Source organism: Nicrophorus vespilloides, unplaced genomic scaffold, assembly GCF_001412225.1.
Source record: "Nicrophorus vespilloides isolate i.1.1-1 unplaced genomic scaffold, Nicve_v1.0, whole genome shotgun sequence".
Classification (NCBI taxonomy): Eukaryota; Metazoa; Arthropoda; class Insecta; order Coleoptera; family Silphidae; genus Nicrophorus; species Nicrophorus vespilloides.
In genome coordinates, this window is record NW_017097198.1 from 1 (window position 1) to 58216 (window position 58216).

A 58216-nucleotide genomic window follows, 5' to 3' on the forward strand; every position below is an offset into this window, starting at 1 on the left:
TATGTAAAAACATCTCAAATTATGTCATTTTACATAAAAATAGTAAAAAAATACGAATTTTGTGAACAAAGTTGAAAATTTTCAAACAATTCTAATAGTGTTATTTGTTGTTCCCTCTCTCGTTGTTTTTTGCGCGTTTTCCTCGAAACATCTCAAAGAAACGTATCGATTATGTAAAAAATCTCAAATTATGTCATTTTACATAAAAATAGTAAAAAAAATACGAATTTTACTCATAAAGTTGAAAATTTTCAAACAATTCTAATAGTGTTATTTGTTGTTCCCTCTCTCGTTGTTTTTTGCGCGTTTTCCTCGAAACATCTCCAAGAAACGTATCGATTATGTAAAAACATCTCAAATATGTCATTTTACATAAAAATAGTAAAAAAATACAATTTTGTGAACAAAGTTGAAAATTTTCAAACAATTCTAATAGTGTTATTTGTTGTTCCCTCTCTCGTTGTTTTTGCGTGTTTTCCTCGAAACATCTCAAAGAAACGTATGGATTATGTAAAAACATCTCAAATTAAGTCATTTTACATAAAAATAGGAAAAAAATACGAATTTACTTAACAAAGTTGAAAATTTTCTAAAAATTCTAATAGTGTTATTTGTTGTTCCCTCTCTCGTTGTTTTTTGCGTATTTTCCTCGAAATATCTCAAAGAAATGTATCGATTATGTAAAAACATCTGAAATCATGTCATTTTACATAAAAATAGTAAAAAAATTACGAATTTTGTGAACAAAGTTGAAAATTTTCAAACAATTCTAATAGTGTTATTTGTTGTTTCCTCTCTCGTTTTTTTTGCGAGTTTTTCTCAAAACATCTCAAAGAAACGTATCGATTATGTAAAAACATCTCAAATTATGTCATTTTACATAAAAAATTGCGAATTTTGTCAACAAACTTGAAAATTATTGTTAATTATTATTGTTGTTATTTCCTTTTTAAATTTCATTATTTTTCAATGTAAATATCTAAATTTCACTTTTTTCAAAAAAAAAAATAAGACTGTTTACGATTGGGTTATTATCTGTAGCATAAGATGCGTGATTCATAAGGAGCGATGATTTAAGTTTCTTTATTGCAATTTTGTGATTTTCCGTAAACTTTCCACGCTTGTTAATACTTCTCGGTTATCCCAATACTTGATTTCCATGGAAAGGAGAAGCTTTTCCCTTGCGGGCGAAATTGTTTGCATTGTTTTTAGGGGTTGAGAGAGTGGCGTAACCCATCCAATTCTCTCTCTCTCTCTCTCATTCTCATACAATCTGCAGAGCTTCTGTTTGGCTTGAATAATTAAATACGTGCAGCGCGTATTAAGCAAATAGTTCATTAGAGGGAATCCGGAGCAAAATCATCATCATCGTCATCATCTATCTCACATTGTAAACCGAGTCTCGATAATTCGTGGGCATTTCGCAACGCGATTTCCGCTCCTCTTTCGATTTTATCCACTTTTCTTTCCTTCTTTTTGTTAAATTTATTTCTTTCCTTTATCCTTTTTTTATTTCTCGTTCCAATCTCGAGGCAGCGAGGTCGTAGGTTACACATGGAACACTCCGTCTATTAATTAGACAGATAGTTTTATCATCGGTCCGGTTTTATTGCCCCGAAATTATCTACATTTTGCATACAATGTAACTTTTCTAACGTCAGGACCGGACTCATTAACAGAAACACTACTTCATTATATTTATCTTCAAGATTTCTTTTCAAAATTGCAAAAAATTGACTAAAGGTCACAATAATATTAAAAAATTATATCAAAATATTAAAATTTACAAATATTTTAGCAAAATTTCAACGAATTTTCTTTAATTAAAAAGTTGCATTTAATTTCAGTAATATTTCTAATTGATTTTGATTTTTTTTCGAAAATCAACTTTGGAAAAAAAATCAAGTTACATTAATTTTTAAAATAATTGAAATATTTCTAATTCATTTCAAATAAGTCATCTTTCGTTTGTTTATTTCTCATTAATATTTAAGTTGCTTAGCAATAAAGTAATTCGTTTTTTGATAAGAAATCAAATGGTTTCGATTTCATTTTTCATGTTTCAAATAGATTTTATTTATTTATTTTCTTACTGTGCAAATTCCTTTAAAAACTACAGATTTTATCTGCTTATTTAAATTAGATTTTATTATAAAATTTCAATTTCCAAATTTTAAATTTAAAAATTTTAATCCATAAAAATTTAAAAACCATAATAGTAAATGTATTAGAGACTCATTTTATTTACGTATGTAGTCAGTTAGTTAGTTTCTTTATTTATACTATTACCGTCATTATTTCACGAGTTTCTAAGTTTAAACACAAAGTGTATTAAAATGATGCAAATCTGACAAAATATTAGAAATTTAAAGTTAATTTTATTATCGAATTTCTTTGGTATAATTTTATGGAATATTATGGAACAAGAAAGAAAACTATCTAATTTGAAAACAGGGTTTTTCCAACTAAAAAATATAAACATATAAAAATTTGTTCAAACCTTATGAAACCTTACCACAAAATACTGAACAATTCGAAGACTTTTCTGTGAACGCGAATTGTTGAGATTTAAAAACTTTTTTTCTTGTACAAACACTAATTCAAACCTAACTAAGTAGTTAGTATTGAAGTGTATAAACTATTATAAATGTTTACTATATTTATATTATTATAATATATGGAAAATTCATATAAAGATGAAAATTAAACAGTTTCAAAGAAAATTTGGTAAAATATTAAATACAAATTAATTTCTGTATTTTCCTTTTACAAACTAAATTTTCTATTTTTATTGCAATTGAAGTAGTCTTATGTGCAATCAAGTAAATTTATTTGATTTTCTTAAGATTTTTCTACAAAATTACAAAAAATTTGATTTATAATTCTTTTTTTTTAAACAAACGAACTCCTTGTCAAAACTATCAAAGCAATCCGATTCTCTATGAAAAACGAAATGCTAAAACCCCTAATTTTTGTCATTTGTTATTTCCGCATTTGACATTGAGCTGTTCGCAATTTGGTAAATTGCGAGATAAATCAAGTTATTTATAGTTAATTAATATGTTGTATCACTTCGTGGCTAATTAAAGAAAACTTGCAACAAAAACAGAGATCAAAGTTTTTCCACGATTATCATACATTTATTTGTTTATTTATTTTCCTCGCATAATCATTTCGAGTTTATTTCGTGGTGCTCCGTTTCATTCATGACCGTCGCTCTTTTCCCGGAATCGGTACGAATATCTCAGTTGGCCTGTTGCTAAGCTCATCACATTCTCTCAATCCATTTCTTTCTTTCTTATATTTCTTGGAGGAATACAGGACGGTTCAACGATTTTTCGATGCTTACATGAACAGTAAATTATCGAGAATTCACTCGTTCTTGTCACACAAAATGTTGGAAAACGAAAGTTTATATAAATATTGATGTTTGCATTGAAATTGATTTATTGAAATATTTCTGTAATCAGTAGAAAATTAACAGAATTTTATTCAATAATTATCATTAAACAAAACAATCAATTTTCATTACTTGAAAATTTTCTTCTAATCTAATTTCATTATTAATTATAATGAAATTAGATTATTGAATTATAGGATGATGAAACACTAATAAATTAATGGTTTGTATAAAAATCAAGTTTTTAATATTTGACCCAAAAAAAAACTTAAAATTTTTAAATCTAAAATTTGGAAATTTTCTTTTTGAAATTTTATAATATTACAATAAAAAGAGAAAATTTAGTTTGTAAAAAGAAAATACAGAAAGTAACGACTAATTTTCATAAAATTTATTTGTTTTTAATATTTTACCAAATTTTCTATGAAAGTTTTAACTGTTCAATTTTAAACTATATATGAACTTCCCGTATATTATAATAATATAAATATAGTAAAAAAATATTATAATTTATACTACTTAGTTAGGTTTGAATTAGTGTTTGTACAAAAAACTTGATTTATCTCGGATCGCGCGCAATTTACCACAATTCATTAGTTTGCTCAACAAGCTCAATGTCAAATGCGGAAATAACAAATGACAAACATTTGGATCTTAGGATTTTGTTTTTCATAGAGAATCCGATTAATTTTATAGTTTTGACAAGGAGTTCGTTTGTTTAAAAAAAAAGAATTATAAATCAAATTTTATGTAATTTTGTTTTATAAATTTTGTAGAAATATCTTAAGAAAATCAAATAAATTTACTTAATTGCACATAAGACTACTTAAATTGCAATAAAAATAGAAAATTTAGTTTGTAAAACGAAAATACAGAAATTCATTTGTATTCAATATTTTACCAAATTTTCATTAAAACTGTTTAATTTTCAACTTTATATGAATTTACCATATATTATAATAATATAAATATAGTAAATATTATTATAGTTTATACACTTCATTACTAACTACTTAGTTAAGTTTGAATTAGTGTTTTCTACAAGAAAAAAATGTTTTTAAATCTCAACAATTCGCTTTCACAGAAAAGTCTTCGAATTGTTCAGTATTTTGTGGTAAGGTTTGAACAAATCTTTATATGTTTATATTTTTTTAGTTGGAAAAACCCTGTTTTCAAATTAGATAGTTTTCTTCCTAGTTCCATAATATACCATAAAATTATACCAAAGCAATTCGTTAATGAAATTAACTTTAAATTTCAGATTTGCATCATTTTAATACACTTTGTGTTTAAACTTAGAAACTGATGAAATAATGACGGTAATAGAATAAATAAAGAAACTAACTAACTGACTACATACGTAAATAAAATGAGTCTCTAATACATTTACTATTATGGTAAATACCGACGGGGTGATGGGTTCGTGATGCAATTCTAATTTGATTGTTTTGCGTGAGGGGAATTCAACTTTTTTTTTTCGTCGTCGTCGTCGTCTCCTTTTCACGTTCAGTTTATTATATTCGCGAGGAGGAAGGGCGCAATATAAATTGAAAAACGAGACCGAAACGGAGGGAGTTAGACTATGTGCGTGTGGTTGTGTGAAAGGAAAGAAAGAGACGGAGTAAATGTGTGTGTTTGTGTGAAAGAGAGAAAGAGTCTGGGAATTGAAACAGGGTTGTCCTCGATGCAACAGGTTAATATAGTATGCATGCACGGAGTGAAGTGGCTGCGCCGGGGAAAATGATTATGATGTCGCGACGAGCGTGTCATTCGTCCGCATCCTTGATCCTTGCATCCTACAAATCCCTATTCTCATCCCCCTCCCCTCGAACGTACAGAAACCTCATAAATAATCGTTGTCATTTTGCGGAGATTAGCTAATAAGTCAACACGGAGTGAGGTAGAGCGAGTGAGTGAGGGTGGAGGAGTTCGGTCATTCTCTAATATATGGACATTGTTCGACTTTGAATGCCTCTAAGGGTAGGGGGGGATGCACGCGATGCCTCGAAGGGAACAAAAAAAAAAAGGGATATGCGATGGAGAAGCTCCAGAAACTTTTAATTCCCTCCATAAATTCGCCACAATTTATATTCACTTAACTTCTCTCCCTCTACGAATGATGCTTTTCTATTTTGCCCTCTCTCTCTTTCACACACACACTTATATGAGTGTACATTATTTATAGCTTTTTGTTTTCGCTATGAATTACGACATCTAGATTCGATTTTAATTGATTCTCATCCCCCCCGCGCGTTTAGCTTTTCCACCCTAACTCGTAAATACGTATTTTTCATCCAATAAAATTAATGGTCCCCGGTCGAGGAATCAGTTTTTGGTTTCTCTCCTCGCAAAACCCAATAAAAGTCCGCACGGATCGAACATTGCACATCCGCAATACCCGAAGATTGATGAAAATGCATTACAAATCTCAAATATATTTCGTAAACTTAGTAAAATTTAGCAATTGAGATTAAACATTCTTGTAGTTGAAATATTCGTGCTTTTCTAAATTCGGTAGGAAGAAGCAACTTGCTTTATTGTTATGCAATTAGTGAAGAACAAAGGATTTCGAGGGTGAAATCGATTTCGATCTCAACATGACTTATCTCCATCTACGCTCTTTGCATTGTGTTCACGTCACGACATGGGTTTCAGGTTTCACGTCAATTTGCATGCAGCGATGAAAAAAAATAAATAAAAATTCGCTCACTCGATTTTTCGATTCTTAAAAAACGTTTTTTTTTAGGTTAGATTAAATTAGGTTAGGTAATGAAAATCATCATATTTCTCGATAACTATACACGACACAATTACAACTGAGCACTCAAATTAAAGATGAATATTTAAGTTTTCCAACTTCTCCAAATTTACGTTCAAAGTCTTCGTAAATCATCTTGAATCTCGATAACTATACACGACATAATTATTTCTTTGGTATAATTTTATGGTATATTATGGAACAAGGAAGAAAACTATGTAATTTGAAAACAGGGGTTTTCCAACTAAAAAAATATAAACATATAAAAATTTGTTCAAACCTCATGAAACCTTACCACAAAATACTGAACAATTCGAAGACTTTTCTGTGAAAGCGAATAGTTGAGTACTAAATGGTAATTGTGTCGTGTATAGTTATCCAGATTCAAGATGATTTACGAAGACTTTGAACGTAAATTTGGAGAAGTTGGAAAACTTAAATATTTATCTTCAACATTGAACATTGATAATCCTTATTTAACCATGAATTTAATGTTAAACTTGAATTAAGAGTCTTCAGAATCGGGCGTTTAAAAGTTGATTTCCATCATTATTTCGTGAGTTTCTAAGTTTAAACACAAAGTGTATTCAAATGATACAAATCTGACAAAATATTAGAAATTTAAAGTTAATTTCATAACCGAATTTCTTTGGTATAATTTTATGGTATATTATGGAACAAGGAAGAAAACTATCTAATTTGAAAACAGGGGTTTTCCAACTAAAAATATATAAACATATAAAGATTTGTTCAAACCTCATGAAACCTTACCACAAAATACTGAACAATTCGAAGACTTTTCTGTGAACGCGAATAGTTGAGTACTAAATGGTAATTGTGTCGTGTATAGTTATCCAGATTCAAGATGATTTACGAAGACTTTGAACGTAAATTTGGAGAAGTTGGAAAACTTAAATATTTAACTTCAAAATTGAACATTGATAATCCTTATTTACCCATGAATTTAATGTTAAACTTGAATTAAGAGTCTTCAGAATCGGGCGTTTAAAAGTTGGTGGATTAATGTGATGTAACTGTGCGGTAAATGGAAATGTTCGTTTCGCTCCCTCGATGTGTGGTGGGAAGGAGGCGGTAAATATTGAAGAGGCGATCGGAAAGGGTTGAGTCGGGGGATAATTAGAACAAATCCCGTTGTCGGCGCACGGTCGGCTGGTTAACAAATGAACGTCGGCGGGCCGAAGGGTTAAGGTTGCGGAGGGCGGATCAACATGCTTAAAATTTTAATTGTGAACAAATAACGGATTGTATGTAAACGATTATTTGGATAATGGTCGATCATTATGATGATGATGATGATAATGGTGATGATGTTGATGATGATGATAGAAATTGACGGACGGACCGCCGCCGCGGTAAATGAACTGCGGATTGCGAGCGAACGAACGTCGTTTTCCCTGACTTTGCAATAAAGTTATAAAACCGGGCAGGAAACACCGCCGTCGGCAAATAAAGTGTGCTGCGATCTGAGTTGGCGTTTTTATGCAACTAGTGTTTGTTTCTTCTTCCGACGATGTGTATAGGAACAAACCCCTCTTAGAAACAAAGAATTAAACTAACGAAGACCACGTTCATAAACCACCACAAATTTCCTTTTTTTTTTCTTGCAAACTTTTTAATACAAAGATCACAATTCTTTTCTAACAACTTTATTTTGTTCAAAAACTAATAAATTTGGGATTCGTTCGTCTTACTTTCAGTCACGCGCTGTGCATTGGTTGTTGCGTAAAATTCACGCGATACATTTACGATTTCCATAGGAGGTGAATGCACGTTAAGTAATTCAATATTTGTTATTATCAAACAATAAATGGCTTCTAGATGGTTTACGAATAACAAGAACAAAGAGAAACATTTATATATATCGAATGCTCATCACACATTGCAAACACTTCTCAGAGTTTATATTGAGTAAATTAAAATTTGTTAATATCTTCCAGACTTCGAAAAGAACATTTTTTTTTTAATTTGTCCATAAAAGTAAATCTGAAAAAGTTACGAATATCGCAGATGGCTCTTTGGAAAGCATACATATTTATCTTTAATTAGAGTACTAAATGGTAATTGTGTCGAGTATGATTATTGAGATTCAAGATGATTTACGAAGACTTTGAACGTAAATTTGGAGAAGTTGGAAAACTTAAATATTTATCTTTAATTTGAGTGCTCAGTTGTACTTGTGTCGTGTATAGTTATCGAGAAACGTGATGATTTTCATTACCTAACATAATCTAATGTAACTTAAAAAAAAAACGTTTTTTAAGAATCGAAAAATGGAGTGAGCGAACTCTTTTTTTTATCTATTAGAGTCTCATTTTATTTACGTTTGTAGTCAGTTAGTTAGTTTCTTTATTTATACTATTACAGTCATTATTTCATGAGTTTCCAAGTTCAAACACAAAGTGCATTCAAATGACATAATATTTTGTCAATTTGTATCATTTGAATACACTGAAATAATGATGGAAATCAACTTTTAAACGCCCGATTCTGAAGACTCTTAATTCAAGTTTAACATTAAATTCATGGGTAAACAAGGATTATCAATGTTCAATTTTGAAGATAAATATTTAAGTTTTCCAACTTCTCCAAATTCACGTTCAAAGTCTTCGTAAATCATCTTGAATCTCGATAACTATACACGACACAATTACCATTTAGTACTCAACTATTCGCTTTCACAGAAAAGTCTTCGAATTGTTCAGTATTTTGTGGTAAGGTTTCATGAGGTTTGAACAAATCTTTATATGTTTATATATTTTTTAATTGGAAAAACCCTGTTTTCAAATTAGATAATTTTCTTCCTTGTTCCATAATATTCCATAAAATTATGCCAAAGAAATTCGTTAATGAAATTAACTTTAAATTTCTAATATTTTGTCAGATTTGTCAGACACTTTGTGTTTAAACTTAGAAACTCATGAAATAATGATGGAAATCAACTTTTAACATTAAATTCATGGGTAAATAAGGATTATCAATGTTCAATTTTGATTTTATATTTATAAAAGTCTCTTTATTCACTAATATAATGTTCTAATATAAAAAAATATAAACTAGGTTCATATAAAACAAACTGACGGATAGACAGAGAAAACGCTTAAAAATTAAGTTAATTACATATCACAAAACAAAAAAATTAAAATTAACATTGAGACCTTCAATGCTTGTACAATTTGTCCAGGATGGATTTGAGTGCGTGCAGAGAATTGGTAAAGATTCTGGGTTTATCTTTGCACTCGTAACCCCAGTCGGGTTTCAGGGAAGGTAGTGGAAGTTTCGTGTAAGCGGAGAAAGTGGATGCCTGCTTGCTGTTGTAAGATTTCACGACCATCTTCGCCTTCCTCTCCGAAAGCGTCTTCATCTTGGCGAAGGACTGCTCCAAGTTGGGGAGTTTCTTGATGCACTCCAGCCATTCCGGGTCGTGCGTGTACAGCCAGAACAGCGTACAGAAGTGCGGGAACAGATCTCCTTCCTTGTCGCACCAGTGCAACATCACCTTGACGAACTCCTCCAGGTATTGAGGGTACCAGCAGTTGTTCCTAGACTTCTCGTACTTGCAGAAATTGATCAGGATACTCGTGGCCAATTGGCATGCCTGCATGTCCGGCAACGAGCGTGCCGTCGATATCACCATGGCGAAGAGGTTCTCTGGGCCTTCCTTGCTCAACTGCAAGCAAGACTCCTGCGATCTTCTGGTGATGTAATCGAGATCTTGCAGTGCGCGGATCATCTGCAGCAAGCTCGAGTAGCTGTCGATGAGTATCTTCAACGCTCTGATCCGCCTCTGACCTAACGTCTTCTCGGGGACGGCGTCCACGGCCTTCACCCTGGTCCTGATCTGCTGCAGGTCCAAACTCATCGCCTTCCGCACTTTGTAACCACGCCACGCCGCTTGAATCTTCGTCGCCGAGTTCTTCTCCTTTCTGATCTTCTGCAATTCCGGATCCATAATACTTCTTCGCTCTTGCCTCGCCCTGAAAGCACGTTGGATCTTTATCGCCGACTCTCTCAAAGTAACGTACTTTCCCCTTTCTTCTCTCATCATCATCAACGATCTGTACCTACATTGAACGACAACAACGGCACGTCTCAACTGCGAATATTTCTTGCACTCGACAAATGTCCTATAAGCGCGCTGGATTTTCACAATCGATTCTCTGCATTTCAAATACTTTTGCGATTCAAATCTCATCATTCTCAAAGCTCTGTACCTCCTCTGAATCACAACAGCCGCTCTCCTCAATTCCAAATACTTCTTGCGTTCGCATTGCGCCCTGAAACCACGTTGAATCTTCACAGTTGATTCTCTCAGTCTTTCGTAGATTTCTTTTACAACTTTCATCAACATCAATGCTCTAAATCGACGCTGCACAACAGTTGCGGCACCTCTCAACTCCAAATATTTCTTACGTTCGCAGTGCGCCCTGAACGCACGTTGAATCTTCATAGTCGATTCCCTCAGAATTTCATACTTTTCTTTTTCAAGTTTCATCAATATCGACGCTCTAAATCTACGCTGCGCAACAACTGCGGCCTCTCTCAATTCCAAATAGTTTTTCCGCTGAACGCGAGTCCTGAAACACCTTTGAATTTTGATGCAACAGTCTTTAAGTTGCAAATACTTCCGACGCTCTAGTCGCATCAATTTCACAGCTCTGTACCTCCTCTGAATCACAACAGCCGCTCTTCTCAATTCCAAATACTTCTTACGATCGCAGTACGTCCTGAAAGCACGTTGAATCTTCACAGTTGACTCTCTCAGTCTTTCATACTTTTCTTTTTCAAGTTTCATCAATATCGACGCTCTAAATCTACGTTGAACAACAACTGCGGCACCTCTCAACTTCAAATAGTTTTTCCGCTGAACGCGAGTCCTGAAACAACTTTGAATTTTGATGCAAGAGTCTTTAAGTTGCAAATACTTCCGACGCTCGAGTCGCATCAATTTCACAGCTCTGTATCTTAACTGAACGTTAACAACCGATCGGTGAAGTCTCAAATAACTGTTGCAAGCGCTGTATGCCCTGTAATAACTCTGGACTTTAATCGCAGACTTTCTCAAAGTCTGATAATTGCGACGTTCCAATTCCATAACTTTTTGAGCCCTGAATCTGCACTGAATCACCGCTACACATCGCTTAAGTTCCAAATAGCTTGTACGCTCTTTATAAGCTCTGAACTTATTTTGGATTTTAACAGAGCTATCTTTCAGTTTTAAATAATTAGCCCTCTCCAGACGCATCAGCTTTAAGGCTCTGTATCTCTGTTGAATCGTTACTACAGAGCGTCTCAATTCCAAATAGTTTTTCCTCTCACCAAAAGCCTTGTACGCGCGCTGTATTTTTATAGATGATTCTCTGATCCTCTGGTAATGATCTCTTTCTGCCTGCATTAGTTTCAAAGATCTGTATCTTAACTGAACGTTAATTGTAGCCTTCCGCAATTCCAAATAGCTTTTCCTAACCACGTAAGCTTTAAATCTCCGTTGAATCTTTATAGTTGAGTCTCTCAGTTTTGAATACCTGTCTCTTTGGATTTGCATGAGTTTCGAGGCTTTATATCTTCGTTGCAGGTTGATCACTACACGCTTCAACTCTAAATAGTTTCTGCGATCTTGGTACGCTCTGAACGCACGTTGAATTTTAACTGTTGAAGTTTTAAGTTTCACGTAATTCTCTCGCTCGAACTGCATCAATTTGAGAGCCTTGTATCTTTCCTGAACGATTACTACCGATCGTCTCAGTTCCACAAAGTGTTTCCTTTCCTTTCGAGCCCTAAAGGCTCGCTGAATTGCAACAATGGCATCTCTCTTCTTCACGTATTGTTCCCTTTCCGATTTCATTAGCTGCGCAGCTCTGAATCTCCTTTGCACCAAGACGACTGCATTTCTCAAACTCACATAATTCTTGCGCTCGTTCCGGGCTCTAATCCATCTTTGCATAACAACAATTGCATTCTTCTTCTCCAGATATTTCACCTTTTCCATTTCCATGAGTTTCAAACACCTGAATCGTTGCTGGACGTAGATTGTGGCCAGACGTAATTGTTGGTATTCATGTTTATCTTTGTACGCTTTGAAGGCGCGCTGTATGGTGATCACAGAACCTCTGATTTCCAAATACCGTTGCTTTTCGGTTTCCATCAATTTTGTAGCTCTGAATTTGCGTTGAATCACAATAGCGGATTGCTTAAGTTTCAGGAAGGAATCCCTCTGAACTTGCATCGACTTTTTAGCGAAGTACATGTGCTCTACGTAATGAACCGTTGCTTTCAACGTCATAAATCTCTTCCTTGCCAGATATGTACGAGCCGTAGATTGGATTCGAAGTACAGCTGCCAGTTTCACGTGCATTTGTAACTTGACCAACCACTTTCTGCTGAAGCTTTGAATCGCTACGACGCTCTTTCTTAGGGACACGAAACGTTTTCTTAAGACATACATCCTGAAGCGTGCTTGGATTTTAATCGCAGCTCTGGTCTCCTTCATCAACTTCAAGTATTGTCTCAGCAGCGGTATGAAGAATTCTAACCTGGACCTGTACGTCTGCCTCTTATACCACACTTGGATTAATCGTGCCGCATTATTGCGCATCTCGAATCGCTTCTTCAATATTCTCCGCTTGATCACCATACTCAAACAGTTCCACCAGTGCTGCACGGTGATGACGGCCTTCTTCATTCTAGGACCTTCGAATTTATGGATAATCTGCCACAAGAAGGATAACGTTTTTTCCCGGTACCCATCAACGATCTCTTTGGGTTCGATTTCATGAAGAATCTCGTACTCCGCATCGACTAACGCTTTGAAAGCGATCTTCATGTTATGAACTTTCTGGATGCGCGATATCGCCGGCACCCGGAGGCTCTTCGTCAAGTCATCCCTCAGCAAGATGATCTCCATAATCCTCACCAGTCGAACGCCGTCTCTCAAATCCACGCCTAAATTTTCTATGGCGTATTCAAATTCGTGAATATACGTCTGCTTGTAACTGACCACGTACCCGATGAGTCTCAGAGACTTGGTGATATCGCCTATGGCGTGCAAAAGCAACGAAGAGAACTTGATCAGTAACTCTCTACTCTCCTTGATGACGGCATTCTTGCAGAACAGGCACGGATCGTGCGGTATTAATTTATTATTTTTACTTCGGTCCAGGAAGTACACCAACATGAGAAACTTTTTCAGCATGTGCTTGTTGATTTCCGCAGTGTAATTACTGGCATGCACACTCTTGTATTTCTTGAGCAAATACGGTTCGCTGAAGTAGTATTGCAACAAGAACTTGCTCAGCCCGAGGACGTCGGAATTCGATGTCAATTTAAGCTTGAATCCAAAGACGACCTCCAAGCCGATACGCAACCACAGCGGATTGTAGGAAAGGAACAGCGACATGACTTCCGATTGCAGCGATAAGTTTAGATGAACATCTCTGTCAGCTCTGATCTCAAATTTCTTGTTCTCAACCATCTTTACGCTCTTGGATAGAACCTCTGACATCTCCCTCGATCGGAATATAGCTAACGCGTTCCTCCTTAACACCTCCAAATGCCCTTTAACATGGACCTTATTGGATATCTCTTCTTTGCTCAACGGTTTCTCGACTTCCTTACGATTGCATTCCTGCCACAATCTGGAAATGTCTTTAGGGCCGTCGCTGTTCGCGCTGAGCTCCTCGGGCGGCGTTAAAAGTGCGTTCAGCCATTTCTTGAACCTCTCCTCCTGCTCGTCCATCCACTTAGGTTCGTAATACAGAGTGGCGCTCATGAACGGGTCGAAACCTTTGCCAGTTTCCGCGTAAAAGTACGGATTGCTGGACAAGAAAGCATCCGGATTATGCAACACGACCAGATCGCTCTCCACCAAATTCGTTTTGCTCTTGTTTATAAATTGCTTCAAGTTCAACGTCATATTCATCTTAGTCTTCTTCGTCGTTATGGACTTCCTGCCCCAGTCTTTGTTCTCCTCGCGCTGCAGCCTCTTCGGCGGAGATGCCATGTTCACGAAATGCGACTTGCGTTTTCTGATGTTGAACGATTTACTCGGCGTGAGGTTTTCGCAGGAGAACGATGACGATTCTTCTGCGATCATATCCAATTGCTTGGGTTTCTTTTGCGGTTCCGTCGCCCACATGTCGGCTTCAATTATGCTCTTCGCCGACGGCACCTCGGGTTTCTTCATCACCACAGGACTGCCGAGTGCACCCAAATCCCCGATGGAATCGTCTTTAATATACGTGCAGGTGCTCGTGTTCTTTACATAAGTCTCTCCGCTGAGGTTACCTTTAACGTAAGTCTCGAAACTGTTGTTGCCCTTCACATAAGTTTCCGTGCTCAAATTGACTGGTGAGACTTCCTTGTCTGCTGTTTCTAAATTGAAACTGCTTTGTGATTTTTCGTTTTCAAAGTTGAAGATATTCTGCGATTTCTCTCCGGTTGAGCAGATGCTCGGATTGAAGAGTGGATTATTGTCCGGCGTGAAGTTGATATCTTTCAATCTGCTGGTCAAACTGTGATTCACCAGAGGCGTGAAAGCCAGACTTTGCAAACGCTTGATTGGCGAGGGTTCTTCCAATTTCATCGGCGACTTAATCTCCAAACTGTCCTCAAACGTACAGCTCTCGTTCAGTTTCTTCTTGTTCGCCTTGTTCATCGTGTACGTATTATTACTAGGTTCTAAATTGAACAACGAACTCGCCGGTGAAGCGTACACGTTATCCTTTAACGTACTCGACAATGCCAAATTGAAATTCTCCTTATCGTCGACGTCGTAAGTCTGCCTTCTTAATGGTGAATCAATGGTAATAATTGGATTCAATTGTTTCGCTTTCATCGTTTTCTATACAACAAAAGTACATAAGTTACATCTTAATCACACTACAAATTAACACTTACTTTAGGACTTTTCCTTAATGGCACCGAAGCCTTATGTATCTTAAGTGCTGGCTTTATATTAACAATAGCTCTCTTCAGTGGTTTCTTTGTCACCTTTGGAGGTAGACTTTTAAATGTAATCGGGACATCCCTCTTGATCTTATAGCCATCCTCAAAAGTGATGTTATCTCTCCACGGACCCCCTTTCATTGAAATCCAATTAATTTCAAAAATTTCTTCAGAAGCAGCCTCTATCAACTTCTCACCCCAATTGAAACTAACCTGCCTCTCAGGAGGTGGAGCTTTTGTTATAATCAACTGCAGCAAATAAATGTAATTAATAACATATCAATATTTTTTTTATAATATATAAGTAAACATACTTCTATAGGATTTTTTGTTGGATTCTTTATGCACAGCAACCTCTTGGCCTCCTTTCCCACTGGAATATCTTCAAAGAAAATCTTCGGGTTGGCTGTGAAAGGTGCCAGAGACAAAACACTGATTTCCTCCGATTCATTTGGTGGTTTCACCATCGACTTTTTCCTAGGCTTAGCCTCTGGAGTCACATTAACCTAGGCAAAGAAACATTATTATAACATACTCTAACAATACAATAAGAGCAAACTGAAAACTTACTTGGAAAAACATGACTTCTCCCACAGCTTAATCACAACATGTAAGAAAACAACATTAACGTTTTCCGTTAAACTTCAAATTTTTTAAACATATGAAACTCGTAAACAGCGGTTTCACAGGACAACAAACCTGAAAAACACAAACATTACACAATAAACGGTTTCCAATTTGATTCACAGCAGTTGTAAAATATTTAAAAATGTTTCAAAATTAAATATTTTAATTATTTATAAATCGATCATTGTATTTCAATAATTGAGAATACTCACAATAATTAACTTATATTAAACAAAATTCACAAATAAATATTAATGAGAAAAAAATAAAACTAATGAAAAGCAACATTCCCAAATCCGTTAAATATCTAATATAGAAAAAAAACGATTCTAATTGAAAAAAGTAACTGGTAAATCTTCGAACAGAATTACCACAGTATCGCCAATCTTAAAAAAAATAAAAACTGTTGCTTACTACTGGATGAAATCTCTGCAAATGTTGTATAATCAATGAATAATGTTCATGTAATATTTTAAATAATAAATTGTTTAGTTGAAACGAGTAAAAATATGTTATGTTTACTCGTTTTAGAAGAAGAAATTTTTTGGAGGTAAATGTATTAAGTTGGTATGAACATTTCCTTGACGTTGTTTATACCGAAAGCGTGTTTGGTGCGTTTGTTTCAACTGCCAAAGATATTTTGAAGTGAAACCTTAGGTAAAAGTACCATCATTACCATGGCGACGTCTATGCCCATCAACCCGAAACCATTCCTGAACAGTCTGACTGGAAAACCTGTGATGGTGAAGCTCAAGTGGGGCCATGAATATAAAGGTTATCTTGTATCCGTTGATGGGTACATGAACCTGCAATTGGCCAACACCGAAGAGTTTATTGATGGAGCTGTCACCGGTAAGCAATACAAGTTTTATTCAATTCATATCAAAGCCTTGTCGTTTGAATTTCTTAATGAGATTAATGTATTTTGTTTTTTCTAGGTAATTTGGGAGAAGTTCTTGTTAGGTGTAATAATATACTGTATATCAGAGGAACTGACGAAGAAGACGAGGAAGGTGAAACACGAGACTAATCTAGCAATTAGTATTAGATTGTAATTACATTTCCTTTTGTATTTATAAAATAAGTAAATTTAAGTATAAAAAAAACAATAGTGGTTTTCTGTGTTACGCATCCGTTGATCCTGGTCAGTGTATGTGGTTGTATAACTCGACTTCAGTTTAAATTCCTTTTTTTTATATCCGAATTCGCAGATTAGTGTGAAGATTAATGGTGTTTATAAACTGGGTTTAGAGTTATAAATCTTAATGGGAAGTTGAGAATACCGAACGTTTAATGTATTTGTGTATGTTTAGTTGCATATATAATATAGTAAAAATAAATGTGATTTTCATGTGGATATTAAATAATTGGGGTTTGTATCTTGGAGTTGAGCTGCGCGCAATTCAAGTCCATTGGAAATTGATCACTTTTGATTAAAAAAATTATAATATAATAATAAGCTAATGTCATATAACCTTGTGTATGTGTGTTGTCATGTTTGCCACACAATTTGGTGTGAAGGTCCCTAAATATTCTGTGATCCAAATTCATAAACTGTGATGCCCGCAGGGATATTTCCATTCACATAAGACAGCAGCAAGCAAGCAAGCCCCCCCGCAGACAAATGCTGTATACATTGGATCCTCCGATGATCAGTGTATTAATAGCATCTTATGCAATATATAACTAAGGTGAGTGGCCTTTCTGCAGCAGCTCTAGTAGTAGTCTGGAATGGGGGCGCAGGCGATCTTCACGAAATCCTCGTAGCGCACCATGCTGTTGTTGTGCACGTTCGCCTCCCTGAAGATGCGATCAATCTCTTTGGTGGAGAGGCACTCGCCCCACGTCTGCAGCATGATCCTCAGCTGCTTAGCAGAAATAACCCCTTTGCCTTGCGGATCGGCCGCTTTGAACGCGTTCACCACCTCCCTGGGCAGATCCTCCGATCTGGAATGCACATGCATCACCTCCAGGAAGTCAGCGAAGGACATTTTGCCACCCTTCTGCTTCAGGTAGCCAGCCAGCTCGGAGATGGTTGGGGACAGTCCCAAGCTCCTCATTATAACAGTCAGCTCGTCCAGGGACTTGATCTGTCCGGAGCGCGCAAACAAGTAGAAACATTCCCTGAACTCTGCAAAAAAAAAACGTACAATGGTCATATCGAAAAAGCCTTATCTGTAGATTGCGAGATTATGTGGAATTCGCGATGTTGGCAGAGCGCGGTAATTACTCGCAGCTAATTGAAAATTAATTTGCGATCGGTGTAATTTTTTTTTTCATTTTCTGTTGCGTTGATGTTCGGTTCTATTCCGTTTTCGGCCAGCAACCAAGTTGTTGCTGCTGCTTCTTGTTAGCCAGTAAACGGCGTTGAGAGTTCAAGGGCGCTTTGTTGTTTGCTTACCGTCGATGTCCTGCTCCTTGAAATATCTGGCCTGCAATCAGTAATAGAAGGTAGTTAGTATTTTAGTCTACTTTATCCTCAAGTATAATTTCCTTACCATCTTCGCCTTTGTTTGTTCTTTTGCAACTCTACACGCACTCACTCGACTGCAGTCTACGTGTCACGGTTAGAGCGTTTCGACGAACCGATTGAACTTACTCGAGTACAGGTAACTCGGCACGGGCAAAAAGTAGGTGGATTTCCACCTGTTCGAACGCGCCTATCATTATCTATACGTAATCAATCCATCATATCAATTTCCTTTTTGTTTTGTTAATCATATAAAAAATACAATTAATATATAATAAGTTACTTCATTAAGAAACCTAATTCTATATTATTCTATGTAAAACTTTACGGTTTTCACAATCATTGCAAACTTTTGTAATCAATTAGTGTGTAATAATCTTCAAGATTTCCTTGTACTACATTCATGTTTAACAAATCTGTTTAAACAGTTTTGTTTTTGCGTGCAGAATTCTGTCGTGTTTTCGCCAGACGATGATGTCGTTCCTTTTTTTATAAATAGTTGCTATGTTTAGAATACACATATTTCTCTCTCTTCCGATTACTTGAACTATCGAAATTTGGATGCGCTCGTGGCAATGCCAGACAAACAACAACAACAACAACAAAACGTTGCGCAAACAGAATCGGTTTTCAAAATTAATGAAAATTACGAACAAGTTTTCCTTCAGTTGAATGTTATTGCCAGAAGATGATTGATTAAAAAAAAAATAGAAAATAACTTTTGATTTATCGAATATTTTGATGTGCTCGTGGCAACAACAAATCAAAATACATATATTTCCAACTAGATTGAAACGAAAGTAACAATTTTCATTCAGTTGAAGTTCTTTTTAATAACTTTCTTCTATTACATTGATTGATAATTGTTTAGCTTCAATAATACGATTTCTATAATAATGCATTTCTTTATAATGACGTGATTTTGTATAAGAATAAAGCGGTCTAAAGTCTAATGCGTTATTTACAGATGTGTCACTGATCTTATTTAGTCTTTAGTGCGAAAAATCAGCTAAATCAGCTATTGTCTTTACGTTGAAACTCAAATTAAACTTGTGTAATTTTAAGTTTTTTTCCCCAATTAATGTAATTGCGTTCATTTGGAAACAACGAACTTTTCGTTGTTTAAGTTTTAATCAGGTCTTGGAGAAAATTATATTATATATAAACAACAACAAAACGTTGCGCAAACAGAATCGGTTTTCAAAATTAACGAAAATTACAAATAAGTTTTCCTTTAGTTGAATGTTATCGCCAGAAGATGATTGATTAAAAAATATAGAAAATAACTTTTGATTTATCGAAAATTTTGATGTGTTCGTGGCAACAACAAATCAAAATACATATATTTCCAACTAGATTGAAACGAAAGTAACAATTTTCATTCAGTTGAAGTTCTTTTTAATAGCTTTCTTTTATTACATTGATTGATAATTTAGCTTCAATAATAATTCATTTCTTTATAATGACGCGGAATGATTTTCTATAAGAATAAAGCGGACTAAAGTCTAATGCGTTATTTACAGATGTGTCACTGATCTTATTTAGTCTTTAGTGCGAAAAATCAGCTATTGTCTTTACGTTTAAACTCAAATTAAACTTGTGTAATTTTAAGTTTTTTTCCCAATTAGTGTAATTGCGTTCATTTGGAAACAACGAACTTTTCGTTGTTTAAGTTTTAATCAGGTCTTGGAGAAAATTATATAATATATAAACAACAACAAAATTATATAATATATAAACAACAACAAAACGTTGCGCAAACATAATCGGTTTTCAAAATTAACGAAAATTACGAATAAGTTTTCCTTCAGTTGAATGTTATTGCCAGAAGATGATTGATTAAAAAAAATAGAAAATAACTTTTGATTTATCGAAAATTTTGATGTGCTCGTGGCAACAACAAATCAAAATACATATATTTTCTATTAGATTGAAACGAAAGTAACAATTTTCATTCAGTTGAAGTTCTTTTTAATTACTTTCTTCTATTACATTGATTGATAATTGTTTAGCTTCAATAATACGATTTCTATAATAATGCATTTCTTTATAATGACGTGGAGTGATTTTGTATAAGAATAAAGCGGTCTAAAGTCTAATGCGTTATTTAAAGATGTGTCACTGATCTTATTTAGTCTTTAGTGCGAAAAATCAGCTAAATCAGCTATTGTCTTTACGTTGAAACTCAAATTAAACTTGTGTAATTTTAAGATTTTTTCCCAATTAGTGTAATTGCGTTCATTTGGAAACAACGAACTTTTCGTTGTTTAAGTTTTAATCAGGTCTTGGAGAAAATTATATAATATATAAACAACAACAAAACGTTGCGCAAACAGAATCGGTTTTCAAAATTAACGAAAATTACGAATAAGTTTTCCTTCAGTTGAATGTTATCGCCAGAAGATGATTGATTAAAAAATATAGAAAATAACTTTTGATTTATCGAAAATTTTGATGTGCTCGTGGCAACAACAAATCATATATTTTCTACTAGATTGAAACGAAAGTAACAATTTTCATTCAGTTGAAGTTCTTTTTAATAACATTGATTGATAATTGTTTAGCTTCAATAATACGATTTCTATAATAATGCATTTCTTTATAATGACGTGATTTTGTATAAGAATAAAGCGGTCTAAAGTCTAATGCGTTACTTACAGATGTGTCACTGATCTTATTTAGTCTTTAGTGCGAAAAATCAGCTATTGTCTTTACGTTGAAACTCAAATTAAACTTGTGTAATTTTAAGTTTTTTTTTCCAATTAGTGTAATTGCGTTCATTTGGAAACAACGAACTTTTCGTTGTTTAAGTTTTAATCAGGTCTTGGAGAAAATTATATAAGTGTATTAAAAAAAAAAAGTTGGTTGATTCTATTTTTGAAAAAAAAAAATTGCTTATCATAAGTTTTTTAAGGACGAGATAAACTTTTGATAATAAGCGCTTATGGAAATAACATATTTTTTTTTAGTTTCAGTTTAAATAGCAATTAGGTTGAGAAAACTGTTAGGATTTGTAAACTTTGTTGTTATTTTGTGTTCTTGTAAATGTTCAAGGTCGAGGACTAAATAACGAGTTCTCTTAATGCGTCTTACCTGTTTGGAAATGAAAGAAATGCGCGTGTGGACAAATAGACGGGAGCAAGAAAGGTCTCTGTTTCTCTCTCTGAAAAGACTAACATACTAAATATAGATTTGGTCGTCCGACGTGATCAGGAAAGAGTAGGTCATAAGATTATTTGATGTTCTTTATTAGCATCGAAGAGGTGTTAATTTCAAATCAGTAAACATTTGCAAAGCCTTTAAGAATCTGTTGCGATTTGGAAATTCGATATCTCTGAACTTCAGTATTTTCTTTTCCATTTAAGTATAATTATTTTTGAGTCATCGTCGTTTTATCGTTTTTGGTTTGAAATATTGTTATCGAGGCTCCGATTAGATTCTTTTAAAACGTCGCGCTTTAAAGTTCGGCGTCCCTGGACGTCAGTTAATTTAAGTGTCTGTAGAGTTATGCAAGACGGCGAAAGCGGCTTCGATTGGAGTCACATAACTTGCGCTCAGACTTATTAAATCGTAGGTGTGCGTGTGATTTGCTTTGGCGAAACGTGCTTCTCGTATAAACACAACAATAACAAGGAGTGTAAACTTGAAAAAAGGATTGTGAAGAAATAGCGAGAAGAGCGAAGGAGATCCGCGGAGATGAGTTAATAAACATTTCATTGAGATACGTTATCAGTAAGTAAAATAAACAACTTGCTTACACACACGTACGTACGTAACTCTGAGGAGGAAGGCACGATGCGAAAAACGTTCTTTGGACTTTACTCGGCGCTCAACTTTCGCGGGATCATTACTGTTAATGAGGAGACACCTCTCGCGCGCTTGATTTTACTTCTGCTGCTGCTGCTGTTAATTCTTCTGTTGTTGTTGTTGCTTTTACAATTGTTTGATTGCAGTGCCTGTGGAACAATGAGGTGATATGTAAAGTCTTCCAAGATGGTAGCTTCCGAGAAGAACTGCCTAGAATCTCGAAAAAAATTCGTTCAATTGAGCAACGCAGACATTGTGGTCACCAGTCTGTGCGCGGGGGCCATTGCGGGGGCCCTCGCCAAATCGACGATAGCCCCATTGGACCGCACCAAGATTAATTTTCAAATCAGGTAAAGTAAGTATTAGTTTTTTTTTTTTGTTGTTTTTTTCTTTTATATCCAATCCTTCTCAGATTCATCCTCTCTCTATGATGCATCAGTATTTCATTTGCTCTGTTTTTGTTTCTATTTGTTTTGTTCACCAACTGCAGTCCCAAGCCGTACTCCACGAAGAGGGCCCTAAAATTCCTGATAAACACCTACAAAAGTGAGGGGGTGTTCGCACTGTGGAGGGGAAACAGTGCCACAATGGCAAGGATTGTGCCGCATGCAGCCATCCAGTTCACAGCACACGAACAGTGGAAGAGGATTCTGCAGATTGATTGCAGCACGTGAGTGCTTGTCTTAATTAGTAATTTATTATCAGTGTGATTTACAACTGTCCCACTTTTGCTTTAATTCCAATACGAACTAATATTTGAGTTCATGATCAAATCAAATAATTATTATTATGAGCAACGTTGCGTTTCTCTTGGAAATCAATCAATCAAGTTTTTATAAAAAAAAAATTATGTAATACATGCAACCAAACGTACACTGATTAACGTGCATGTTAAGTTGCATACACCAAACATCCATATTTGAAAACTTTTTTTTACTAATTACTAAATACTAATTAAAAACGTAATCAAGTTGTTACTAATCGAATCAAATGTGCTAATTGTTGATGTTACATCAAAGAAATTGAATTATTTGCTTAGATACTTAAGAAAATAACTAATTAAATTTTGATTAATAAAATGATAATTGTTTCAGAAATTCACCGGCCAGACAACTTTTGGCCGGTTCTTTGGCTGGAATAACATCTCAATCCTTGACTTATCCCCTGGACTTGGCGAGAGCGCGGATGGCCGTCACGCACAAAACCGAATACGCCACATTGAGACAAGTAAAGTGGATCAATCAATCGATATCAATGGAAATGATTGTAATTCTTCAATTTTCACAGGTTTTCGTTAAAATTTACTACGAGGAGGGCTGCTGCTCGTTCTACCGAGGCTACGTCCCGACCATGCTCGGGGTCATCCCTTACGCTGGCGTTTCCTTTTTTACCTACGACACTTTGAAACGTTTATATAGAGGTAATGGTTATTTATTTTGTTTTTTTGTGACTGATTTATGTTTTCTTTATTGACGGCACAACAAAACGAAACGAAACGAAAGTTTCTCATTTCGTTACATACGCATTTCATTCGACAGTTTTATTGCAAATATTGTGCGCGCGTGTAACTTTTTGTCACCAGTTTTCTCTTTTTGTTGTTGCAGAAAATATAGAAAATACTGAGAAAATCAATACGTTTGCTTCTTTGGCTTTCGGCGCCGTGGCCGGAATGCTGGGACAATCGAGTAGTTATCCATTAGATATTGTTAGGAGGCGAATGCAGACGGACGCCGAGGGGAAATACACGACAATAATGAAGACTCTGCGTTTAATTTACGTGTAAGTCTATTCATTAATTCATTCATTATTGAGCACTTGCTCATTTGCATCAAGTAAATTGATTTCTATGTTTTGTTGCAGCAATGAGGGTATCATCTGCGGTTTCTACAAAGGTCTTTCGATGAACTGGATCAAAGGGCCGATAGCCGTGGGCATAAGTTTCGCGACCTACGACCACATTAAAGACTCACTCCGTACACTATTAACCACATACAAATACACTAATAAGCTTTAATAAGATCGATCCCTTGTTGTTCTTTCTTCTTAATCTTTATTCATTTTAATTTGTGATTTATCAAGAAGTCTCCGCAGATTCTCAACTGTTTCGACTTGGGGGAGAGAAGATGTTCGGGGATTCGGAAAACGAAAAATGCCTTTGATTTGTTTCTCTCTTTTTTATATATTCACGTGTGTCTGTGAATACGATTATCAAATAAATTAGCCCAAAAGGGAAGAACATTTTTTTGTATCAGTTAAATGCGTGCAATCGCATTGAAAAAGGACGAAACAGATACTATTGTATCGCGATTTCTTCGCCTCTTTGTTACGTCGATTCACAATTTTTTTTTATATATATATTTTCGCGACAAAAACTAAAAAAAATTTAGAGATATTTATTGTTATACATATATATATACTATTATATTATATACTATGAACTATATGGATTGTTGACAATTTTTTTTTTAATTTTCAAATAAATTTATTACTGAAATTAATCATCTTTCATTTGGAATACCTCAAGGTAATGTACTTGTTCCTCTAGAACTCTTAGCGCAGCCAACTTGAAATGAATTTGATTTGAAATCACCGCTTTACAGCAAAATTCAATAAGAAAAACATGTATTATTTAATTTCGAATTTTCCATTGCTTGTTTTTACACAAATTACCAAGTATTTTTTAATTACTGTTTGTAATTATCGTCGGCAGTTAAATATAATTTAATTAATGTTTAATTTTGTTAAATTTTCTGATGACTTTTTAATGAATTCTTAATAATAAACTTTGTTTCATTGCTATCAACAACTGAATGTGTAAGATTTTAGATTTGCAAACATTTGCTGTATCAGCGTTGAATAAAATTTGATATTTTATCACTGACTCGTGGAAAGAGTCTTGAAGGAATGTTATTAACACTCATGCATGCATACAGAAACGAAAACTACTTTGCTCGCATCGGGGAGTCCTCTTGGCTCAGAGGGAAAAGAAGGGAAGGAACGAGGAACGGTATTAATTCTTATTTACGTTCGGAAAAATGTCAACAGAATTAGAATCAAGATTAGATTCCGGGAATCAGAAGCGGCGTAACTCGATGCATGTTGTCGCCGTCAGCCGAAATGAGACCTGAAGAAGAAAACCGAGGACGGAATAATTGTAATAATAATAATAAGTAATAACGTAGGGAAATGTAAACATGGCATTTATACAAGATGTGCTTCTTTTTTCCCTCCGCAATTTCATTTTTGTCGCTGCCGTTTCCAGGAAGAAAGTGACTCGCGCCCGCACTCTCCAAACCCTCCCGAGGTGGGTGAGTGGTTGTGGATGCTCTCCAGCCCCCTTAGGCGGTCAAACACATAAATCTAACTGCCTGTACCGTTATATCACGCAGCCCCTCGCCAAAGAATGGAGCAAGCAAGTGTCTCGAAAAGAAAGCGTAAAATCGCATCCTTCTCTACAATAGTTTTACGACCCTCGTACCCTTTTCCAAACTTTACGATTCCAGAACTAATCCTCTTGCAAAAATAACAATTACAATATGCACAGAGATTTCGTTTGCGAAAAGGTTTTTTTTTTCCCTTCTTCTTTACAAAATATTTTTTAAATCTGCTTTAAGGTTTCTTTATGATCCTGTCGTAAAGAATCCTTAATATTTCAAACACATTTATTATAACTGATTTAAATAACCGTGACGACTTTCTCCATTAATTTGCATGAACAAACTTGTAAATTAGTAATACTATATTTATTTTACATAAATTACCAGATTCTAATTACTTCTCAATCAATTTATAGAAAATTGTATTTATTGTAAATTGTAAGATAAATTGAAACGTTCATTCGTATTTAACGTAATTATATAAATATTATGACTTTTTTTTTGACGACTATTTTGAATAGAAAAGCATTATTAACTGTAAGGTGACCATAGCAAATCCCATTCAATCAAACGAACCATAGCAACCTGAAAACGTGTTTAACAACTGTAACTGTATCCATGACAACATAATATGATTATGGCAACTTTCAGAAGTCTGTAACAAACGTCAAATCGTCCTTAGCGATTGCAAATTTATTCGAAACAACGTAAATTTAACTAATTAATAGAACATTTTAAAACATTGCTTTTGTATGTAATTGTATAATTATAATTTGAGCAACAATTTTCGAAAATAAAAAGATGTATTGACAACTGCCATTTTTCAACCATAACAAAAGGTATGTAACAAGTTTAACAGTGTACATGACAACCGTAAGGTTTCCATAGTAATACGATTATGGCGTCTGTTACAACTGTGAAATTATCCTTAGCGAATTTAACTAATTAATAGAAAATTTTAAAATAATGCTTTTGCATGTAATTGTATAATTATAATTATAAATATTATGTTTTTTTTTTAGCAACAATTTTCAAAAACATTATATAAACAGATTGACAACTGCCATTCTTCAACCATAACGAAAGGTTTTAGTAACTGGAAAATGTCTGTAACAATTTTAACAGTGTCCATGACAACCGTAAAGTTTCCATAGCAATACGATTATGGCGTCGGTGACGACTTTAAAAAGTCTATGACAACTGGCAAATTGTCCTTAGCGATTGCAAATTTATTCGAAACAACGTAACTTTAACTAATTAATAGAACATTTTAAAATAATGCTTTTGCATGTAATTATAAATATTATGTTTCTTTTGAGCAACAATTTTCAAAAACATTATATAAACAGATTGACAACTGGCATTCTTCAACCATAACAAAAGGTTTTAGTAACTGAAAAGTGTCTGTAACAATTTTAACAGTGTCCATGACAACCGTAAAGTTTCCATGGCAATACGATTATGACGACTTTAAGAAGTCTGTGACAACTGACAAATCGTCCTTAGCGATTGCAAATTCATCCGAAACAACGTAATCTATTTCGAATCAATTAAATTTAACTGATTAATAGAACATTTTAAAAACATTGCTTTTGTATGTAATTGTATAATTATAATTTGAGCAACAATTTTCAAAAATATTGTATAAAGAGATGTATTGACAACTGCCATTTTTCAACCATAACAAAAGGTATGTAACAAGTTTAACAGTGTACATGACAACCATAAGGTTTCCATAGTAATACGATTATGGCGTCTGTTAAAACTGTGAAATTATCCTTAGCGATTGCAAATTTATTAATAGAAAATTTTAAAATAATGCTTTTGCATGTAATTGTATAATTATAAATATTATGTTTCTTTTGAGCAACTATTTTCAAAAACCTTATATAAACAGATTGACAACTGCCATTCTTCAACCATAACGAAAGGTTTTAGTAACTGGAAAATATCTGTAACAATTTTAACAGTGTCCATGACAACCGTAACGTTTCCATAGTAATACGATTATGTTTTAAGAAGTCTGTGACAACTGTCAAAAAGGCCTTCAATCTGGCTACAATCTTAAATCTTACTATACAACCAAATAGTTAATTTACTAATTAATATAAACATAAATAAATGTGTGTTGTTTTCTGCATTTTTCTTCAGGTCATCAATACACACTTTGAACTTCTTGGAAATTGTTAAAATAAAGTTATGATTACCTTTTAATAATAACAAACAACAACAACAACCGGAGGAGTTTATTTTCATCATTATTTGGATATTAGAAAATTGAATTTTAATCTCTCATGTTTACATCCAATTTCATTCTCAAACTAAATTAGATGAAATTCTTATCTAATTTGTGTGTAATGCAAATTGCGGTCACTCCACGTATTTCAGTAGGAGGAGAAGAAATAATAAGTAATTCCATATGAGTAAACTGTGAATATAAGTAAACAAAACAAAATTTGACACGAAGATTGAGCGTTTCCTTCCGGCAAACAAAAAAAAAGATGTTGTATAATTCAACGTTTCTTCCCTCCTCTCGTTATTTATCTATTTTTTTCTTCTTTGGGTTTCTTTTGGGTGAAAAGGACGGAAAAGGTCCTCCCTTTTAACATAAATTAGTGAGTGTATTAATTTAAAAAAAAAACCTTTTCAGCTGTGTAGTTTCCATATTTGCTAAGATATTTCTTAGATAAAATAGTACATTATATATTACTAATAATTAAATTTTTGTGTTAATTGTCTGCATAATAAGGTTTCATTCTTATCTCTGAAGATGGGATGAAGAGGGTATTGTGAAAACGATACTGGTAATCTTTCGTTAAAGTCAGAGGTCAGAGACATTCCCCTTTATGTATTTATATAATAAGACAATATTAATTATAGCGAGATTCTAAATTTCATTGCACTGTTATTATTAGACGTTCAGATAAATCTCAATTAGTTAAATTGAAATAGGAAGCGAGAAAAACAATGTGAATGAATAAATGCGTGTTTTTTTGTGTACTTTACACGCTGGACAAGCAATTTTAGCATAAACTCTAATTCCGTATAATTGAATTCGCACTCTAATTAATTAAATTGTCTCGTTGCGTTCGCTTACTCACTGCTTATTTCATTTATATAATGTCCTTAGAAGGACCCATAATTCCTGCCACCAAAAAGGAATGTGGCTTCGGCAATAAATGGAAAGAAAAATGGTTAGTTAACTGCTCCTTCTCTCCTTCACGCACAGAACGTATCTCGAAGGGTGCAATAAAAGAAAAGCTATGGGGAAAAGCGAGTGCAGCTCAAAGAGATGCCGATCCCCTCGAAAACCTGCACGAGATGATAAAAGATTAAGCTGTATGCATATACTTGCTTACCTGACTTTATATTTAAAAAGGGTGAGAGTGAGAGAGAGTGAGAGAGAGAAAAAGGGGACGACGACTCGGATTATGTAAATGCAAACGGAATTATATTATCACGCTTTTCTAACAAAAAAAAAACACATTGAACAAAACAAAATAAACCAAATCAATAACGCTATTTCACGGAAACACAAATCTCTTCACAAAATGAGTGTTAAAATGATGGATTTGACCTGGTCACATATTAATTTCGATATCTAAAATTAGCAATTTGAAATTTGTTGTTTTTTTTTTAAATGATTGTATGAAAATGTCTAATTATGTTTTTTTTTATTGTTGCAATAAAGATTATTGTTTTCTTATTTCATTAATTCAATTGTTTTCCCCATGATTTCCAAATGACAATTCATTCTATGTATTACAGTTTTCTAGAAAATCAATGAAATGTGAAAACACTGCTTATTCGAGCATTTTTTCAATTTTGAACGCGTATTACAGCAATATGGATAAGAGCACAGGAATGTATCTATACTTGCTGGATTCCCCAAACATTCAGCTTTCATATGCATCTTTTGTATTCATTCTATGTATTATAAGTTTCGAGTAAATCAATGAAGTGTAAAAACACTGCTTTTTCGAGCATTTTTTCAAATTTGAACTCGAATTACAGCCAAACGGTTAAAACCATAGTAATATATCAATACATGCTAGATTCCCCAAACATTCAGCTTTCATATGAATCGTTTGGATTCATTCTATCTATTATAGTTTTCGAGAAAATCAATGAAATGTAAAAACACTCCTTTTTCGAATTTCAATTGTTTAACGCGTAACTTTTAACTATTACAATGTAAAAACACTGCTTTTTCGAACGTTCTAATTTCATTAATTCAATTGTTTTCCACATGATTTCCAAATGACAATAAATGCTTAAGTGTCCCTTGATATTTACATTGTTTCTTTATATGTTTCATATTTTTCATTTGTTTTTTTTAAGACATACCAGTTAACTTTAATTTAACTTAAAACATGTGTCAATTCGCTTTTATACCTAAAACTCTTCAATAATAAAAAAACTGGCAATAATAAACATTTAACAAAATTGTGATTGTGATTACTTGAAGATTTATTTATGATGATTACGCGATTATTTACTTTACTCTACATTTTACACATAATAAGTTCTAAATTCTGTAAAACAATTGAATTCTTAACGTATGAATCACAGAAATGTTTTTTTTTTGTTGTTGTTGTAATCTTTCAATGCGTTTTATTGAAATTCAAATATTGATTCAACGAAATGCAACGTTTATAATCCCAAAATTCAACATAAATTAATGAGATAATCATTGCAAATTATAACAAATTTCATATAACTTATATTGACGAGAGGGTCTATATCGCAAGCCCGACAACCGAAAGACCGTCTATTGAAATCCCGACTATGTCAAAATCCCGACAATATCGAAATCCCGACTACCATAATCCCGACAATCAAAATCCCGACTACCCGAGAATATATGAATTTCCATATTAAATCAATGTCTTTGTAAATGGTGCACTTGATCTTCGAAACTTTGTATTTTATTCATTTTTCAGTTTACAAAGTCTAAAAGAATAAGTGTTTCAGTTTTAATAAACCGACTTTAACTTGTCAAATGTAAAGTTGACTTGATGATTGTTAATGTCTGTTTTTTTTTAAATATTTATAAGGCGCCAATTACAGTTCAGTTCGTTTCTTGAATATTGGCGGGTTCTTTTTCAATTTGGAGGGATTACGATAGATGGCTGCCTGTTCTTCGTCAATACTATAAGTTAATCTGTTCATTTAACTAAAAGATGTATTGTTTTACTATAGTTGATTGTGATTGTTTGAGATTGGGAAAGTTAATGATTAATTTAAGTAATTAATTGAAGGATTAGGTATATGGATTTGTATATGGATAGTAGGCAGGTACAAGATGATGTCCAGAGATGTCTCTGTGCAAGTCGTAGACCAGTGCCGAACTAATCACGTGACGTCGTAAGAGACACTGATTTATAAATGGCCACTTGGTAGTTTCTGGGTTCTGTCTGCGGTACGATTCCTCAGCAGTCACTCGGACCCTGGAGCTCAGCCAGGGTATAACGCGTTCATCTGTCTCAAATTGCAAAAAGCGGAAACGAATAGCAGAGCTGCTCTAGAAGCGGAAGTGCATCGTTCGTTTATCTTTTTGTTGTTTTGTTTTTCTTTTACGTTACGTTTTGTTTACTTCCGGTGTTTGTGTGCAAAAGAAACGTGATAGGATTTTTTTTGCTTGTTGATTAATGTGCAGAATACGCAGTGAGCGTTGAGTGTGTCCCGTGAAAAGAAAAAATAAATAAAAAAAAAAGAGATTACGGAGAAGAAGTCGAAGAAGTCGCAGTTAAATATATACAGAGTGGAGGTGAGTAGTAGTAGTAATAGTAGTAGGTAGTCATTAGATCTCTTGTTTAACAGCAGTATTTTTACCCTGCATTATGTTGTACCCATATTTCGCACGTTGCCGCTGTTGCCATCTCCGAACGTCGTCCACTACCTGCACTAACTCCTCTATATCCTTAATACACCTAGCTTGCATCGGGGGCAGGTATTCCTAGATCACGTCTGAAAGGGTGGAAAAGCCGTCGTCGTTCCTCGCATCTCGGATAAGATTACATTCTTGGTGAGGTTGATAACGGCGGAGAGGAGCCTGGGAAAAAAACCGCGAATCCGAGATTACTTGGCAACGCTTCTAAAATTAAAAGCGTCCAATCCGAAACACCGACGACGAAGAAAAAAAAAATATGTGCAAGAAAGAATGGCGAGAGGAAGAGAACGCACGTTTTAACATTTAACAATGATCCTTCCTGCGACGCGAACAATTAATTCCAGAGGGTTTTGAGCAATTGATGTTGCAGGTTGACTGGGGTGAAGCAAAGCGTGCAAGGTGGATAGGGAAACCCCATTCCACCTTGCACTGTTTTGTGCTTTTGAAGGGTTGATGCCGTATCGGATTTCAAAACACTTCACACTACTCCCATTATACTCACCCTCATCTTACGCAATTGTATCATCATCATCTCGTCTACTAATTAAACCGAGTAATTCTGAGGTGTTGCTCGATCCGGAAAAATCTAGAACAAGATCTATTTTCACACCGTCGTCTCGTCTCTTTTTTTTTCATATGTAATCATAATCGGAGATGATGATTGGATTTCCGGAAAATTCCACCCACCGCATACATTTTCCGGAAACGAATTTGCATAAATATTGAATATGCAATTAATTATCCATCGATTCCGTTTGATCTCGAATTATACAATTCCAATCCAATTTCGCGTAACATTCCTGTATCATTACGATCACAATGCAAAGCGAACATAATGATAATTCCGTCGCAAATCTACAACAAACAAAACAAAAAAAGTTCAAATTATATAAACTACTTAGTAGGCTATGCATCTATTGTATTTATCTCCGCGTAACCCACATAATCTGCAAAGTAGGCTTTATTTCCATACTACGTAACACAACCTTTGGGAATTAACTGTTGCGTTATATATGAAAAAATAAAATAAATATATTCTGCACGCTGCGTGACTCATGTTCGAAGAGATAATGTGGAAAAAATTGTTTTACCCACATAAACACACACAAATTACGATAACATTTTTTTTTTAATAACCGGTCATTAATTTTTTCTAAATAAACACTTCTAATTTTCAATTGGAATTCGTTCAATTTTGCAATTTGCGAATGCACGAATTCGATTGCAGCAAACGACAATGAGTAATCTTGACTTTGGAAACCTACCAAACAAAAAAAAAAGTTTCATTCTTGGTTCCCGCGTAACTTTTAAACTTAATTATAAATTAATGAGACTTAACGTAGTGATGTTCACTTAAGTATGCAAGTTTGCTTTAAATTAAGCACCGAAAATCTTATCTTTACGATGTTTAATGCAGCATTCGTTTAATTAGTTTTGAGCATTAATAATTTCAGGTTTTCTTATTTACTAAATTCTGTTAATGCTTCGAAACTAAGTGTAGATTATCGTGAAACGCATTAAATTAAATTATCGAATCCGAACTCGATAATCGCAGCTGAAACGAAACGTGATTGTTCGCATGTTCGTATAAAGAGAGTTTAACGAACGGTTTAAAGTCCGATTAATTGGTTTGTTAAAAGTCGTAATCGTACAGAGAATTTCCGTGGAAATTCGCAGCAGATAAGTCATTGTTTATGATGATTAAATCGTGGGGAATATCACGGCACGACCGTCTGCTGGTCATACGTTCTTGACCTACAGCAACGGCCGACGACGCTTCATCCAGATTGCTTCAAGTGTGACGGACGCATCCTTGATTAATGGACATACTCTTGGATGTAACACAAATCTAACCTTTCCCAATTGAAAGATCAATTAGAAAAGATCACTTGGTAATTCCAAAAGATGACTTATTTTCAGTTTTCGTCTACTAGAAACAAAGCAATATTATCAATTTTCAACAACAACAAATCGATTTGTGCCTAATCATCTTTTGAACTATTTAGCAAGTAAAGGTGTTACAGTTGTATGTGCTAACTTTTTCTATATATATATAGAAAAAAAAGTTGTTAGTGTGAATTATGCATATTAGTGTTAATAAACGGAGATAGCGCCATAAAATGTTTTTAATTGTTAATTACGGCCGGTGGAGATGCGAGATGGCGAAACCGAAACTCCGAAGTGATTACTCACGGCCATTAAATAATCATTTCCATTTGCGAATTAATTAAAAACGTAAAAAAAATGTTGGAAAAAGCTAATTGATCTTTCAAGCGTCAAACTAAACTCATTTCAAACGTCGACGATTTAACAAACCGTTAAATGTTATCACTGCCAGTATCTGTTTAACGAATGTCTTCTTCATATGATAATCTGAGCTTATTGTGAAAAATAAAACTGTTAAACGTGGAGTGATAATGTTTATTTGCATCTCTGCTCGCACAGAACAAATGTTTATTTACTTATATGCTCAAGACTGTCAATTTGAAATGTCTAAAAAGGATACTTCTTCGTAAAACCGAAACGTTATGTTATTTCTGTTCCTGCTTGTTCCATCAAAACTTCCAGTCGTAAATCCTCACCAAAGTTTTGATTGAAAACAAGCACACCGCGCTCAGAAGCAGGCAAAATGCCAAATACACCGGAGCGATGATTAGCATTGTGTTTGCGTTCTCTCCTCCTCTCTGTGAGCTCGTTTTTTTCTTACAACTTCATTCAAATCGCGAGCGATTTCAGCTTCCAGCACAAACATTCGGTTTACGTCTCTGTCAATATAATTTCCTGCAACTACTAGATAATCTCGTATTTGTTTTACCCATTAATTCGCGCACTTAATCTCACTACTATTTACAACTACCTCAATAGTAGTAAAAATCGTATCAACTCTATTTAGTTAGTGTTAATGATTAAGAAAAATCAATATTTTGTTGTTGTTAGTAATCAATTAATGAATATACGTTTACTATTTTGGAAAATATACAAATACTATTAATGCAATTATAATTGTGCTTGTAAACAATTTAATTGCGTTAGAAATTGTGAAAATAGCAATGAAACGAAAAATAAGTAGGTTTGTTTTCATGTTTGCTCGAATCGGTCGAGTTAGTTAATCAGTGCAAATTGCGTCGCGAATAATCTGAACTTAAGCCGCATTCTGAAATTAGTTTTAATTAAATTAAAAGTAATTAAAATCGCGCAATTGAATTATGTTTTAATCAACGTGTAATTGCGTAATTGCTAATGTCACAAGTAATATTTTTTTAAAGCAAGTAAATTAGATGAATAAGTGTTTGAGAATGCAATAAAAATGCAAATAATTTTATATATTTAAATGTTACGTTCCTTTTCAATTACTTTACTTACTAAGTAATCAAATATATATATTGATGCCGTTTATCTAAAAAGTATTTCCTATATTTATGAGTTTTATATGACTCAAAGCGATTGCGTTAAGTAAATTGGATTTAAAAAAAAAACGTACACAGGATGAATCAAATAATAATAATTCGATGAGTAAACTTATTATTAGATTGACGTTTGTTGCAGTGATCTTGTAAAAAGGGGAGAAAAGCGAGCGAGCTGAACCGAAAATCGCGTTTTAATGGGATCGCCCGAAGATTGAAAAAAACTCGTTTCAAGGACTCGTTAATGTGAATCAATCGAAAAGCGGTCGTTACCTAAGAGAAAATGAGCGGGAAAAAGGCTTTCAGTAAAATCGTTTAACGAGATCCATCCGTTGAATACGCTGTCTGTGCGTGTACAAATTACAATTGTTTTATTTACTTCTATATTTAATAGAGGAATACGTTTACTATTATTTCAACTTATCAAGTAATTGGATATAAATACCAAGTGATATTGATATGAAATCAACAGGGAAAAACCGAAACAATGTGCAAATACACGTTTTTTAAATTTATTTATAACTCTTGCATTGACCGAGCAATGAAATGTATCGTTACGCAATGTCAACTCTGATTATTATGAAAATTGACGTAAAAATTGTTATTTATCGCGGACGAGTTTCGAATGGCAGCGAGAGAGGCTGAGTCACAGCTTCTCGAATGGTGTGAAAATTACGTTCGAACGAATTTAATTGGTTCAAAACTAAATACATACACACACACACTCGAAACAAAATAAAACAAGAGCGCGGAATTGTAATCTTCCGCCACGGCTAGATAAGATAAATATGATCGAGCGTTATTATAACGGGTTTAATGTAATTATATAAACAAAAGGTATTTATTTTTCTTGTCGCATCTTTATCGTCGCGAATTATGATTGTCGTTTCACAATTATTGCAAATGCATTGATTGTTATTAGTTTGTTGTATGAGTGAATTTTACGATAATGATTAGCTTGTTGATGCTACTTTTTTTTTGATCAAGTAGCAAATGAATGTTTTATATGTGAATGAGTGTATAAGAAGTTGATAAGTGCGAAAAAGTAAATAAAGCGGAAACGGGATGTGGCGGTTGGATTTTCGAAATGAATTGGGTTAAAATGAATTCTCATTAAGGCGATAACGTCGGTATTATCCTCGGTAAATATTTCGTAATCTAGGAAAGTACGCGAAAATCAGGCTTCGAGCTAATTGAAATAAGAGTATCGCTCGTTTTCGGGCCGCTTTCAATTTTTTTTTTATATATTTACGTTTTATATCTGCGCGCCCGTCGTAATGTTTATAATATGTACAATAAATATTCAAACGATAGTTCCAGCTTTCGCTTCAGACCTTCTCCTCCCCACCCACACCCTTTTGAACCTACTACCTGCCCCCCCAAAACCCTCTCGAACCTAAAACCCCTCCCCCACCCTTGCATCTCTTCTGATACCAGATTAGAAAGGTTTACGTTTTTACTTCTCGCCAATTCTGCTGTTTGTGTAATATACAACACTTGGTCTCCGACATTGGAGTGAGAAGCAGTTGTCGGTTGGCGCGACGCGACACACGTCCAGCGTGTATTATTCAGTGCGACCTTGGTTGCTAAATGCACATTTTCTGTTTGTAGTACATGTGGAATATAGTTAGTAACCAGCAGCGTGCGCTGTTTTGTTTGTAACTTATTGTTTTGTCGCTGCTATATCGATTTCGGATTCGTGCTCATCGCTGCTGCTGTTATTATTATTATTTATTTGTTTTTTTTTTGTTGTTGTTTTGCGTGCGTGAAGGCATCACGAGAATCCGGGATGTCTCTGTGGGCAAAAGCGCAGCAGCTGCCGGAGGAAAAGTTGCACCAGATAAGGAACATCTATGGAGAACACTTCCCAATTGAGGTTCGCCACTATATGGCCCCCTGGATCGAGGAGAAAATATGGTACGTCTTCTTACTATTTCGCTCGTACCTGCATATTGATGAATCCGAATACTTCCATACAGGTCTGAGGAATGTACGTCAGATAACCCACAGTTTGAGCAGTACGTCTCCGGTTTGATGGCTACCTTCATCCAGGAGATCGAGAACAAAGCAGCTGTAGTTAACGACACTGAATTCTTCCTCGTCAAATTGAAGTTGGCCGAAGCAGCGAAGATGTTCAGGCAAAACTACGGGTAAGAAATACAGAAATTAAACATTATCAAAGCTCTATATGTAAACAAACCTAAATCAATCTGTGACAAAAATGTAATTTTCAACTTTGTATTTGCAGGCAAAATCCGGGTCGTTTGTATAGTTACATCAAGCAGTGTTTGGCCACGGAAGTGAGGATCATTCAATCAGCACTCGGAAGCGAAGCTTTGGGAATGTCAAATATAGCTTCAGCTAACAGTTCGGGCGTAGACGTTATGCATAAAGTGGATGTATTGAGGCGACGAACTCAGGTAAATTAAATTGTTCACGGAATCGTTAGATCGGTGTGTATTTATTACCGTGTGTTTATTTTTCAGGAAACGTCCGAAGATTTACGTAGACTGGAGCAGGATCAGGAAGCATTCGCGATACAGTATCACGAATGCACTAAGATGAATGGTACGTCTTAATATTAATTACATTGAATTGGTGTTTTTCATGTAGTGTTTTTTTTTTGCAGCTCACATCCAGCAGCTCTCGAATACGCCTTCTAATCAACAATCACCAGGCACTCTTCAAAAAATGACGGATCAAAAGAAATACATGGAGCAGGTGTTAAATCAGAAAGTAATGTTGCACATTTATTTGTGCTTTGGATTTTATTAATTTTTTTGAATATTTTGTAGGTCGCTCACCTTATCCAAGGCAGAATGGCGTTGAGTGATAAGCTGAAGGAGTCCTTTCAGTTGTTGAACGCTCTGCAATCGCGAGTGTTAGACGAAGAGTTGATCTTTTGGAAGCGCGAACAGCAGTTATCCGGAAACGGTAACAGCTTCAATAGCAACCTGGACGCCATACAGGAGTGGTGCGAGAACCTCGCAGAATTAATATGGATGAACAGACAACAGATCAAGGAGGTGGAAAGATTGAGACAGAAGCTAACACTCGATCCGCCGGGCGTGTCAGAAGTCCTTCAGCAACTCCTGACGGAAATAACACAGTTGTTAAGCTCGTTGGTGACTTCGACCTTCATCATCGAAAAGCAACCGCCACAAGTGATGAAGACGAACACCCGGTTTACGGCAACCGTGAGATTGCTGGTTGGAGGAAAGCTCAACGTGCACATGACCCCGCCTCAGGTCAAGGTGACGATTATATCTGAGGCACAGGCCAACGTCCTACTGAAGAATGATAAATTGTCCAAGAGCAGCGACGCAAGCGGAGAAATTTTGAATAACACCGGCACCATGGAGTATCAGCAGGCCACGAAGCAGTTATCGGTCAGTTTTAGAAACATGCAACTGAAGAAGATCAAGCGCGCCGAGAAGAAGGGCACCGAGAGCGTGATGGACGAGAAATTCTCGTTGCACTTCCAATCGCAGTTCAGCGTTGGAGGCGGTGAGCTTATGTTCCACGTATGGACACTATCGTTGCCTGTCGTCGTTATTGTACATGGTAACCAGGAACCGCACGCCTGGGCAACTGTGACCTGGGACAACGCTTTTGCGGAACCCGGCAGGAATCCTTTCTGTGTACCAGATAAGGTAAGCTTCGAACACTTATACAATTTACTCACCCATAGTAAATCATCCAACTGCAATATCTTCATAATGTATTGATGTTTTAGGTACCATGGAGTAAAGTTGCTGAAACTCTGTCGCTGAAGTTCAGAGCGGCAACCGGTCGGCCACTTACTGATGATAACTTACGTTTCCTGGGCGAGAAAGCCTTCCGCGGAAACTTCATCGATGGTAACCAATTGCTCAGCTGGGCACAATTCTGCAAGGAACCTCTGACTGATAGGAATTTCACATTCTGGGAGTGGTTCTACGCTGTGATGAAACTAACCAGAGAACATCTGCGTGGCCCGTGGACTGATGGGTAAATACTAAAACATTGAATCATTAATATATTAACTATAATAATATACTTATTTCTTACGTTTCTTGTTTTGCAGAGCTATTTTGGGCTTTATCATGAAAAGACAGACTGAGGAGATGCTATCAAATTGCACAAACGGTACATTTTTGCTCCGCTTCTCTGACAGCGAACTTGGAGGTGTAACAATTGCATGGGTTGCTGGTAAGAAAAACGTCGCTTGATCTGAAAATAATGAAAATAATAATAATCATTAGTTTTGTACTAAAATTTTCTATTTCTTTCTTTTTTAATAGAAACTACGGAAATTTTCATGCTGCAACCTTTCACATCTAAGGATTTCGCCATCCGATGCTTAGCGGACAGAATTGCCGACTTGAGTCATCTGACGTACCTCTACCCAGATACAACCAAAGATTCGGCCTTTAACAAATACTACACGCCGTTCCAAGGTAAATATACTATTTTTCTCTCGATTTCAACAAGCAGAAAAAAAACACAACATTCTTATCGCGTGAAATTTATCATATTTCAACGCGAATCTGGTGGTTATTTAGTGAGAAATAATATCGATCGATTGATTTGCAGACAATCAGCCGACGTCGAATAACGGTTACGTGAAACCTCTGCTGGTCACACACATACCGGGATGGAGCGGTCCTAACGCCGTGAGCTACCCGAACACTCCTCAACATCCGTACATGCAATCTCCGGATCCTGTGAGGGACACCCCATCGGTTGCAAGCAGGTATGTGCAACCTGCCCGCCCTAGTCGTTTTTATAAGCTTACTACAACAAATCACCGTAGTATTTCTAGATACTCATCATCAAGCATGGGATCGAATTACTAAACACAGAATATTAAAAAAAAAAAAGAAAAAAAAAGAAAGAAAAGAACAGTAAATACATATTTCGATGCACCTACAATTTTTGAAGAGAAAAAAAAAAGAGCAAATACTTATTATTTTTAAACTAAAACTTAATTATTATTATTTTTTTATATATATATATTTACATATTTTATAATCATTATTATTTTTTTTATATTTATATACACTTATAGATGTTAGATCCAGCTTTAATTAGAATTTAGAAAATGATTGAGAACAACAAAAAAATCACGCACTCTTACACGATTCTTATTTTTTTATTGAGCTAAAGACTGGAATAATGATGTTTTTAATTTTTATTATAAATGTATAGAAGTGCGAGAAGCCTTTCTTTATACATCACAAACAATAAATAAATATTTTTTTTACATTAGTTTTGTCTGATTTGATCATTATTATTATATTATACAAAGAAAAAAAAACTTTGTTATTGTTTTTTTTTTTCAATTAACAGTCGATGCTTACTTAACGTGCACTTCGCAGAGTTTGATGTGCACTTTAATTGGATTCGGCTAAAATTGAATGCGCGTGTATTTGCAGGTTGAATAGTTCATAATTTGTAGTGCATAGCGTAATATGTGTAAAAATTTATTGAGTACTTACTTACTGGACACTGAGCGTAGAAGAGTGGATTTATCAACGAGAGTGGAGAGGTTTGTTTCTAACAATGTTTGTCGTGGAGGTAGTCGATTTGTATTGAAGTGTGTTTGGATTATTATATTGTGAACTTGAAATATATGTCCTAATAAGCATGCTGCAAACAGACATAACCAGACATCTCCTTGCAACATTATTCTATGTGTTTCGTTATTCGGTTCAAAAAAAATAAACTTTCATTTCACATACATACTATATGTAACTCTTCACTCTCTCTATCTGTACTACTTCTTTCTACTCTACTCTATAGATTAGTACCTAATCCTTTCGATCATCCTATCTATAAGCTAATCAAAATTTAAAATTAATTAACTAAAAACAGATTTAAAACTGGATGGTCATTAAAGAAAGATATTTAATTATCATCCAGTTTGATTTTTGCCATTATTTGTGTTGCAAGTAATGGTTAAAGATGAAAATCAATTTATTTAAACCATTTAGAGATTAGTTAACCTTTTGGTTTGGGCGATATTCTTTGGTTTGGTCTGTGTTGCAGTATGTGTGATGTCTGGTTATATTTGTGTAGTTACGCGGGATCCGTGGCGACAACGGCAACCACGACGGCGAGCAACAACGCCATGGAATATTTGGAGACCTTCGACGAGAATATCGACCTGAACGGGATCGTAAACTTAAACGAACTGATGCAGGGCTATCGTCAATGAGCTGGATGAATGAGATAGAAAGAAAAAAAACACAAAACCTGTATGCAGAAGAGGATGATTGGAGAGATGTTGATGGATGGATGGATGGCGACGATGAGAGAGGAGTTAGGGACAAGTGGAATCATAATTATTAGTCAGGAGCAATGTCTTAAAAACCACAGCCCTCGCTCCAACCAATCGATCGTTTATTAATCTAATCTGTTAATGTAAGTAGACAACTTGACCAGGCCCTCGTCGTCACCGTTCAAATCATGTTTGTTTTTTTTTTATTAAATGTAATTATTTATTATTTCGTTATTTAAAAAGGAAAGGAAAAATTAAGATGAAAAACGCGTCTTGTTAAAATAATAATTAATATTTTATAATTGAAGAAAAAGAAGTAAATGATCATCGGGAGGGCTCGTGTGTAAATATGTTTTTTTTTTTTTATTATTTTAATTGCGCAAGTTTAAGTACAAAATGATGTGTGTATTTTATAATTAATTTTTTTAAAGTTTTACTTCGAGAGGAACGAATGCAATCGATATTATTATTATTTTTATTATTTTTTTTCGTGGTGATTTTAATTTTATTTGGAAACTATAGAAGTATATGAATATATATATTTTTTAAAACAATTGTTTGTTACCTTGTTGAATTGAAAGAGATTTTTCGATTATGTAGTAGATGAAAGAGTTCGGATATGTTATATTGATTATGATGATGATGATGAATCGAGAAGAGAAGAGCAATTTGAAGTATATATTACAGTCAGATAGATTATATATATTTAGGGAGGATGAGATGATATATTTATAGATAAATTCCCAATCGAACACACTCTATTTTTGCTATAGTTTTAGCACCCACCAGATTATTATATATATAAAAAAAATGAGCTTATTATTATAAATATATATATATATATGAAATTAGTGTCTTAATGAGGAAACATACGAGTTATGAAATACGATAAATATTTGATCTCTTTGCATGGAATTTATCACGCGAACACACACACACCAAAAGTTTATATATTATATGTGAAGAAAAAGAAACTAGAGAACTAGAGGAAAGACGTAGATCTTTTCCCAATAGAATCAGAAATCAATTAATTGAAGCAGAAAAAGTCTTGAGAGAGAAACTTCCAATCACTTTCATGTGCCTGTCGTTGAAAAATAATTACCTAGCATATATTAGAAACTAAATGTTTTTAAGAAGAGAAGCAAATCGGCGGACATCACTGTAATAAAAGCAATTTTTAAATCCTCACTTCTATAAAAAAAAGTCCATAAATTTATTTACATTTTATTTATTCATTTCGCAAACAATTAACAAAATGCTATGCAATTTTGTTGATCGATTTGACGAGTCGTTTTTAGAATCCTACATTGGATCATTCGAAACATTCCGCAAAATCAAATTGGCGTTATTATTTGGAAATTTTTGAAAACAAACAAAAAAAATGGGACCCGGAAACGATGCTGGCGCGCCGGAAAGCGCATCGCTTCCGGCTCCCAGCTGTTCTCCAAATAATGAGCTTTTTCCGGTCTGCGCTCGCGACAACCGGAAAAGCAAGGGGAAACAGGAAGAAACGAGAATTGATAGATCCTCGTGCATTTATCACATTCTCTTTGTTTTTTTCTTCCGTTCCCACTCAAATCCCTTTCTGATTTGATGTTTTCGATGTTTCGCATGATCAATGCTCAGCAAAACATTTATTATTTTCATTTTAAATCGGAATCATTTTTAATTCAATTATTATCGCTTTTTTTATAGAGGAAGGACACGATTTATTTTTTTGCTAATGAACGTGCAAAAATTGCTTTTAATTAGTCCACACGATGATTCATTATAGACTTCTCTATTACGTAGGCTGAAAAAATTTGTTAAACTTTAGATGCTCCAAGTTTTTTTTTTAATATATATGTGTTGCTATATATACAATTATTATAAATTATATTCTCTTTAACGTTGTAAAGAATTTTTTTTTAACAAATTGTTTCAATCTATTGCAATATTTTATTTTAATATTATTATAATGATATCTATTATTAATTATTTTTATTGTAATTATTATATTAATATCTACTTTTTTTTAATGTGTTTATTTAATTATTTTAAATAACTTTAGTTAAGTTGATGTAATTGCAATTTATATTTATAGATATATACAAATATTGTTTTCTCTTTATTAATATTAACGCTTTTTGCTGTTACGAGAAAACTTCTTTTTTTAACATCATTTACAATTTGTTTGTAATTTTATTTTCAAATAAAATCCATTGTAGACACATTATTTACAGTCTTTTCCCACTTATTTGCATACCCGCACCCAAAGAAATACCGAGTATTTGTTGATTTTTTCCATTTCGCAGCTGAATTTCGTGGAATATAACGTTATTTCTTTTTTCTCTCTTACGAGATTAACAATAATAAATTCCACTTTTACACAATTCTTGCAGTATCCATAATCATGATGTTGTGTAGCTATTGATTTTAAATATAAAAGGTAAGAATTATCTTATTTGTGATATAAATTTATATCTAAATACTAACTAATAAAACTACTCGTTCTTAACTTTAATCTTAACTCGGATAGGTCAGAGTCATTTGGATTTCAAAATGGAATAACTTTGGTTTCCTATGTACTAAAATGGGGACATTAGTACACTAATACTAATACTGAACTTGATATCATACATTTCTATAATGAGACTAAAACTGTTTTCAGAAATAGTCAGTTTTATATGATGTTGAAGGTTAACAGAAGAAGGCACCGAAAACTATTTTCAGTTAAAAATGGATATTTCAAACGAGCCAATCAGATTGCTGAATTTGTAAATTCAACCAATGAGAGCAAAGAGAACACGCAATGCATTATGGGTTCAAATTTTCCACAACTTTACATGTATCACATTTAAAGGATATCCGCGCTATTTCTGTGAATTACATGTACAATATAGCGAAATTTGTTGAAAGGATTAAATATAAATTGATATTTCGTCACTTACAAGTAATTATCTTGTAGAAACTTGCAGGAAACTTTCGTTCTGTGGAGGAGTTACTTTGCACAACTTTTCGTCTTCAAATGGCGTCACTTTCTCCGCAATACCAACTTTTTGAAAGTTAGAACATGTATTGTTATATATTTGTATTGCAAATTAAGAACTCTGCATTCGAGGATTTTGGTTTATATTAGGCATAAGTTTACAAGTACTTTAAAATTGATTTTATACTCAAACAAAAATAAGGAAATTTCAGTATTTAATTTTTAAGTTTAAGAAAACAAAAGCTATTATATATAATAGTACTCGAGTATAATTGTTAATTTATTCTTTTAATATTGTTATTAATAAGATTAAGACTTTTTAATTATTTGAAAAGTTTAAATTGTGATAATTCAAAAAAATAGTTGCTGAAAGTATGCAACCAAACTATCACCGACGTATGAAACATTTGAACCTTGATGACATTTGCCATAACCTATTAGTGATATCTGCTGAGCATGTACCAATTAGGATAAGAAAAATTGTTTATCATATAAATGTTGTATTGATTATTGAGCAATGATAACAACTAATTGACGCTACAGTTGAGTTCGAGAGAGTGCAAAGAGATGTTGTTCCAAAAAATTTCGAGCGTTTGCAATCAAGGAGGCTTGCTGAGGAGGTTCCTGCACACGAACAAAGTACAATTCAGGAAACACGAGCATCCCTTCAGCAGAACGTGGCGAATCCTCGGCGATGACATGAAGAAAATCGTAAATCCGCTGAAGAGGGAGGAGGAAAGGGGACCGTACATGCCCTTGAAAACCCTTCCGCCTCACGCGGACATCGTGATCATAGGTGGCGGAGCCGTGGGTTCGTCCATAGCCTACTGGATCAAAGAGAAAACGGGTCTTAAGGGGCTCAATCTCGTGGTCATAGAGAAGGATCTGTCTGTAAGAATGACCCAAATTGATAAGGTTGATAAATTAAAATATATATTTATGTATTTCAGTATTCAAAATGTTCAACCGTGCTCTCAATGGGAGGACTGAGACAGCAGTTCTCTTTGCCAGAGAACATTCACATGTCACTGTTCGGCGCCGAATTCATGCGAACTCTGAAGAAGCGGTTCGGAGAAGATGCAGATGTTTACTTCACTCCGAATGGGTATTTGATGATGGCCAGCGAGCAGGGCGCCGGTCAGCTGATGGACAATTACAAGCTGCAGAAGGAACTGGGAGCCGTCAACACGCTTCTGGGGAAGGAAGCGCTGAAGAAGAGATTCCCGTTTTTGAATGTCGATGATGTCGAGTTGGGCTGTTTGGGTTTGGAGAAGGAGGGATGGTTCGATCCGTGGTCGTTCCTCTGCTTGATGAGACGCGGAGCGATGGATCTGGGCGCGAATTACATAAGCGGCGAAGTCGTCGATTTCACGTTCGAAAACCGCGACGATATTTACGTTGAGGGTATCGATATGGGCGAGTACGAGGGTTTGGACGAGATTGTGGTGAGTGGAGGTTTTTTCCCCCTAATTGTTTTCCAAGTTGAAAAATCCTCAGATTTAAGGTCAAAACGGCTGACGGTGAATTGAACCACATCAAATTCGCTTACGCGATCATCGCCGGTGGCGGAGATTCCGGAGAGATCGCGAGGAAAGCGCGCATCGGCACTGGACCGGGAATGCTTTCTATACCTTTGCCGGTGGAGAAGAGGAAGAGATACGTGTACCACTTCGAGTGTCAGAGCAACGAAATGCCCGGAATTAACACTCCACTGACCATCGACTACACGGGAACTTACTTCAGGAGGGACGGATTAGGTGGAACGTTCTTGTGCGGATTATCGCCGGAAGCCCACGAAGAGCCGAGCATCGAAAACTTGGATGTAGATCATCAGTTCTTCGATGAAAGGGTTTGGCCGATCTTGGCGCACAGAGTACCTGCATTCAACAGCCTTAAAGTAAGTTCCAAATAACTGCTTCCAATCATCATATTAACAATTAAATGATTAAAGGTGAAAAACGCCTGGGGCGGATATTACGATTACAATTGTTACGACGAGAACGGCATCATCGGTCCACATCCCTACTACCACAACCTCTACATGGCCACAGGATTCAGCGGTCACGGAATACAGCAGGCTCCTGCTGTAGGAAGAGCCGTTTCCGAGTTGATCTTGGACGGAGGCTTCCAAACGATAGACTTGACCAGACTAGGATTCGACCGACTCATAGTCGACAAGCCAATGTTCGAGTCCAACATAGTTTAGAAAAATTGTTTATTTTCCAATGGATTTAAATTATTTATAAATAAAAATCGAAAACATGCGCGGATAATATCATTACAAACTCGACGTCCTGCGAGGAGAAGAAGAAAAGAAAGAAATTACCGCCTAATTAAAAACGTTGCTCATCCATATTTTCTCTCTCTTATTTGAACTGGCCGGGGCCTGGACCGAAGAGGCTGTTGCCCTGTTTGGAGGCGGCGCGCGACGGTGCGAATCCCAACATCTTTTGGATGTTCTGCCTGATCGACATTGTACATAAAATGTAGAGGAAGATGAACGAGCATTCACTGTAATCCTCTCCGGACAAGTTTCTGTGGCTCAGACCCTGGATCCACGATATCGGCATGAAAGGCAATTTAGCTACAACCCTTCCATCAAAACTAAAAACCAAATCCAATTTAAATAATTAGGTTACAATCACATGATCTTAAAAAAACTTACATGCTATTGAACATACTCAAAAGGGCAGTGAAAGCAAAACCGATGGCAAACATAGATTTCATTTTAACAAAAGACAAATCCTTATTGTTGTTCTTCAACCTCTCCTCCTCTCGCTCAATCTTCTTCTTGTGCTGCTTATCCAAGGACTCTCCGTGAGCCTCTTTGCGCTTCTCCACTGCAAAATCGAAAACCAACATCAGTTTAATTCATAACTTCTGATAGAGACTTACGTTTCTTGCTCTGCTTCTCCACTTCGTTCTTCAATTTCTGATATTTTTCGGTCCTGTACACCAGAAGCCACGTTAAACCCTCGCCCAGAAGCGCCGTGCAAATCGAGATGAAAACGATTAAAAGAGTATCGGCCCACATTGTTGTATCTCTCAAAACGGAAATTGTTAAATAGATTAATTTAGAATTATTTAATAAATAGGGTTATAAAACATTTTCGATGGGGATGACGTTTAATTAAAGTTCGATGACGTTACCAGTATCAAATCTAGCTAACTTCATCCTTAATTTATATCGAATTTTTCTATTTCTATGAATAATCTTTATGAATTCGCGTTAATTTAAATTTTAGAAATATCTATTCTTGTATAATAAGAATAAAGCTGTTGAAATTGTTTAAAGTTTGAATTATTCTGTTAATATTTGAACTACTGTTTGTTTATTGTTGAAGTTTTATTTGAACTACTATGCTAACTTCATGCTATAATTGGATTGGCGGGATGTCATGCGCGACGAGCATCTGTCAAATGACGGTTGGAACATTTAAATATCAGTTGATTTCAAAAAAAATACCTCAGTTTGTTGCAAAGTAGAAAAAAGGCAAAAAAATTAGCAAGATACGATGGCTTTATCAGCTCCACACACGCCGAGGAACCTGTACGCCACCCCGCGAAGAGTAAGGCAACAGCAAGCGCTCGCACAGACTCCAGAATGTTTCAATAAGGTCACCATGGAAACCCCAGTGTCAGTCCCAAAGAGACTGAGCAGTCGAGAGAAATTTGACCAAGAGAGAAATCTGACAGTGGCTGTGAGGGTGAGACCGATGAATGCAAGAGAACTGGCCTGCGTGAGTGTCTCTGATGCTGTAACAGTGGAGGATCAGGAAATCATTATTAGATCGAATGTGATAGGAAACCAGACGAATCTTGATCACATCTTTCAGTATGATCACGTGTTTTGGTCTTGCGACGAGCACAATGATATTTACTGCGGTCAAGAGGAAGTCTACCAGACAATGGGTATGCCATTGCTGGAGAGTGCGTTCAGGGGATACAATGCATGTTTGTTTGCATACGGACAGACTGGTTCGGGGAAGAGTTACAGTATGATGGGACAGAATACTGGAGATGTTATTGACATTGACGTGAACGCGGGAATAACGCCAAGATTCTGCAAAGAACTGTTCGATAGGGTTTCTGTGCTGGAGTGTCCTGCTTCGGTGGAGGTGAGTTACTACGAGATTTACAACGAGAAGATTCACGATCTGCTGTCGGAGCAGACGACGAATAAAACGCCTCTGAAAGTGAGGGAGCATCCGGTTTGGGGTCCGTACGTGGTGGACTTGAGCGTGCACAATGTGAAATCTTACAAGGAGTTGCGAAGCTGGCTGCTGTTGGGGAACAAGAATCGGGCGACGGCTGCGACGGCGATGAACGAGAAGTCTTCACGGTCGCACAGTATTTTCCAAATTGAGGTTTGCTTATCCGAAGGATCGAAGGAGGGTAGTTCGTCGAGGAGGAGCAAGATCAGTTTGGTGGATTTGGCGGGTAGCGAGAGGATTTCGAATGCCATGAACAACGAGGAGAGGATCAAGCAGGGAGTCAGCATCAATAAATCGCTGCTCACATTAGGAAAAGTGATCTCTGCTTTGGCTGAAAACAAGAAGTCGACGCAATTTATACCGTACAGGGAATCGGTTTTGACCTGGCTTTTGAGAGAGAGTCTGGGTGGGAATTCGCTGACGGCGATGTTGGCCACAATAACGCCAGCTTCTAGCAACATCGACGAGACTTTGGCGACGCTGAGATACGCGTGTCAGGCGAGATCTATAGTGAATAGGGCTCGAATCAACGAGACTCCCAACGACAAGTTAATCAGAGAGTTGAGAGCTGAAGTGGAGCGACTGAGGGCTTTGACGCTGAACAACGAACGCAACTCCATGTGTTCCATGATCAACGAGCAAGAAAACGATGAATTAAGAATGAAACTATCCATGGCCGAGGAGCGGCTTTCAGCTGCAAAGGATAACTGGGAGCAACGCTTCATGGAAACCAGAAACCAATTGGTTGAAACGGAGAAGAGGAAGGAAGAATTGGAATCGCACATTAGAGTGATGAAGGAATCCGAGACGATCCAAGTTAATCTATCTCCGTACAAAACTAACTTTCTACAAGAACTAGAGAATATTCTAACAAATAGCGCCAAGAAGGAGAAGAAAGCAAAGATCATGAGCAAAACGGAGGTCGGTTTAGTTATGAATCAGATCTACGAAGGTCTCAACAATCTGAGACCGACGGTGGATGCAGTCGACGATAACGCGAAGCTGCTTTTCGCGAGGGTCAATAAAATGTTGCAGAAGTTCGAGTCGAATTTGATCAACGGATTGAACGAACAGGGGTGCAGTAAAAAAGTTACATTCGATTTATAACGACCGCTGCGCTTCACACAATTATTTATTTGTTATATAAATATTATTAATAATTTTTTTTTTTATATATATTTTATATAAACTACATCTTTCTGTATTATTTTTGAAGACTTAAAAAATAAATATTTTTGTTTACTTGGGACAACATTTCTTTTGTGTTTCTAATAAAATCTAATTTTCTCGTTAGGTTTTAATCTAATCCAATGATAATTGAAAACAATCAACTGGTGTAAACTTTATTGAATGTGCAAACTTTCAAGTTGATAATAAATTAATTACATCGTAAGAGAATATGGATTATTATTTTTTTTCAAAACAAAAAATGAAACAAATCAAAATATTATTTTTAGTTTACACTTGTTTTATTAACGTACCCTTCCAATCATTTAAATCACTTATTGTTTACGTAACCATGGCGATGGAGTCTGTACGACTGTCGTTGTCATGGTAAAACTCATTTTTTTTTTTTGGTTAAGGTCTATCGTCATGGCTTGTTATTGTTAAGAATAATTAATATAAATTATATAAATCACATTCGCTTTAGCTACAATCACAATCATGTGGGGAATTTATCTTGTACATCGCATCTCTGGAAGTTTAATTTCATACAAACAGTACGATTCAATTCGTATCAAGCATAAGAAACCTTTAAATTAAGAATTCACGAATAATGAGGAAATACAATTCTGCATATTTATACCTTACATTTTCTAATAAGGCCATTCTCATTTCATTTTTTTTTTCTTACAAATAATTCAAAGGTTTCAATAGAGACGAGTTTGTTAAAATTGTTTCTCTTTTCAAGTGTTAGTTAATCCGAACACAATTTAGGGTAAAAAAAAAAGAATTAAGCAAACGTTATTGTTTTTCTTTTGAAGAAAAGTATATTCTTTGTTCGAATTTTGTTCAAATTTATTTAAATTTCATTTTGTATTTGAAAAAAAAATAGAATTGCATCCAGAGGCAAGAGCCAGTATCGTTATTTAATAAAGCGTTATTGCATAAAAATCACCCATATTTTTGTTATCGTATCGAAATTGAGGTAAAAGTCTTGTCTTAATTTAATATCAATGCGCTTGAATATCGTTCATTTGAGTATAGACTCAAAATTGCACTCTTTCTTGCGGATATTTTAAATTAATTAATTAATTATAGATGTTAATGTTTGGAGCCGTTTTTCTGGTAATCGGATAGGGTGCTTTCCAGGCTCTGAAGAGAGGTGGCGGTAGATACTTGATCCATGCAGGCTCGTGCCTTCTCCACGTCGAGGATGCGCTCCTTGATTATAGGTAGAACTGGCGGTGACATTGGGACGTCCGCATTGGCGGCGGCCAACCTGAGAAGATCCTTCTGCGATTCTCGAGCTTCCACCATGAAGATGCTTTCCTTCACCTCTTTGGACGAGTACTGATCGATCTTGTCGTAGATCACTCCGTGCATGCCCAACTCCTTCAGGTACTTGATCGTGGCGGGATCGGCGTTGTCGTCGCCCCAGCAGAAGATGACTAGATTGGCTTCTCGAGCCATTTTCACCTGAACCACACAAACAATAGAAATCAACAGTTCTTCGTTGTATCTAATTAGTTAAAGCTTACGAATTCAGGTTCTCGCAGGATATCCTCCGTGTGCACGTTAACGCCTAAGATTTCGACCATGTTAGCGTAAGCCACGGCTCTCTTGATGTCCCAGCACCTGGGATCTTTGTACTTTGGCCATTTGGATGTTTCGCCTTGCGTGAGGAACATCACCGGATACTTGTTCTGCTTCATCCTGATCATCGAACATATATCTGGATTGAAGCACGAGAAGATGATCCTCCTGCCTCCTGCGTGCTTCAGGACGACCTCCAGTATCGTATCCAAATACAGGTTCAAATCGGTCGGATGGTACAGCTCGTAACTGTCGTCCAACCTCTGCATGGTCCACTTGATCTCAATGTTGAAGCCGACATGAGGATTCAACACTTCAAAGGCGTGCTGCAACGTCGGGAACGGCTGGTGCTCCTCCAGATCTTCATCGAAGAAACGCGGATTCTTCGATTTACCCTCGGATAAATGATAAACCTGAAAACAATCACATGAACTTCTTTCACATAATTCAAAAGAAAATAAATGATTTTATGAAATTTACATTTAATTATATAGTTTTAATTACAATTACCTTCAACAATCTTAACTGCTCAAAAGTTAGATCCTTGATGGGTATCTCGAGCATGTCGGTTTCGTGCAGCTCCTTCTTACGTTTCATCGATATGCAAACGTGGAAGTCGTGATAGATGATGGGTACCATGTCTTTGCTCAACTGGACGTCGAACTCGACGAAATCCGCTCCATGGTCAATGGCCGTCTTCAGACTGGCGATGGTGTTTTCTCTAACTTCAGCGCAATTCTTCATATCCTCCTTGAAACTGTTTCCAGCGCCCCTGTGACCTACATCCAACCCTTGCCTGGTCTCCTTCCAATGCCTTGCATAGGTTAAACTCAAATCGCACTTCACCCCTGGCAATGGCTTGATCACAATGTACTCCAATCGGAGCTCACCCATTGGTCTGTGCTTGGTACTTGTTATGGGCAAGACCATGTTTCCTTCGGAACCTCTCAACGAGCTTGGCAATATGTAACTGAAGCCTGCATGGTATGGGGGATCTCCCTCAGAGAACCTCGAACTGTACACGTACAAGTCAACTAAGAATGCAGTTGTTTGGGGAAAGAGAACTGTGGACTGGAAGATAAGCATCGCACCTTCCTTGTACTCTTCACCAAATTGATCCTGGACATGGAAACCGGGATCGAGCGCATTCAGATCAGCCACTTCTGTCATTGCATGTTTGGGCATCTCTATGATGTCTTGCGTGTCAGTGCTTAAGGACTCCTCAAGAGCTTCAGACATGGTCTTGGGGATATTGGTGCTGTGCTGCAGGATGTTGACAGGCGTGACTTTGATGAAGATGTTGCGATTTACGTATTTCGGTAGCCAGATTGTTATTGGATCTTTGGTCAGTTTGATCTGCACGGTGGTTTCCTTGTTCAGCCAACCCTTGTCGATTCGCAGATTCGTTTTGTAGTCGCCGTAGAGTTCGGGTTCGGCGCTCGAGTTCGGCGACGAATCCTGCGCTTCGATTCGCCTCGGCGTCAGATTGGATTCCCAATTTCGCACGATCGATTGGAGCCCCAGCTCGACGACGATGCACACGCAATATCTGTAATTCACCGCCACCCTGTTGGGGATCTCGACAACAGCTGACCAGATCTCAGAGTCGTCTTCCTGCTGGAGAGGCACCACCTTGTCAGGTGCCCAGGATCCCAATTCCGGGGGGCTTCCTGAGACACACACCACCTCACCAGGCCTCAGCTCTGGCACCCTGACACGGAACAGCCAGTTTCTGGGATAGTATTGGGACATGGTGCTGGAGATGCTGTGCTCTTGAGAGTCACCTCTTCCTCTCCTTATGTTGGCGTTGTTCGGGTCCTCAAGGAAAAACCACTTCTGCATAGTCTTATTAGATTGACGGACTATCTGCAATGAAAAGAAAAAGTATGAGCGCGGAACAGAAAGCCCATTAACGTGTTCACGATACAAATGAATGACATTATGAGTAGGGAAAATAAAAATAAACTCGCTTGCTTTTCAAAGTCACCTGATTTGTTGGAGCATGTTTGACTCGCAACACTCGCGTTCTCTCTACCACTGCAAACTGCAAGCAACTGAATCAAACTGAATTACAACAACGACGAAACCTCGTTTCTAATCGTGCCTTTTCATTCTGCTGCTAAACAGAACACAGATGATCTTTGCGCGCGCAATTTACGCAACGTGGCAACAACAACTACACTTTAAATTACTATAAAATATATACCCTCAGAGGCAACAACCTTTGTCCTTCCACCTGTTAAAAAGGAACATCTACAATCTAACGATACGTTTCAACGCTTTACTTATGTAATCTATCTTACAGCGAGAGAATCATCCTGACCTACAAAAGAAAACAAACAAATCTAAAAAGTTCCTTGACCTTTTGCACTAAAACATATTCGCAGCATAATTAAAAACTGATTCTAATGCTAAAGAAATAGATAAATCTTTTACATGCCAAAAGGAAAATGCGAAAATTTCCATTGCAATCATATAATTAAGCTTATTAAATGAATTCCGTTTAAACCGCAACGCAACGTTTTTTTTTCCTTTTTATATATATATAAAAATAGGTGGCTATTGATTTACGACAAACAATCGTTATGAGCTCCAACTACGTTCTAGTTGCCTTTGGCACCGATTCAAATGTTTCAATTTATCCTTGGCCAACTCGATTTATTTACAATTACGCTTTTGTTTCTTGCTACAATTAAAACGCGAACAGAAACAAAATATATACGACGTTGATAAGCTATCAAATATTCTTCTATTTTTTTTTTCTGATTCCAATTAGATTTGGAAATCCCAATTTGCGGTTTCGCGAAAAACCCATTTATCTTGGTAAACAAGTATTAGAGAATTACTTCAAAATGTGTTGTAGAATTTACGTCTTTGAGACAATGTTATCTAAATGCATGAAAAACTCTGACGTAAATACATTAAAATCACCGTGAAATATTTTGCTTGCAAATTTACAAAGTAATCTATTGTAAAAGTGAAAAAAAAAAGAGTAGTTATATAATAAATATATCAATAAAGTTTTATTTTTTTTACATCGTCGACTTTCTCCGATATAGAAAAAGAAAGTGCTCGGATTACTTTCGATTTCGTTTGAAGAATGAACGCGTCGTGAAAGAGAAAATAATGTATGTTAATATTTGCTTTAACAAGTGATTTGCATTGAAAGTGGGACAGGAATAGCGCAATTGCAGTTTTTGATAGAATGCGCTTGTTGTTTTGTTTGTCGCTACCGCAAAACTAAAGGACACGGACAAAGCAAAGGTTAAATAAAATGTATCGTAGATGATCTAACAGGACGCCAGAATAAGATCCAGAGTGCGCGCGGAACAACGAAAACGCAAGACTATCAAAGAGTTGCTGGTGGTCAAGGCGACGTAACTTGTTTGTAGGACGAAACAATAAAACAAATTGTTTTTTTTGTTCGTTGTCATTGGGAACGGAAACTATAATGATGAGTTAACATACGTGCAGCGCTCGAACACGCAACTTGGATTTCGTAACGCTGTTTTTATCACATTTTTTGTTTTAATCTTATCAAAATGAGAAAAATAACAAATTATATTTGTTAATAGTTCGTAATAAGCGCTAATTTCAGTTTAATTATAATAAAATAATATTAAATATTAGAATCGATTGGAAATCAACAGAAACTTGGGTTAATAAAGAAAGTTAAAAATTTATTATTTTCTAATAAGATACACATATTAGTTTACTATTTATATGTCAATGAGTTTGACAAAAGCAAACTAGATTAGATAACAGAGTAACAATTTCAAAATGAAATGAAATTTTGAAACCCATTTGTGCAATAAATAATCTGACAATCAACAACTTACCTTTATTACAAACAATGTAAATATACAAGTCTAGTAAAACAGGATGAAATAAATTGGGTTTGATCGGGAAATAAATGAGAGACTGCGAAAGTTCGGTGTTCCGATGATCGGTGGAAAAATTATGATATCTGCATTTATTTAAACACATTTGTTTCGAACGAAACAAAATCGTAATAATAAATTAACACAATCAAATCATGTAACAAAATTAATGGAAAAAAAAAAGAAAATCAATCAATCGTCATCATTATGATACACACATATATATATATATGTTTGTGTATATATATATATATATAATTATGCAGTGGACAATTTCCCACTGAAATTGTTGTTTCTCGACACAGAAAAATCGTAACGTAATCAATGAATGTATATAATTAATGTGAGATTATTCCGTAAATAATAATATTAATAATTGTAATAGCAGTAATAATAATAATCGTAGTATATATATATACATAAACTTACAAATTGTACAACAATTATATATCTATATACGACACTCTATATAAATATATATATATATATAGAAAAGAAAATATATAATAATGATTCAATTAATTTGTTTGTTTTAGAAAACTTGCTTCATACCTTATATAAAATTCACACTTTTTCTTTCTCTTAACTTTCTCGTTAAACTATCAACTAGTAATGTTTTTGTTTTTATTTGGGGGGAAGGTTTGAATCGCGTGGAAACTCGAAAAGGGGGGAAAAGAAATGTAAAATTGTCCCGATGCGACGGCTCTCGCTGCTCGACTGCCGACGAATTGTCGGTCGCTTCCCGCTAATTGCGGGCATCCTTATCAAAGAAACACCACACACACATACAATACACTGTACACGACCGCTTCTGTATTCGAATGTGTCCTTCCTTAAACACCACCTTCTTCGTTCATCTCATCCAACAATTCTTGTCGCAACGCGACAATGTCCCACCACTTTTGTATTATTTACAATTTATTGCACGCTGTTTTCAAGCTACACGCGATATATCACAATACGTTTTACTTATTATCATCTTTGAATTACTCTACTAGTGCGTTCCGATGTTCGGAGCGTGTACTAGTTGGGATGAACGAAGTGGCAGTTGTCGCGATTCCGGCAGAATCCGTGCTTCTTCACGTTCATACAGAAACGACCTCCGCCGCCGCCGCCGCCGCCTCCACCACCACGATTCGGACCACCGCCACCCCTGTTGTTGTTCCAGTTGCCGGGGTTGGGCCCGGGACCGGCCATCCGTAACCACGGACCGTTGCCGCCTCTTCGGAATCCTCCACGGCCTCGCATATTGTTGAAGTTGTTGAACATGGGTGGTCCGTTGAAGGGTGGTCCTCCGCCGAAGCCGTTATCCGGCGGCGGCGGTCCTCCGAAGTTGTCGAACATGTTCGGCGGACCGTTCATCATATCCGGTGGCGGATGACCCGGCGGTGGCATACCGTTCCAATCCGGGTTCGGCGGTCGGATGAGGTTCGGTGGCGGCATGAAACCGCCCGGACCGAACGGCGGCATGTTCGGTGGCATGTTGTTGGGTGGGAATCCGGGACCCGGTGGGCCGGGCATTCCCATGAACGGTGGTCCTCCGGGTCCTCCTCCGCCCATGTTCGTGAAGATCGGCGGAAGGTTGGGTACGTGCGGTGGGGAGCCTTTCGCTTCGGGCCACGGTTGTATCGGGTTGTCCTGATCCGGATTGTCCGGATCCTCGAGCGGGATGATTATGGGGTTGACCATCGCGTGCGTCTCGACGTCCGGCTCTGTCGCCGAATCGGGGATGCGGTTGTTGAAGTAGATCGCCTGAAGGACGCGTTTCTCTCGCGCGAACTGGATCTCCTTCTCCAAACTCTTCGAGCCGAGCACCACGGTGAGATCGGCCAGCTCGAGCTCCATCATCGGCCTGTACGGCAACTGCGCTTCCATGTTGTCCTCGTTGGGCAGCTTCCTCGACCGAAGCGCCTCACGCTCGCTGCTCATCTCCATGCGCGCCATATCCATGAACGGCTTCATCACGTTCACGCGCTCCGTCTCGTCCAGCTCGAAGTACTGCACCTCGACCAGATCCGCATCCGCCTTCCAACGGATCGACCTCTTGGGTCCTTTCCGTTTCGCGTACGACAGCACCCCCTTCAAACCGTTCGCATCAGTCTTCGTCGTCTCTCTTACTTCGTCCTCCTCGTCCGGCTCCGCCGGGGTATCGGGAATCTCGGCGCGGCGCTCCCCGTCATCGTTGTTACTCTTCTCCTCGTCAGCCTCCATGGCACTCTCGCCCTCCGCCAACGTATCCTGATAGAAGTTGGCTGGAGTTATAGCCTTCAAGTTCGTAGGAGACGTCGGCTCCGAAGGCGGCGGTGAGCTGTCCTTCGACGCGCTCGGTCTCCTCTTCCTCTTCTTCGGCTCCTTCTTCGCAGTCGCCGATGCGGTCAGCGCGTCCATGAATATATCGCTCTCTTGCAAAATTGCCGCTGCAATTACGAAAAAAAAAACAAATTAAAAATCAAATTAAAACAAAATTTAAAAACAAATGATCCGGCACGGCATCTGGATTTCTTTTCTTTTTTCTTTGGAAATAAAAACCGCAGTTCTGCATACGAATTTATTTCTTCTAAAAATGGAAAGATTAATAGTATAAATATCATCAACAAAATCGAGAGCAAAAGAGTGGCGCAACAACAATATAAACAATTCCTAAAAAGAAAATAAACGATTCATCAAGATCAAGATGAAGAAATTTGTCAAGAATAAAAATATGTTAAGAATTGATGTTCAAACAAAGAAAACAGTATTGAAAGATAATTGGACAAATCTAACTGTTTGCAATTAAAACATAAATAGCAATATTTGAAATGTTTTAAGTAATTAAATCGATCATTGAAGATGCAATTTAGGATTTAAACGAAAACGTTCATTTCCGATTCGTAAATTGAAAGTTAAATGAAGCGTGACTGAGTAACTGAACTTCGAGTGAATTTTCTAGTGTACTGTTTGTCTTGATTGTACTGTTTTTTTTTTAAATTATTATCAAAATTAGGTAAACGGAACGCGTAAATTATCCGATAATTTACAATGCAAATGCAAACGATAAGCGGCGCCTACTTAACATTTCCGTTAAATAATTTGCGATTCGTTTGTTTTGAATGGTTCATTGTAATTAGTGAAGAAAAAGAATGAACGTAATTTGGCTTTAACAAAAGAGAGAAGAGAAGAGAAAAACCGTTCGAAATATAATCGGATGGCTTAGTCAGCGTGACGCAAAGATGAAGCGCGCGGCGCGTGACGCGCAGGATAAAAATACGTGCAGATCGTCTGCTCTTTGACGAAAACAAAAATGAAAACAATAATAAATAAAGGGGGAGAAAAACGGAAGAATCCGCCGTCCCTCAACGCGTTTCCGTGAACCGGATATCCGCCGCCCTTGATCACAAACAACATCGCGCCAAAATCAAAATCCTTCATGAGGGTTGAAAAAAGAAACATAGGGGGGG

At 36.0% G+C, this 58216-nt stretch overlaps 10 protein-coding genes across 17 annotated transcripts in view; 5 read left to right on the top strand and 5 right to left on the bottom strand.

The window, feature by feature from the left end:
• Positions 1-9214: 9214 nt before the first annotated feature.
• Positions 9215-15988, bottom strand: LOC108559387 (protein abnormal spindle). Its single transcript, XM_017916655.1, has 5 exons — positions 15959-15988; positions 15690-15818; positions 15434-15625; positions 15072-15368; positions 9215-15015 (listed from the first exon to the last, which is right to left on the bottom strand). Exons 2-5 carry the CDS (start codon positions 15699-15701, stop codon positions 9337-9339), a joined length of 6180 nt encoding a protein of 2059 aa, XP_017772144.1. The 5' UTR covers positions 15702-15818; positions 15959-15988; the 3' UTR covers positions 9215-9336.
• A 318-nt stretch (positions 15989-16306) lies between these two features.
• Positions 16307-16936, top strand: LOC108559386 (small nuclear ribonucleoprotein F). Its single transcript, XM_017916654.1, has 2 exons — positions 16307-16598; positions 16685-16936. The coding sequence occupies exons 1-2, from the start codon at positions 16424-16426 to the stop codon at positions 16774-16776; spliced, it is 267 nt and encodes an 88-aa protein (XP_017772143.1). The 5' UTR covers positions 16307-16423; the 3' UTR covers positions 16777-16936.
• Positions 16937-17019: 83 nt separating this feature from the next.
• On the bottom strand, positions 17020-18332 carry LOC108559385 (calmodulin-like protein 4). Its single transcript, XM_017916653.1, has 3 exons — positions 18245-18332; positions 18148-18178; positions 17020-17877 (listed from the first exon to the last, which is right to left on the bottom strand). Exons 1-3 carry the CDS (start codon positions 18245-18247, stop codon positions 17462-17464), a joined length of 450 nt encoding a protein of 149 aa, XP_017772142.1. The 5' UTR covers positions 18248-18332; the 3' UTR covers positions 17020-17461.
• Positions 17351-24175, top strand: LOC108559384 (mitochondrial coenzyme A transporter SLC25A42-like). Of its 4 annotated transcripts, none has more exons than XM_017916648.1 (7): positions 17351-17437; positions 22170-22373; positions 22514-22693; positions 23118-23250; positions 23311-23443; positions 23628-23802; positions 23884-24175. In XM_017916648.1, the coding sequence occupies exons 2-7, from the start codon at positions 22210-22212 to the stop codon at positions 24035-24037; spliced, it is 939 nt and encodes a 312-aa protein (XP_017772137.1). In that variant the 5' UTR covers positions 17351-17437; positions 22170-22209; the 3' UTR covers positions 24038-24175. The 4 variants fall into 4 exon arrangements, with proteins under 4 accessions (XP_017772137.1, XP_017772138.1, XP_017772141.1 ...); XM_017916649.1 differs by lacking the exon at positions 17351-17437 and adding an exon at positions 18045-18197; XM_017916652.1 differs by lacking the exon at positions 17351-17437 and adding an exon at positions 18289-18355.
• Positions 24176-30783: 6608 nt separating this feature from the next.
• On the top strand, positions 30784-41411 carry LOC108559383 (signal transducer and activator of transcription 5B). Of its 2 annotated transcripts, none has more exons than XM_017916646.1 (12): positions 30784-31170; positions 36469-36614; positions 36677-36847; positions 36946-37117; positions 37184-37265; positions 37327-37433; positions 37493-38350; positions 38434-38687; positions 38764-38888; positions 38981-39136; positions 39273-39432; positions 40758-41411. In XM_017916646.1, the coding sequence occupies exons 2-12, from the start codon at positions 36487-36489 to the stop codon at positions 40894-40896; spliced, it is 2352 nt and encodes a 783-aa protein (XP_017772135.1). In that variant the 5' UTR covers positions 30784-31170; positions 36469-36486; the 3' UTR covers positions 40897-41411. The 2 variants fall into 2 exon arrangements, with proteins under 2 accessions (XP_017772135.1, XP_017772136.1); XM_017916647.1 differs by lacking the exon at positions 40758-41411 and adding an exon at positions 39493-39558.
• A 2939-nt stretch (positions 41412-44350) lies between these two features.
• On the top strand, positions 44351-46191 carry LOC108559388 (FAD-dependent oxidoreductase domain-containing protein 1-like). The gene is made up of 4 exons (XM_017916656.1): positions 44351-44818; positions 44878-45372; positions 45432-45824; positions 45879-46191. Exons 1-4 carry the CDS (start codon positions 44495-44497, stop codon positions 46131-46133), a joined length of 1467 nt encoding a protein of 488 aa, XP_017772145.1. The 5' UTR covers positions 44351-44494; the 3' UTR covers positions 46134-46191.
• LOC108559389 (transmembrane and coiled-coil domain-containing protein 1) lies at positions 46126-47045 on the bottom strand. The gene is made up of 3 exons (XM_017916657.1): positions 46823-47045; positions 46593-46767; positions 46126-46531 (listed from the first exon to the last, which is right to left on the bottom strand). The coding sequence occupies exons 1-3, from the start codon at positions 46959-46961 to the stop codon at positions 46294-46296; spliced, it is 552 nt and encodes a 183-aa protein (XP_017772146.1). The 5' UTR covers positions 46962-47045; the 3' UTR covers positions 46126-46293.
• Positions 47046-47321: 276 nt separating this feature from the next.
• On the top strand, positions 47322-49319 carry LOC108559382 (kinesin-like protein KIF14). Its single transcript, XM_017916645.1, has one exon. The coding sequence runs from the start codon at positions 47443-47445 to the stop codon at positions 49246-49248; it is 1806 nt and encodes a 601-aa protein (XP_017772134.1). The 5' UTR covers positions 47322-47442; the 3' UTR covers positions 49249-49319.
• A 790-nt stretch (positions 49320-50109) lies between these two features.
• LOC108559381 (glycerophosphocholine phosphodiesterase GPCPD1-like) lies at positions 50110-55407 on the bottom strand. 3 transcript variants are annotated; one of them, XM_017916643.1, is made up of 4 exons: positions 55332-55407; positions 51409-52764; positions 50844-51311; positions 50110-50781 (listed from the first exon to the last, which is right to left on the bottom strand). In XM_017916643.1, exons 2-4 carry the CDS (start codon positions 52738-52740, stop codon positions 50407-50409), a joined length of 2175 nt encoding a protein of 724 aa, XP_017772132.1. In that variant the 5' UTR covers positions 52741-52764; positions 55332-55407; the 3' UTR covers positions 50110-50406. The 3 variants fall into 3 exon arrangements, with proteins under 3 accessions (XP_017772132.1, XP_017772133.1, XP_017772131.1); XM_017916644.1 differs by lacking the exon at positions 55332-55407 and adding an exon at positions 52886-53049 and having other exon boundaries at positions 51409-52760; XM_017916642.1 differs by lacking the exon at positions 55332-55407 and adding an exon at positions 52886-53049.
• Positions 55408-55781: 374 nt separating this feature from the next.
• Positions 55782-58216, bottom strand: part of LOC108559380 (serine/threonine-protein phosphatase 1 regulatory subunit 10-like) — an 8079-nt gene continuing 5644 nt past the window's right edge. For both annotated transcript variants that reach the window (XM_017916640.1, XM_017916639.1), the window contains exon 5: positions 55782-57196. In XM_017916640.1, the coding sequence (XP_017772129.1) occupies positions 55803-57196 (1394 nt within the window). In that variant the 3' untranslated portion in view covers positions 55782-55802. The remainder of the gene's footprint in view (positions 57197-58216) is intronic.

Bases quoted from the DNA above. Each gene is read 5' to 3' on its own strand.
- LOC108559387 (XM_017916655.1), bottom strand. The intron at 15,369-15,433 runs GTATGTTTACTT...TATTTGCTGCAG, and splicing joins CAACAAAAAATCCTATAGAA to TTGATTATAACAAAAGCTCC. The intron at 15,016-15,071 runs GTAAGTGTTAAT...TTTGTTGTATAG, and splicing joins CATTAAGGAAAAGTCCTAAA to AAAACGATGAAAGCGAAACA.
- LOC108559386 (XM_017916654.1), top strand. From the start codon at position 16,424: ATGGCGACGTCTATGCCCATCAACCCGAAACCATTCCTGAACAGTCTG. The intron at 16,599-16,684 runs GTAAGCAATACA...TGTTTTTTCTAG, and splicing joins TATTGATGGAGCTGTCACCG to GTAATTTGGGAGAAGTTCTT.
- LOC108559385 (XM_017916653.1), bottom strand. The intron at 17,878-18,147 runs GTAAGCAAACAA...TTTTTTTTGCAG, and splicing joins CAAGGAGCAGGACATCGACG to AGTTCAGGGAATGTTTCTAC.
- LOC108559384 (XM_017916648.1), top strand. From the start codon at position 22,210: ATGGTAGCTTCCGAGAAGAACTGCCTAGAATCTCGAAAAAAATTCGTT. The intron at 23,251-23,310 runs GTAAAGTGGATC...CAATTTTCACAG, and splicing joins AATACGCCACATTGAGACAA to GTTTTCGTTAAAATTTACTA. The intron at 23,444-23,627 runs GTAATGGTTATT...TTGTTGTTGCAG, and splicing joins TTTGAAACGTTTATATAGAG to AAAATATAGAAAATACTGAG.
- LOC108559383 (XM_017916646.1), top strand. From the start codon at position 36,487: ATGTCTCTGTGGGCAAAAGCGCAGCAGCTGCCGGAGGAAAAGTTGCAC. The intron at 37,266-37,326 runs GTACGTCTTAAT...TTTTTTTTGCAG, and splicing joins CGAATGCACTAAGATGAATG to CTCACATCCAGCAGCTCTCG. The intron at 38,889-38,980 runs GTAAGAAAAACG...CTTTTTTAATAG, and splicing joins AACAATTGCATGGGTTGCTG to AAACTACGGAAATTTTCATG.
- LOC108559388 (XM_017916656.1), top strand. From the start codon at position 44,495: ATGTTGTTCCAAAAAATTTCGAGCGTTTGCAATCAAGGAGGCTTGCTG. The intron at 45,373-45,431 runs GTGAGTGGAGGT...CTCAGATTTAAG, and splicing joins AGGGTTTGGACGAGATTGTG to GTCAAAACGGCTGACGGTGA. The intron at 45,825-45,878 runs GTAAGTTCCAAA...AAATGATTAAAG, and splicing joins CTGCATTCAACAGCCTTAAA to GTGAAAAACGCCTGGGGCGG.
- LOC108559389 (XM_017916657.1), bottom strand. From the start codon at position 46,961: ATGTGGGCCGATACTCTTTTAATCGTTTTCATCTCGATTTGCACGGCG. The intron at 46,768-46,822 runs GTAAGTCTCTAT...TCGATTTTGCAG, and splicing joins GGAGAAGCAGAGCAAGAAAC to TGGAGAAGCGCAAAGAGGCT. The intron at 46,532-46,592 runs GTAAGTTTTTTT...TTTGGTTTTTAG, and splicing joins TTGAGTATGTTCAATAGCAT to TTTTGATGGAAGGGTTGTAG.
- LOC108559382 (XM_017916645.1), top strand. From the start codon at position 47,443: ATGGCTTTATCAGCTCCACACACGCCGAGGAACCTGTACGCCACCCCG.
- LOC108559381 (XM_017916643.1), bottom strand. From the start codon at position 52,740: ATGCAGAAGTGGTTTTTCCTTGAGGACCCGAACAACGCCAACATAAGG. The intron at 51,312-51,408 runs GTAATTGTAATT...GATTGTTTTCAG, and splicing joins AGCAGTTAAGATTGTTGAAG to GTTTATCATTTATCCGAGGG. The intron at 50,782-50,843 runs GTAAGCTTTAAC...TGTGTGGTTCAG, and splicing joins TCCTGCGAGAACCTGAATTC to GTGAAAATGGCTCGAGAAGC.